Source organism: Balaenoptera physalus (genome assembly GCF_965194825.1).
Source record: "Balaenoptera physalus genome assembly, chromosome: 15".
Classification (NCBI taxonomy): domain Eukaryota; kingdom Metazoa; phylum Chordata; class Mammalia; order Artiodactyla; family Balaenopteridae; genus Balaenoptera; species Balaenoptera physalus.
In genome coordinates, this window is record NC_138894.1 from 21,096,065 (window position 1) to 21,164,152 (window position 68,088).

The following is a 68,088-nucleotide window of genomic DNA, read 5'->3' on the forward strand; positions in this document are numbered from 1 at the left end:
ATAAAGGAGGTTAATAAGAGAACTCGGGGCAAAAGTACGTGTAATCTGGATAAATATGTCTCGAGCAATTTCCACTGGATTTACATCTAGGGGAGCTGCATGCTGGATATTTGTGATATCCTTATGTAAGCAAACAATATCAAGGGATAGATTGGAATGAGACCAAATTCCCAATAAATGATTCTTAATCTGAGGCCAAGGCCATTGCGAATGATTATATGGCTTAGAGGTTACACAGATTGCAGAAAATTCTGCATGACAACGCATAGGAAAGGCAGTTTTTAAAGCAGTTAATTGGTCTCCAAGAATAAGAGAAACTTCTTCCAATGCATTAACACGACTTTCTAATTTTCTATCAATAGATTCCTGAGCTCCCAAAGCATTAGAGACATTAGTGGCTCAGTTATTCACAAATGTGGCAGTATGGATACTTTGAGTCAGTGTAGTAGCAGAAGCAGCTACAGAAGCGATAACTGCAATGAGCACTGTAATTCCAGCTATAAGTAGCCCCCAAAATCGCTTGGGCCGTTGTAAAAGAAGGGGAAGTTCATGTATGGCCTGCAAACATGAATTAGAATACCAAGGACCTGTAACATTTACAGGGAGCATAACAAAGGGAGGTTGATGAACAAGAAGAAATCCCCGATTGGATTCCCCCGTGGTTATACAATTTGTCAAATTACAATTATCACAACGTATGTCATAAAAGCCTTTTTTTTGGAAAACGTACACAGAACCAGTAAGAATAGCATAGGGTGATGGAACACAAACCATAACAAAAGTGGTTAAATTCCGAACAGGATGCTGTCGAGTCGCATTCTCTTCGTACGGAGGGGGAGGGAATTCACCATCAGGTCCGGATCCATAATGGAAGGAAGGGAGTTCTCCATTTGGTCTGGATCCGTAGAATCTCACCAGGTGCTCAGGCACCCAACGAGTATCCTCAGTGTCCCTAGGAAACACACAAACATGCCCTCATCCCCATATTAATACAGGATCTGGACCATTCCATTGATTAGTAAGAGGATCCCGCCAACGGACTTCAGCAAAAGGCAAGGCACGAGGATGCCAAAATCTTTCTGCAGCTGTCTGTCCTTGTTTACCTACGTTCAAAAATTTAAAGTATATAAAGAACGTCACAATAAATTGTGCGGGGTTGTGGTATATTTCCACTTCTTTATTTTAAACCCCAAAGAAGATATATCTTCCCCCTGCTTAAAAGCTTGAAATAAAGCAGTTTGGAGTGGAGAAGAAAGACTCACAGGCAGACAGGAAGTAGAAGAAACAGACATAGACCCCGGAGCCACTGAGTGAGGCTCATCAGGAACTTTCGTTGGCAAGGAAAAAACAAGAAGAATGCGTAACAGGGGCTAGGGAAGCATCTTGAGTAACATCATGTAAATGTTTCACCCAAGTTAAAGCTTGGACTAGAGTAGTAAATGAAGTTTTATCTAATATAGGGAAGTTTTCAGATTCCACAGGTGCATTCTTAAGGGATGCAAAATGCCATCATCAAAATCAGGATTGTGATATCGTGCAGCCTCTTCCTCCAATTCAGCCTCATCCTCTGGGGATAATTTATCATCATCCTCCAGGGACTCTGAGTATGGCATGTTCGCCAACAAGGGAGGCGCAGTAGGAGAGACAGGCTCAGGCTCCTCAGACAAATTTTGTAACTGAGGAGCAGAAGGAGAGCGGCGTAAAGACGCTGCTTTGAATAACTTCTGAATCTCATGAGTGGGTCAAGATAGTCCCTTATCAAATTCCAAAGTGAAAAAGTATCTACAGGAACCTTAGAAAGTCCATGAAGTGAATAGAAAGTTTTCCATTGCTGACCTATTTTTCCCCATGTTTGAATATTAACAGTTCCTCCTTCCGGGAGCCATGGACAAATTTCCTGCACAAAATGAAGAAAACGATCAAGCTGTTTATGCATAACCTTAACGCCCCAAGTGGATAACATAGAGTACAGTAGCTGAACGAAAAGTTGTCGTTCCTTAGATCCAGTTTATCCCATTTTTACTCCTGATGAGAAGAAAACAGAAAGAAAAACTATATCTAAAACATCCCCCGGCACAATCTCATTTACCTTATGCGTGCACGCGAAGTATCTCCAGGGTCCCTCTCAACAGCCCACGTACTCAAGTCCCTGTTCGGGCGCCACTTGTCAGTCACTGTTAGACTGAGGAACAAGTCCTGAGAGCAGGTGAGGGGATTAAGAAGAGACGGGGTCAGGAGGGTGGTGTACAAGCACACACACTTTATTTCCCATCAAAACTCTTTTTATAGATTGCAGTAGGCAATACATGTTTTTGTTAAAATCACCAGACAGAATCATCAGACAGTATTTCCTTAGTTTTGAAGTTATAGTACAAAACATTCTGCGAACCAGAATATAAACATACGTGAGAACAGACTGTGATTACCGAAATATGCCAAGGACAAACTATAGTTAGAGAAATCACAAGCAACCTCACAGACCAAGACTCATATCTTCTCTAGTAACTCTTTCGGGTCCTGTCAAGAATTAAGCAGGACTTTGCCATGCTTTAAGCTGCAAGTACTGTGTCAGCTTGCAGCTGGTTCCCTACATGAACCTGCCTGAGAAAAGTATTATTCTCAACTGCATCTGATTCCTCAATGTCTGAAGCAGGGTAGATTTCAAGAAATTTTAATACCAGTTGTAGAATGCACACAATGGAAGCCAAAGCTCTCTCCCAAGCAAAGGGAGCAATAAAAACTTAGCCATTATGAAAAGAACAATAAACAGGTGTAAGAGAAGACAATGGTGTGAAAGTAAGTAGACAACTTTGAATGACATAGGGCAGTTGTTCTTAAAGTGTGGTTTCCAGGTAGCAGCATCAGTATCACCTATGCATTTGTTAGAACAGCAAATTCTCCAGCTTTACTCAAAAAATACTCAACCAGAGTCATTCATTATTTTTAAAAGTCCTCCAGTGATTCTGATATATAGCAACATTTAATAGCCATTGAAGTAGAGTTTGTAAAGGCATCTTCCTTTTTCTATCAACAAGGGCAGCTTAGGTAGAATGTATCTACAATTCAAAGGGTTAATCTCCAATATCAAGTGCAAAGCTGATAGATATAAAGAAAATATCCAGACAAATTATTTTCCAAAGTCTCTGATTTCTTCTTGAAATCATTCAAAGTCCTCGTTAGGCAGCACTACAACCTTGATGATTAGGAGGAAAAAATCCTTGAACAGACTCTAATGTCAAGAAATCTGTACCTAAAGGCATTAACACCTACTTTCAAGAGTCCAAAGAAATCATTTTATTCTTACAACAATTACCTACTTGACCTAATATTATTAAAAGAGTACGGAATTATTTTCTTGGGTAAATTCCAGTCTATTTAACTAAAACATAAAGCAGAAGGTCTTTAGAAACTTTCTGGTAAATGCTATGATTTTCAAATAGAACTTGACAATAAAATAGCTCAAGGGGATATTTGACTGTTAATGTGAAGTTTTGGGTCAGGTAGTTGTGAATAATAATAACAGTTTGTACTTATTGAGTGATGGCTGTAAGTCAGATTCTCTTTGGAGACCCATATATGTATAGTCTCAATTAATTTTCACAAAAAACTTATGGGGTATTAGTAGCCCTATTTTTATATAAGAAAACTGAAGCATCCAGAAATTACACGGTCTGCTTAAAGTCATAAAACTACTAAGAGGAAGAACAAAGTTTACAGCTCAGGCAATCTGCCTGCAGAGCCCAAGTTCTTAATTATGACAATGAAATACTTGTCGTTTTGAGCAAGAGTTCAGCATTAAGGGGGAACAACTCTATGGGATCATTTGATACATGTTAACTAGTTTATGGAAATAATTTTGCTTCTCAAAGGAAAAACATTATTGTGACATAATGTAGTCAAATGAATATCAATTGAAATTTGAGAAAATTTTGTAATTCTCTATCAAAATTAGTACTAAAGGGAGATAAGTTCTTAATGTAAATGAAGAAAAAGAGCAATATTTTGGATGGTCTACTTAACAATAACTATGCTTTTTAAAATTTTAAAACATTCTATATAAAATAATTTTCAATATATCAAAATAAGTTGGAACCATTTATGATGGTAATATTTTAAAATCAGATTACACACACATTTAAATACACATGTATGTACATATAAAAATATAGTATAAAATATAATATAAAATATAAATATAAATATAAATATATAAATTAGGCTATTTTGTTCAGAATTACCATTATAAATATTAGTTCTAGTGATGTAAGTTATTATAGAAGTTGGCAAATATGAGCCAGATCCATATATACTAGGCATTAAGTTTGGAGAAGTAGATTAGGGTCATATCAAAGGATGCTGTTATGAATGTTAAAGACTGAATTTTATTTGACATACAGTTATATTTAGAGTTTATATTTTAAATCAGGAGTTGTATAAGGGGTGACTTGCAGGAAACGCCAATGTGTAAGATGGATGAAAAAGGAGGAAATAGACACAGAAAATGTAAGGTTATTAAAATCGTCCAGGTAAGAGGCAATGGATGTTTAAATTAGAGTGTTTCAAAAAGAGTTTAAAGGACAAGTCAGAAACAAGAGGTATTTCAGTTTCAGAATCAATAGCAAGTGAGAATGAGAGAGAAGGAGAAGCCAGGGGTGACTGTGAGCCTTTAAGCCTTCAAGTGATAAGTGAACAGTGGTACAGTTAAGAAGAAACACTGAAATAAGCTCTCCAGCTCACGTAGTCTCTACTAAGACAACTGTTTCCACTTCTGAAAATGGCAAGATGATATGCGGTTCCTCTGAGGTCCCCTCCAGCTCTAAATTTTCATATGATAAAAGTAGATTTTAAATTAAAAGCAACAGAAGCAACTTACCAGATATATAATGAACATGTAAGCAAAGACATTGGTAATAGGTTGGAAAATGTCCCTCTGAAAAATTCTAACAGTTTAGCATAGCATTTATAACCATGCACATACAGAAAATAATCCCAAATATGACATAATCTTTTCTTCCAATTTCCTTGAAGAACAGCTAAATGAACTCTTTCCTTTGCACATCAGTTGGGTGATGTGGTCTTTGAAATCAGTGACTCAAATAATGAATATATTTCAGAGAAATGTGTCTGGCTGAAAGTCAAGATGTACCAAAGTATTGTTCACTCCTAATAATTTAGCATCCTCCTGCTTGACTTTCTAAACTTACTTCAAAATTTACATAATAGAGAAAGTGATAACTTTGAAGAACACACACAATATATTCAGTGGTACAAAACGAAATCCCAGGTTATGAGGCCAAGCTTTACAGAGGCCACCACCTATCACCCTGGTTCTATGACTGTCACTTTCTCTCTCTCCAAACAACTCTAAGCACTCCTGCTAGAGCAGCTTTTCTTTTACCACATCACTCTCTTTGCCCAAGATAGGTCTGTATTCTCCTGTTTCCATACAGAGCTTTTTCAGACTCTTAGTTGGTCTTCAGTGTCCCTCAGTATCTGATCCTACTCAAAGAATGCACATTGATCTTATTTTTCTTTATTTGCTTTACTTCCCAATATATCTGTTTTTTCCACCAACACAGGCCATTCTCTACTGCCTGAACCCCTTTCAGTGTGTTCCTCCCTCTGACTAGAATGACTCCTCCCACCTCCTACCTAAATCCTGTAAGTTTTTAGAAGTGCTGTTTGAGAACCACCCTTCTATGGTTCCTTCTCTGGTCTACACTGATCTCCACCTTTTCTGGAATTTTACTGAATATCTGATAAACATAGTCATGCTTAACTCTTCCATTTGCTTCATGATTTCAGTTTGTCATTCCAACTAGATTTTTTTTTCCCGCAAAGTAGGAGATATATCACCTTCTTTATTTAACAATTTCAGTCAGTACTCAGTCAAGTGATGGGGACATATTATGTTGTATTTATTGGTTTTCTTAAAAATTCCCACATTTGGTTATGATAATTGAGTGCAGTAGCATCTACCCAAAGTGTGTGTGTGTGTGTGTATGTGTGCTTGATTATTTGTTTAATGAGTTGATTTGAGTAAGTCATTGTGTTCATGTTCAACAAACATTTAAGTACCTACTATGTTTTAAACATTGTAATAAATATATAGTTATATGTAATGCTATAAAATAAGCCACGAGAAAAATCTCAGTGATATACAAAAATAAGCATTTATTTTTTACCACATATATCTGCAGATCATCTAAGGTTCAATGGATCTAAGCCGGGCTTAACAAGGTTTGACTCCAAGCTCTGATTCTATTCTAGCCCTGTTCCAAGTATCACTCATCATCCTTGGATTAGGAGCAATGCAAGGTAGTTCTTCTGATATCAAAGACAAGAGAAGAGGGTCAACCATACAAGCACATTTCAAGAGTCTACTCAACTCTTGTCCACTAACATTATGTTGGTCAAAGCAAGTGATATGGCTAAGTACCAAATCACAGAGACACCATGGCAAAATGTGAGGGTAAGCATTTGCATAGCTCCTATAGGAAGCTGGTAAATAGGGAACAATAATTCACTGTATCCCGAGGGAGCAGACATACAAGCCAGTCCTGCTATCCTGCAGTTTATAGTAACTTTAAGGAGACTGTTAAGATTAAAAGTAATTAAAATACAGTAATATAAGTGAAACATGTAAGATCCTTTCCACACTGGTCTAAGGTGGTATATGAAAATCTACTATTTGACAGGAAGGTATGGAATAAGTACTAGCTAATATCAAGGCTTCATGGTAATTGGATTCAGGTTAAGCATTCATGGGAAGTAAGTAGCTGATAAGTACCTGTAATTAGGAAGAAGGGTATTGAAAGAGTCAAAAAGGTATCTCAGACACTATTTTTATTTTTCCCATTTTTCTATGCATCACTGAATAGACAAGTGAGAAGGTGCCTGAATCTCAGTTGGGCATGCAGCAGGAAACTTCAGCAAAATCAGTCCACTAGATGCCTAAGTAAAGCAAATTCCTGGAAATAAATTACTTGATGTTAGAAATTATGTAATTTGCATTTTTTCCTCCCAAGAACTCTGTGCAGTAACTGTGGTATGGATGCATGAGAGACTGGTCTGTGGGTTGCTCACATCATTCCCTGTTGTGTTTATCGAAGCTTTTCCCCGTGGTTTTCTACAACCAGCCCAGCCGAGGGGCCAAGTGCCCGAGTTATCACATAACATTAAATTGCTATATGGTGATCATACAAACATACCTTAAGGTAGGAAGAGTTCTGATATGGTCAATCAGTGCAAAATAGAGTCATCAGGAATATAAAATGACAACAATGTACTGAGTAAAACTTTTAGTATTAAAAAAAGATTTATGAATAGAAAGATAATTGTTTACCTTTAAACAATTCTTTTCATGTGTATTTTCATTCTTTAACAAACACTCAGTTGTTGGGTCTGAATTATATTCACAGCAATGGATCATGGATCAATACAGCAAAGTATTAAAGTAGAGAATAGTAATGATTCTTGTACCTGGAGTTAGAAAAGAGTAATCCTACTTTGGAGTTCCATAAGACAAGATACAATATAACTTCCTCTTCCTTAGTCCATCTCAAATCTAACACCAGTTTCCCTACCCCATCACAGCTACAGATTTCTGTTCAAAATAAATTCAGCAGAAGTGTATATGAAGCTCTTTTATATCTCAGAGGAGTGAGATGCTACGAAATGGCATAAGAAAGAGAGCATTGTCTCTTCCATAAAGGACTTGAAGTTCTGTCATGACTTCCTCTTCCCAACTTATTTCCTACACAGATATTTGAGGACTTATCTGCATAAGTCCCTAACTGCAGGGGGTGGGGCAGGGGAAACACGTAGACATAATCCTAGAAGAAGAATATGACTTGGATACATGTTAAATAACATCCATGTCAGGAATCAGCTAGGAGATGCCTGACTTATTTTCCCATAAAATTTTTGTGACAGCCACAAAGGCAAGAACTGCTGGTGTCATTGAAAATATTGAAAATCAACTTGTAGTTTGAGACGGTAATAGATGTTCACAGTTAGATAACAGATTTCAGACATATTTACACCCAGCTTGACATTAAATTAACCACCATGACAGAAAAAATGAGAAAACTCAAACAGTTCTTTAAATAAACCAATCACTTGTAAGTATCTGAGAAGAAATGTATACTCCCTATAGCTTCTAATTGCTATTTAAGTGTCCACTTTGTCCCCTGCAGATAAAGTCAAGCTATTCTGCAGCAAGCAGGCAATCATGTATTTCCATTGTCATTTCACAGAGCAGCCAATAGAATTTCAGACTGATAGGGTGATCTTTTTGAAGTCAAATGATGTGTCAGTGGCAGCATCACTAAATGCACAACCTTTTTTATTTAGTCTAGGATTACTGTGAACTGAACTGTGTACCATTACCCACTCCCCAACTCCAATTTAAAAGTTGAGGCAATAAACACAATGAGAGAGTATTTAGAAATGGAGAACTCAGGACGTCATTAGCTTCAGATGAGGTCATGAGGGTGGGGTCTTCATGGTGGGATTGGTGCCCTTTTGAAAAGAGATAGCATAGAGCTTGCTATGACCTCTCTCTTTGCCTTGTGAGGACACAGAAAGATGATGGCCATCTGCAAGTCATGTAGAGAACCTATACCAGGAACTAAATTCCACAGCTGCCTAAAACAAAGATCTTTTCTTCTACCTACTGCCTGGCAGCATGAAAACTGAGGGACTCCAGGCTGGGAAGAAGGGCTCTGAATACAACATTCCTAATTTCTCCCTGCCTCTCCATTCCTTTCCTTCCCCTTCATCTCAACTACTCTCTTTTCTTTCATATAAAGAGCCCCTTCCAAAAAGCTTTTTGCAGGTTGAAAGATTATGAACCACTCTCCAAAATCTTTCCCCAAACCAAAAGATGCCTCAATTGTGAAGTTGTGCATTGGGCTTCTCAGAAGGGCTACTGCTATTCATAAGGCAGAATTTCTCTCCTACTTTCTTCTGGTAGGTGCCACAGCCAAATGTCTCTACAAAGGAAAGCTATTTCCAAAATTTCTCAGGGTGAAGGCTTCCATTCTCAGCTTTACTTTGGCCAAAGAGACCAGAGTTTAGTTATTGTGAAAGAGCAAAGACTCTGGATTAAAGGACATTTACATAAATGTCCTTGCACTTAATTGATACTCTTGATGGCTGACTCTGGCCTTTTCACAATCTTTTTAATCTTCCAAAGGATACATGGACAAGAACAAGAAGAAGAAATATTTTTTAAAAGTTAGATATCAAGAAGAGAAAAAGATGGAGGTAATTAATATTTTTTAAGTACTGAAAATAAGTGTTGGTGAAGAGGAGATGGGAAAATATGAAACATGAAAACACAAAATCAAAAAAGAATTGGAAAGATATTAGTTTCTTGAGTTTGGAGAAGCTGTAAGGTGATCAAATCCAGGACTAAGAGTAGATTTTTTTTCCCAGATAAAAGACAATACACTTCAGAGTGTCAGTATTACTCAAACATCTGCTAGGGCACAGGCAGTGCCACACAGGCACTGTTCAAATAGTAATTCTGAAACCAAAATAAAACTGAAACAGCTGTGGATGGAAGCAGGAGGTATTTGTTTTATGTAACAAGCTCATGTGCTCTTTACTTCACTAAAGAAAGATAATATGTTGTTCTTTTTGTCTGTAATGTATTCTATTTCTTTATCCAAGTAATTCTTCCAGTCTTAGTTTATGTCTCAGACTTTCTAAGATAACTCAGGCCTCAGTGGTCATCTGTATGCTGAACCCCAATAGTGTAATATGTATGAAGCTATATATATAATATATGTATATATATAAAATATATATAAATATATTACTTAAAAATGTATTATTTATATTATGTACTATATATAATTGTTAAATCTAATTAGTATTCATTTATTATTAATATAATAGTAATATAACATATAATAATATAGAATATAATATATAATATTACCATGATATATAGTATAATATTCAATTATAAAATTAATGTACTATAAAATTATATTGCATATAATATAATATATAAATTTATTATATTTATAAATGTTTATTATATTTATATTCTATAATGTGTATATATTAATAAAATATATATATAAATTTTTATATAATATAAATATAATAAAAATTTATAAATATAGATATATATTTTAAAATTATATATATAATAATATATAAAATTATAGATACTTATTTATATATTATATATATTTATTTATATATAAATATTTATATATTTGTATGTAATATATAAATATAAATTTAATAATTATATTTATATATAATATAAATAATATATATTATTATATAATAATATATTATGTAATTTATATTACATATAATTTATAGAATATATAATATCTATATAGAATTATATATAATACATATAATATAATAATATATAATGATCTACCAATATTGATTATATTTAATATATATTTATATATAGTATATAAATATATATTTATTACACATATTTATATATATTTATTTATACATTCATAAAAATTTATGCATTTATTGAATATATTCATGTATATTATATATTTATATATATTTGTAATATATGTATGTAATATAAATATTTATATATAATAAATTTATATATTATATTGTATTGTATTATACTGTATTATATTCATATAATATATATAATATAGAATTTTTATTATATGAATATAATTCATATAATACATTTATATATAAACATAGTAATATATATTGCTGTAATATATAGATATAATATTTACTTATGATATTTACCTATTATATTCATATATAAATATATAAACATATATGGATATAATAGGTAAATATCATATGTAAATATTAATATATAATATAATACATAATTTATAAGCATGTACGTATAAGTATATTTATTAAATGAACTTCTTTATAAATATAAATTTACATATAAATATATTATATTAGATATAATAAATTTTCAATATATTTAATAAGTATATTCATATATAAATATATCATATTATGTTTATATTACAAACATATAATATATTTATATTTAATTATTAATATTAATATATTACATAAGTATATTACATGCAATATATAATATATTATATTTATCATATTTATGAATATTCATTTATTATAGATCATATACATTATAAATATATAAAATATATTATATAAAATAAATATAATAATTGAGCATTTATACATGTAATAAATATAATATATATTATATTTTAAGTAATATATTTTTATAATGCATTAATATTAATAATTCAATATCATATGGAGGTTATATATCATATCATATTAATATTATATATCAGATTATACTATATTATATATAATTATATAATATATTAATATTTTATCATAAAAACATTAATTAATATATAATAATATATTATTTTATTATATATAATTTTTTATATATTTTATATCATACATATTACATTTATTATATATTATATAATATATAATCATATATTTTAATATAATATAAAACAACATATATTTTAAAAAATATATCATAAAATTATGTATTATATAGTATATATTTATATCATATATAACGTATAATATTATATACTATGGTAGTATGTGTATTATATATTTTAAAATATTATACATATGTGTGTATATATATATACAGTTTATGATATTGGGTTGGCCAAAAAGTTCACTCGGGAAACCCAAAAATCTTTTTGGCCAACCCAATATAAATTAGAATTTAAAATTATTGTCACTGTCAATATGTATATTATACACATAATATAATTAATAAAATATATTAATATATTAATATAATTATGTATTATATATTATATGTAATTTATAATTTATATTTATAATATAAATTATAGTATAAAATTATTGTCACTACCAACTTTTATAAAGTTTCAAATAATGTAAATTGTGCCCCATTAGAATGTGAAAGTCAATACAAGTTTATTCTTTATTTTCTGTTCAATTTATGTGTGTGTGTGTGTGTGTGTGTGTGTGTGTGTATATATATATATATATATATATATATATATATATATATATATTCATTGGCTACTTAATACATAAAGACAGTGCTATGCATTGGTGTGAAGAGGAGTTGAAGAATTCATGGCCCTAGCTCCTTAAGACTCACTAAGAGTAGAAATAATCTATTTCACTAATACTTCTAAGATATGATAGACTGACTTTTAAAAATTATTATTTTTATTGTGAAGAGCACTTAACATGAGATCAACCCTCTTAACACATTTTTAAGTGTGCACTACACTATTGCTGACTATAGGCACAGTCTTTTAGAGAATACCTATAGAACTTATTCATCTTACATAATTGAACCTTTATACCTGTTGATTAACTACTCCTCATTTCCTTCTCTGCCCTCAGCCCCTGGTAACTGCTGTTCCACTCCATGATTCTGAGTTTGACTCTTTAAGATACTTCCTATAAGTGAGTTCTGGCAGTACTTGTCCTTCTGTGACTGGATTACTTCACTTAGCATAATGTCCTCCAGGATCATCCATGTTGTCGCATATGGCAGAATTTCCTTCTTTTTTCAATGCTGAATAACATTCCATTTTATGGATATACGACACTTTCTATCCATTCAACCATAAGTGGACATTCAAGTTGTTTCCATATCTTGGCTATCATGACTAGTATTGCAATGAACATGGGAATGCTAATAGCTATTGGAGGTCCTGATTTAAATGATTTTGCATAAATATCCAGAATTGGAAATGTTGGATCACAAGGCACTTCTATTTTTATTTTTTGAGAAACCTCCATACTGTTTACCATAGTGGGTGTTCTTATTTATATTGCAACCAGCAGTGTAAAAAGGTTTCAATTTTTCCATATCCTTGCCAACACTTGTCATTTCTTCCTTTGATACCAGCCATCTTAACAGGTGTGAGGTGATAGCTCATTGTGGTTTTGATTGGCATTTCCCTAATGATTAGTGTCCTTTAGCATCTTATTTCATGTGTACTACAATTTTAAAGTTATAAAAGTATAGTGGAGAGAGAGAGAGAAAGTATGGAGAAATGTGGGAAGGCTTCTTGAAGAAGGTGGGCTTTGTTATGAAACTTGAAGATGAATAGAATTCTAGATGAAGAGAACATATTGCACGAAAGGATATACCTCTTGGGTATATACTAATTTTTCTTTTATTTATCACATTCCAAAATTACCTTCTGATTCTCTAAGTTCTTTACATTGATAAATTACATTCCTATGACCTGTATTATAATAGTACTATCTATACTAATAACATAATATTCAAAATAGTTTTACAAGAGTAATTACTTTTTAAATATGTATAACAACCCTGCAAAAAAGATACCATTAACACCATTTACAGATAAGTAACTGAATACCCAGGCATGTTGATGGCAGAATGACAGTCTTTGAAACTAAACCCAACTTTTAAAATTTTACAACTAGTACATCTCTAACTTGAAAGATTATTTTTTCATTTAGAAAATAAGTTGTCTTATTTTGTATCTGAGTAAAAAACACAATATGAAGTATATTGTGTCCCCTTTTAATTCTTAGAAAATGAATAGCTTACTCCATTTTGAATGTTAATAAAAGCATAGATATTTGTTCACATTTCTAAAGATGACATGCATAGAAAGATATATTATAATAAAAATAGCTCTTAGTTAGTGATGAATTTATCAGAGATACCTGTATGCATCTGAAAAAAGAGAAGTAACTCTTTAAAAAGCTGTGGTTACAATGTTTTTCATTAATGACATATTATTATTTAAAATTCTCCTTGGGTGGAATTGTCTCATATTTTTAAATACACGTCTTAAAACTCCATATATTTACAACTGTTAAGAGAGATTCTAAAATATACTTCATTCTTTTCACTCTCTCATCTTACTTTTACCTTCTCCCATCTGATGCTCTCCGTGAAGGAATAGCTTATTCTCTTCTATGATACTTTTTAAAAGGTTGAATGTATATACTTTCAATTTTAAAATGTTTGAAGCAGACAACAAATGATGAGCCTGTTGTAGTGAATGATGGGTGACAGAAAAATTGACAGTTTTTTTTAAAATTCTTTTTCTCTAATGTTCCCCATAAAAGGTTTCATTTCCAATGACACTGACAATACATTTCCACCATTAAAAATTTTTGGTAATATACTTAGTGGCTCTTGAAACAGGGAAAGAGTCCTTTAAAGCTCACTCTTATTTACTTTTTTATAGAGTCTACCCAAAAGAATATCAATATACTGAAATATGACAAAAGAGCTATAGTTTTTCCCATCCAAAACATTGCTCAGCCTCAGAAATAGTTTTCAAAAATCATTGTCTCCAAAAATGCACTTGGCCCAGGATTTTCAATCAGACCACTTATCTTTTCCAATGTCAACCTCTTCTTTTAAGCCTTGAAGATCTACAATAAGGCAATGCATTACCCAACAATATTTGTCAAGTGTCCATTAATCTCTGAAGGTGATGATTCAGACCCTGAAAGGGGCAGGAAGTCTACATTTCACCTCCTTTTTTTTCACTCAATTTTTGTTCCTACAATTTAAAATGTTGTCTTCTGTGAGAAAAACTCTAGAAATAATCTATACTAATATATCTTCTCATTATTTATACATTGAAGTAGAAAGCTAAATATACTTAAAGCTATATCATAGGGTATTATGTTATGTAACTTTGTACACAAATAGGCATAATATACCATCCAAATAAAATTTAAATCCACTTCTTTCTTGAACAAAATAAGGCTTTTAAAGCTCTAGATAGATGCACAGGTGTCCATATAAATGCATAGACATATGTACACCTATATTTCAGTCAAAAGATTTTTTTCAACAGAATAAAAAATTTAGACAAATAGTATGGACAATATAATTAATTTGTGCAATACAAATATGGTCCCTGACAATTATCTCATGGTTTATTGTATAATGCAGGAGCCCTAATTTCTTGTTCCATCACCAAACTTGCTATTTGAGGACACAGTACTAACCTTTTTCAATTATAGTTTTATCATCTGTAAATGGTAATAACTATATCTTATGGATCCCGTGGCCACCTGGACAAACTGAATCTTGAGTCGCTTCTGTCGATTCTATTGTGTCAATTCAGAATTAAGATTTTGATCAGCTATGTACTCATGATCTCTTTTAATTCTATCCCATTTCCGTCTTTTCTTCATAATTTACCACTTTTCTCATGAAAATGCGAGAAAATATTATTCTTGTTACTATCATAAAAAGAACCTCCTTAATTATCCTTGAAGAAGCTTAACAAACAGAAGCTGTTCCAGACCAAAACTGATCACTAAGCTGTTTTCCAGCTTCGGTTCTAATATTCTACATTTTACCACTTTCCTCATCCAATGAAATTGACCTACATGTATTTCCTGCTGCAGAGATATTGTGAGGTTGAAACAAACATTCATGAAGGGCTTTGATCTTCTGAAAAGAAAAAAACCTTATTAGATGAAAAAATTCTTTCATGGTTGGGTGTCCGGGCTCTTTCAAATGCCATAGACAATATAAAAATTTCAGAAGATTATTATAGGGATAAGAAGACTGTCCTTTGCAGGGAACTTTTCTTACAGTCTCAGCACTAGAATTCATTAGCCATTAAGAAAGGAAGAGATTTTAAAACATCCCAATGTCCCAAAATCATCCCTGTTAAATTTCTGTGGTCAGCCCTCATATCTTGTCATGTGTATGTAGATATCTAGTTAGTGACTTTGAGAGACTTCATGAAGACAAGTCACCACAATTTTTACTCTTTCACCACTCTGTCACTCTGCCTTAAATAGCCACTGAGTTCCTACTTATTTAAAAAAAACTAAATAGAAGCCCTTAAATAGGGCATATTATTTTGGTAGAGTAAATTGTTAAGTAACCACAACATATTGAAACAATTTTGTTACTAACATTTTTGTATGGTTATTCAGATAGAGAACAAGTATCTGGAAAAAGGAGGAACCGACTTCCTAAATTTGGCCTTTTTCCTGAATGGTTTAACTAACTTAATAATTTAATTAACACCTTTATAAATATAGGAGTTGTCACACAAAGACAATAATTAATACATCTAACTAATTTTTCTTTCTGAAAATTTATTCACTCTACATTTTACCAATATTACTATTATGATCATTCTCCTAATTATTCTTATACCTCTCTGAGACTGGCTTTCTTGCCTCTAACCTCTATTCTGCTGCTAGAGTGAACAAGCCAATTATCTGCTAAAAATCCTTCAATTACTCCCAGCACCTAGAACAGTGATTTCCAAAATGGGTGTATCACTCTCTCTCCCAGAAATAAACTTGGTAAATTACTGATGTAAAAGAATAAAATATTAAAATTTCCACTTATGATTTATCACATACTTTAAAAAAAAGTTCTGTTTGTGTGAAAGTTTTATAGTATTTTTAATATATTGGTACAATAATACTTAGATATCATTCATAAAGAAATATGTTCATATTAAAAATGGGTTGTTAAAATATTTTTAATGATAAAGATATACAAACAAAATAAGATACCACTACACACCTATGCAAATGACTAAAATTAAAATAACTGACCTCACCAAGTGTTGGTAAGGATGTTGAGGAACTAAGTTTCTCATATATTGCTAGGGGGAATGTAAAATGGTACAACAAAATTTAGAAACAGTTTGGTAGTTTTTTAAGAATGTAAACACACAATCCACCATATAATCCAGCCATCTCCATCTTAGATATATACTCTAGAGAAAAGATAATTCATGTCCATACAAAACCTCTACATGAATGTTCATAGAAGCTTTAATTGGAATAGCCAAAATCTGGAGAAACCCAAATTTCCATTATCAGGTAAATGGGTAAATCATTTATATATACATTTAATGAAATACTTCTCAGCAATAAAAAGGAATGAGCTATTGATATCCACAACTAGGTGAATCTCAGAATAATTACATTGAGTAAAAGAAGCCAGACAAAAAATAGTACATACTGTATGATTCCATGTCTATAAAACTGTAGAAAATGGAAATGTAATCTATAGTGAAAAGAAATCAAATCAGTGGTTGCTTGGAGGTGGGGAGTGGGGTCAGGTGGAAAAGAGAGATAACTAAAGGACATAAGAAAATTTTATAGGTGTTGGGTATGTTCACTTTTCTTCATTGTGATTAGTATTTAAGGGACTTATACATATATCAAAAATTGTGAAATTAGACAATTTAAATGTGTACTGTTTACTGTATGTTAATTATATCTCAATAAACCTGTTTTAAATTTTTAATACAAATTTGAAAGTGCAATTAAGATGGTGGGGTAGGAGGTCCCTGAATTCACCTCCTCCTATGGGCACATCAAAACTACAACTACTTATAGAGCAACTATCTATGAGAATAATCTGAAGACTAGTAGAAACAATTTTCCAAAATTAAAGATATAAAGAAGGATCCACAGTGAGATGGGTAGGAGGGACAGAAATGTGGTCTAGTCAGGATCCCCCCCACCCCCACCCAGAGTTCTTGATCCACAAACAGGAGGAATATTATAACCACATTTCTGAGGAATGATGTTTCTGAGCCCCACATTGTGTCCCCCAACCTGGGTGTCCTGCAGCAGGAAAATGAATCCCTGGAATTCCTGGCTTTGAAAATCAGCAGAGTTTGTGTTCAGGAGAGCTAGAGGGCTATAGGAAATAGAGACCCTAAACTTAAATGTTGCATACACTCCAAGCTCTGGCAGAGAGGCAGTATTTTAAAGATGCCTGTTTCGGATCCACGTGATGACCTTGGAGATATTCCGAGAGAGGCAGGAGACAGCTTGGGTCTCTCCTTGGGGTTGGAAATTCTAGTAGCAGCCATTTATGAAATTTAATTTTGCCATGTTGACACTGGCACTGGTAAGCACCATTTTGGAATCCTTTCTGTAGCCTATTAACACCTGGGACTTTCTCTACCCACCAGTGGGCCCACAGCAGTGGTGCACTCCTGAGCATTGCAACTACCTATGCCAGAGGTATTCCCCACCCACCAGTGTACTCTCAGCAACTGCACAAGGAAGGCCCTTTCAGCTAGCAGGGCCTGGGGACAGCCCCACCTACCAGTAAACACATAGTAGTTAGCCCCAACACAATAGAGGGGCTTATGCAATCCACATAGGGGATACCCTTTGAACATCTAGCTCTGATGCTGAGAGGGGAGCATGCTGCTGGGCCCCCTAGGACATCTATATGACACCACTTTTCCAATATTGGGAGACATAACAAACCCATCTAATACATACAAATAGAGAATTAAGCAAAATGAAAAGATCACAGAGGAATATGTTCCAAATGAAAGAATAAGACAAAACCTCAGGAAAAGAACTAAACAAAACAGAGAAAAGCAACCTACCCAATAAAGAGTTCAGGATAATGATCATAAAGATACTCAGCAAGTTCAGGAGAAGAATGAATGAATGGTGAGTTTCAGCAAACTAGAAAATATAAAAAAGAACTAATCAGAGCTAAGAATACAGTAACAGAAATGAAAAATACACTAGAGGTAATCAAAAGTAAATTAGCTGATACAGAAAAAAACAGATCAGCAATGTGGAAGACAGAGTAGTTGAAATCACCCAAACTAAACAGAATAAAGAAAAAAAAACTTTAAGTCACAATAGTTAAGAGGCCTCTAGTACACTAATATCTAGTATACTAACATTATAAGCATCCCAGAAGAAGAAAAGAGAAAGGAGGAGAACTAATTTGAAGAAATAATAGCTGAAAATGTTCATAATATGGGAAAGGAAACAGATATTCAGGTGCAGAAAGTACAGAGAGTCCCAAACCAAATGAAATGATGAAACCAAAGAGGTCCACACCAAGACACACTATAAATGAAATAACAAAAAATAAAGATAAAGAGAGAGTCTTAAAAGCAGCAAGAGAATAAAAACAAGTTACTTACAAGGAACTCCTATAAGACTATCAGCTGATTTTTCAGCAGAATCTTTGTAGGCCAGAAAAGAGTGGCACAATATACTTAAAATGATGAAAAAGCAAAACCTATAATCAAGAATACTCTACCTGGCTAGGTTATCATTCTGAATTAAAGAAGAGATAAAGAGTTTTACAGAAAAGCAAAAGCTAAAAGTTTGTCACAACTAAATTGGTCTTACAAGATATGTTACAGGGACTTCTCCAAGCAGAAAAAAAAATCTATAATTATAAATCAGAAAATTATAAAAGAAAAAATCCCACTGGCAAAGGCAAACATACAGTAAAGGTAGTGAATCAACAAATTATAAAGTTAGTAGGAGGGTTAAAAGATGAAAGTAGTAGAACAATCTATATCCACAATAAGTAGTTAAGCAATATGCAAAATAAAAAGATGTAAAATATGATGTCAGAAACATAAACAGTATGTGAGAGGGTTAAAAATGTTGGGCTATTAGAATGCATTCGAACTTAAGAGGTAATCAACCTAAAATAAACATTTATATTGTTATATATGAACCTCATGGTACCATAAACCAGAAAACTACAATAGATATACAATTTAAAAAATGAAGAGAAATTAATCCAAACATAACACAAAAGAGAGTTATCAAATCACAAGGGAAGAGAGCAAGAGAAGACAGAAACATAGAAGAACTACAAAAACAACCAGAAAACAAAATGGAAATAAGTATGCATGTAATAATAATTGTTTTAAATGTAAATGGACCTAAATGCTCCAATCAAAAGACACTGAGGGACTCAATGGATTAGAAAAAAAAAAATCATATATATCGTGATTACAAGAGACTCACTTCAGGTCTAAAAACACACACAAGCAAAGTGAGAACATGGAAAAAAATTATTCCATGAAGATGTAAAGGGAAAGAAAACTGGGGTAGCAGTACTTATATCAGACAAAATAGATTTTAAAACAAAGATGGTAACAAGAGAAAAAGAAAGGCATTGCATAATAACAAAGTGATCAATCCAACATGAAGAAATAAAAGTTCTAAATATATATGCATCCAACATAGGGGTACCTAAATACATAAAACGAATGTTAACAAACATAAAGGGAGAAATTGACAGTAATACATTAATAGTAGGGGATTAACACACCACTTATAACAATGGAGAGATCATTAATAAAAAAATCAGTAAGGACACATTGGCCTTGATGGACACATGTTTTAAAAGATATATATATGTGTGTGTGTGTGTGTGTGTGTGTGTGTGTGTGTGTGTGTATATATATATATACATATATACACACACACATACATATATGTATGTATGTATATATAAAATGCTCCATTCAAAAATAGCAGAATACTCAGTCTTTTCAAGTGAACATGGAACATTCTCCAGGATAAACAACATGCTATACCACAAAACAAGTTTCAATAAATTTAAGAAGATTGATATCATATCAAACATCTTTTTTTCCACAATGGTACGAGACTAGAAATCAATTACAAGGAAATAAAACTGCAAAAAGCAAAAAAATGTGGCAGCTGAAAAATATACTACTAAACAACAAATGGGTTAGCATAGAAATCAAAGTGAAAATCAAAAAATATATAAATAAGTAGATAAACAATATTGATAAACCTTTAACCAGACTCATCAAGAGATAAAGACAGAGGGCCCAAATAAATAAAATAAGAAAAGAAAAAGGAGAACTTACAACTGATGGCACAGAAATGCAAACATTTATAAGTGATTTCTACAAACAATTATAGGCAATAAAATGGATAACCTAGAAGAAATGAATAAATAGCTAAATAAATACAAACAATTTTCCAAGACTAAATGAGGAAGAAATAGAAAATATGAAGAGACTGATTACCAGTAATAAAAATAAGTCAATAATCAAAACACTCCCAACAAACAAAAGTCCAGAATCAAATGGTTTCACAGATGAATTCTACCAAACATTTAGAGGAGAGTTAATACCCATTATTCTCAAACTACTCCAAAATATTGAAGAAGAAGGAATACTTCCAAACTCCTTCTACAAGGTCAGCATCACTCTGATACCAAACCAGACAAAGACACCACAAGCAAAAAAATTATAGGGAAACATTGCTGAACATACAAAGAGCCTCAAAAATATTAGAAAAACAAATTCAACAGTACATTAAAAGAATCATACAACATGATCAAGTGGGATTTAAGCCAGCAATGCAAGGATGGTTCAATATCTGCAAGTTAAGCAATGTGATACACCATATTAACAAAGTGAAGAATAAAAATCATATGATCATCTCAATAGACACACAAAAAATATTTGATAAAATTCAACATCCATTTCTGATAGAAACTCTCAACAGCATGGGTATAGAAGGAACATACCTCAAAATATTAAAGTCTATATATGATAAAATCACAGCCAGCATCATACTAAATGGTAAAAAGCAGAAATAATTTCCCCTATGATTAAGAACAAGACAAGGATGCCCATTCTCTCCACTTATATTCAACATAGTATTGGCAGTACTAGCCACAGAAAACAGACAAGAAAAAGAAATAAAAGAAATCTAAATTGGGAAGGAAGAAGTAAAGCTAGTAAAGCTCTCACTGTTTGCAGATGACATGATACTATATATATATATATATATATATATATATATATATATATATATATATACACATATAAAACCCTAAAGACTTCCACAAAAAAACAAAACAAGACTGTTAGACCTAATAGGTTAATTCCATAAAGTTGAAGGATACAAAATTACTATAAAGAAATCTGTTGTGTTTTCTGTACACTAAAAAAATACTTGGAAGGAGAAATTAAGAAAACAATCCCTTTTAAAATTTCATCAGAAAGAATACCTAAGGAAAAAAATCTAACCAAGGAGGTGAAAAACCTGTACCTGAAAACTATAAGATACTGAGGAAAGAAATTGAAGATGGCACAAACAAACGGAAAGATATACTGTACTCATGGATTGGAAGAATTAATACAGCTTAAATGGCCATACAACCCAGGCAATCTACAGATTTAATGCAATTCGTATTAAAATAACAATGGCATACTTCAGAGATCTAGAACAAAGAATGCTAAAATGTGTATGGAACCACAAAATAACCTGAATAGACAAAGCTATCTTGAGAAAAAAGAACAGAGCTGGAAGTACCACACTTTCTGACTATACTTCAAACTATAATACAAACCTACAGTAATCAAAACAGTATGGTGCTGACAAAAAACAGACACATAGGTCAATGGAACAGAACAGACAGACCAGAAAAAACCTAAGCACTTATATAAGTTAGTCTATGACAAAGGAGGTAAGAATATACAACTGGGAAATGACAGCATCTTCAATGAGTGGTGCTGTGAAAACTGGACAGCTACTTGCAGAAGAATAAATCTGTAACACTGTCTCATAACATACACAAGAATAAACATAAATTTGGTTAAAGACTTAAATTTAAAACCTGAAACCTAAAATTTCTAGATGAAAACATAGGCAATATGCTCTTTGACATAGTTCTTAGCAATATTTTGGGGGATCTGACTCCTCAGGCAAGGACAACAAAAGCATAAATAAACTCATGGGACTACATGAAAGTAAAAATCTTGTTTTTAGTGAAGGAAACCATCAACAAAGCAAAAAGACAGCCTACTGAATGGGAGAGAACTTTTGCAAATGATATATCTGATAAGGAGATAATATCTAAAATGTACAAAGAACTCATACAACTCAACATCAAAGAAATAAACAACACAATTAAAATTGGGCAGAGAACCTGAATACACATTTTTCCAAAGAAGACAAACAGGGGGCCAACACGCACATGAAAATGTTTGTGCTCAACATCACCAATCATCAGGGAAATGCAAATCAAACCACAATTACATGTTACCGCATACCTGTCAGAATGGCTATCATCAAAAAGAAAACAAATAACAAGTGTTGTTAAGGATGTAGAGAAAAAGGAACCCTCATGCACTGTTGGTAGGATTGTAAATTGGTGCAGCCACTATGGAAAACATTATGGAGATTCCTCAAAAATTAAAGATAAAACAACTAAATGATCCAGCAATTTCACTTTTGTGTATTTACCCAAAGAACACAAAAAACACTAATCAAAAAGATATATGCATCCCTATGTTCATTGCAGCATAATGTACAATAGCCAAGATATGGAATCAACCTAAGTGTTCATCCACAGATGAAAGGATAAAGAAGTTGTGGTATTTATATGCAACTGAATTTTACTCAGGTCATAAAATACATGAAATCTTGCCATTTGAGACAACATGGATGAATCTAGAAGGTATCATGCTTAGTGAAACAAGTCAGACAGAGACAGTCAATACTGTATGATATCACTTATATGTGGAATCTAAAAAAAACAAACAAATGAACAAACAAAATTAAAACAGACTCATAGATACAGAGAACAAAGGGGAAGTTGCCAGAGGGGTGGATGTGGTGGTTGGGAGATTAAGAAGTACAAACTTTCAGTTATAAAATAAATTTCATATGGATGTAATATACAAAATAAGGAATATGATCTATCATGTTGTAATAACTTTGTGTGGGGACAGATGGTTGCTAGACTTATTGCAGTGATCATTTTGCAATGTGGTTAAATGTCGAATCACTATGTTGTACACCTGAAACTAACATAATATTGTACATCAACTATATTTCAAATTTTAAAAAGTTTGGACCCCATTTACCAAAAAAAAAGCCTTAGTATGTTCTACAAGGCTGTATGTAATCCTCACCACCTTATCCCTTGACCACCACACAACAACACTCATGTTACCTTAATAATAAATAATTGCTTCTGCACATTAAGCTGTTCCCTATCTTTGTGCCATTGCTCATCATCTTCCTTCAGCCAAAAACACAGTTCTCTGATTATCTGGCTGTGTAAATTTTTTGTATCCTTAAAAACTCAATTCAATGATCAGCTTCACTGGAAAGTTTCCCAGGGCTATCTAGGGTCACAGTATGTGCTACTCCTCTGTGTTTCCCTAACACCCAGGACATACTCCTATCTTTGCACCAGTAATTATCTGCACATGTATCTCTTCTCTTCAGTGAGGACACAAGACTCATTTATTCACCTGGGTATCCCTGGGTAATATTTTAATGTAACTGTTCAACATAAATTTGTTAAAGTAATATTAAAAAATTACAGTAGACAATGTGCTGGCTCTCGTCCTGCAAATCATGTTGAGGTTTGTGAGAATATGCTGGGTCAATTGTTTTCTGAGGTTAGATTGAAGACATCATTTAGACATATCAAATATTCATACTGTTATTTTATTGTATTTGCAATTAACATATCCATTTCCAGAGTCACTGGGAAAATATGCTCTGTTTCTCTGTGTGGTGGTTGATTTATTGCACCCTGCACTGTTTCCTGGTTACCTCTGCTAATGCTTGATATTTCTACCTGTTATACAAGAATTCTTATGTAAGTTTCCAGGCATAAGCAGGAGGATCTAGGGTGGATTTAATCTAAATCTATTTAAATAGTAGTTTTAAACCACGGTTTAGATCACTTGTGACAAAATCTAGGCTCAATCATCCTTCCTCCACCTTGTGCCCACCTCACCTACTTTTTGATCAACTTTAATGCATGTGCTTCCAGATCCAGAGACACTAGGAGTTATATTTAGAAGACTGTAAATCATTTTTACACATCTAAAAAGGCAATGTTTAAACTTCATTTTAAGGTAATTAGCAAACCAAATTGTATCTGGTTTTTTTGGTTATCAGATCAAACACTCTAATGTTAACAGTCTTGTCTCATTCCAAATGTTTGCTATTTAACATAAACTAGATTATTCTGTTCTTGGTTATTCCCCATTTTATTAAGTGTTTGAGCAATTTCTGTGTTCTTTTATAATTATAGCAAATTTTGTCCAGGAGTAATTCTACCCCCAATCAATATTATTTCCATATGTTATCCAAATTTGACTTGACTAAGGTAATCAGTCTGTCAGGACTGAGTTTTTCCAGTGTTTCATTTCTATATGCCTCAAAAGTAGTTCATACCATTTTTTTTCTCTCAATAGACAAGAGAGGTCTTGCCTCCTTCTATACTTAACAACTTCATTTATACTCTCAGTTTCAACTATTCCTATCTCTCTACCTTATTCACAGCACCTGAATTGTTCACCTACATCCCACACCACCCAAGAGTTCCCACATGCATTCGAAGAGTCCAAATAGGCTTGATTCAGGTACCTTTCTTCCCTTCTTAATGAAACAAGAACATGCCATTTAAAATGAGAAATTTTATTTACTTTTTTACATAAATACAGATTGGGTGAGTTATTACTTCCAAGTGAGCATGAGCCAAATGCTGACTTGCATGTCCCAAATGTAAGCTTTTTGCTGCCTGTTTATCAGTGAATTAGAAATGAAATACATCTTCCTATTTTATCCTCATTTTCCAATTTGTCTGTTTAGCATATATTGTATCAAAGGGATCGTATGGGCAAAAAAAATCTTAAACCTATAGAAAGATAGTCTATTATGAGAAAGATCAATAACATATATTCATTGATATCCCTGTATGAATGAAACAGCCTTAGCCTTAAGATATGTAATAGATTCCTCAGTTGGACTGAATTTTTCAACTTCTCCTTATTCACAGCTTTGCCATATAACCTTTCGGTGCCTTCCACCTCCATGGTCAAATGTTCTTCACCACTACTTGACTTTGGGTTTGATTGTGTGACTTACTTTGGCCAATGGAATGTTAGCAAATATGATATAAGCAGAGACTTGAAAAGTGCTTACTCTTTTGAGCATACATCCTTCATCTTGGTCATCTCCATGAGAAACATAGGAACCCTCCTACACTGTTGGTGGGAATGTAAATTGGTACATTCTCACTATGGAGAACCGTATGGAGATTCCTTAAAAAAACTAAAAATAGACCTACCATATGATCCAACAATCTCACTCCTGGGCATATGCCTAGGTAAAACCATGATTTGAAAGGATACATGCACCCCAATGTTCATTGCAGTGCTGTATACAATAGAAAACACATGGAAGCAACCTAAATGTCCATCGACAGATGAATGGGTAAAGAAAATGTTATACATATATACAATGGAATATTGCTCAGCCATTAAAAAGGATGATATAATGCCATTTGTAGCAACATGGATAAACTTAGAGATTATCATACTAAGTGAAGTAAGTCAGGCAGAGAAAGACAATTATCATATGATATCACTTATATGCAGAATCTATTAAAAAATGATACAAATGAACTTATTTACAAAACAGAAACAGACTCACAGACTTAGAGAACAAACTTATGGTTATCAAAGGAGAAAGGTGGGGGTGTGATAAATTGGGAGTTTGGTATTTACATGTACACACTGCTATATTTAAAGTAGATAGCCAACAGGGACCTACTGTATAGCACAGGGAACTCTGCTCAATATTCTATAATAACCTAAATGGGAAAAGAATTTGAAAAAGAATAGATACATTTATGTGTATAGCTGAATCATTTTGTGTACACTTGAAACTAACACAACATTGTTAATCAACTATACTCCAATATAAAATAAAAATTAAAAAAAATAAAAAAGAAACATAAACACTAGGTGGCTCATTTGTTTAGAATTCACCAAGTCCAGATGCCCAGTTTACTCAGTGTTTCTAAAGTTAATCATTTACTGGGGTATATTTTAGTGCCATAATATTCATGAGAGACTTTGGTATGCAACCAGACTGTGTCTAATTTACTCACTCTATAAGATGAGCAAACTGCCAATCATTTCCTTTAATTCTGTTCTTCTACTTCTAAACTCCCTTTATTTTTATTTTTAATGCCAAACTTTATAGCATTTACATTATATTTCATAATTAATTATGTGTTCTGTGCTTTGTCTATATGTTTATTTTAAGCAATGAGAATCAATGAAGAATTTGTTTTGTTATGACTATGCTTACAAGATTTATTATGTAGTTAAATATTATATTATTATTGCATTACCTTTCTTATACATCCATTGCTTTTTCTGGAGTTTTAAATTACCTTTTTACTTATTTGTATTTAATACTGTGTTAATTTGAAGGGTTGAATTGATGAAAAGGGTTTGTATGAATCATAGATCTTATCCAACACCATATTTTGGTAATGATAAAAGGGTTATAGATGAGTGCCAGTCATGATCAAAACATTATTTTCCCATAAGAATCCTAAACCATCATATGCAAGCTTTGAAAAATATCCCTTTCTCCTGTATTAAGATTAGTTTTTATAGTAGCAGATACAACTTGAGCAACATAGACAGAAACATTGTCTATAAAAGAACAATTTCTGTTTCAATACGCCTACCTTTTATGCCCTATCAATTATTTAGCTATGTTCCATAATTTTAAAATTCCAGATATATCTACAATAAGCACTCCAGTCAAGCAAGGTGTATCCTGCTAGAAAGCTTTTACAGGAAAGGGGTATCCAGGTATCTTGGCTCTAGTAATGTCATTTACATCTTTCCAAGTATGACAGCTCAAGCCCATTAGCAGGTTTACAAGAAAATGTTGTCTTGGTCACTCATTTTGCCTAACCCAGTTGAGAAAGAATGAGTAAGAAGACTGCTGTTAACATTTTTCTTACAACATCCTTAAGATTTTTCAATTTCCAAAAGACCGTATCATGTCTCTAGTCTAATTTCTTTCAGTTCCCACTCTGTTCTCTTATCCCCTCCAATACCTCTGTTCAGAAGACTTCCATCGACTTTTCAAGTAACTTCCCAGGAAAGGTTGTAAGAAAGATCAATATCCTGAGTTTTTTCTTGAAACATATTTGTATATTATCACATTTGATTGATATTTTAGCCTGGATCCAGAATTCTAAGTTCAAAATGAGTTTTCCCCAGAATTTTAGAGGCTATATAAAGGTGTCCTTCAGCATATAGTGCAGCTAAAGAGAAATATGATATATGTTTAAGTCTTATACCTCTATGGGACACCTGTATGTTTGCAAAAGTGCAGGACTTGGGTTTTAGATGGAAGGGAGTAAACATGAGTTCATTACTCCACTCTTTATTGCTTCATTTGTGGACTATCACAAATGACTGTCATCAACTCTTTGCTTGTTATTTTAGAAACAATTTATTTCTAGAGTCATATCAATTGACTACAATTAATTGGATATTTCACTGGCATTCCAGTGTACAGAGGGTAAAGCTTTACAGAAAAAGCTCACTTGGGGAGATTGGGGGAAAAAAACTATACCATTTTTAACCACTTGGGTGTAATAAATAATGTGCTAAATGTTTTCCACCACTGTCATATAACCCTCACAGTAATCCTGAAGTTGGCTTATACTTTCATATACATTTTAATCTCTTATTTCAGAAAAGGAAACTAAGCTTAAATTTGTTATGAGGTCATGTAGATAATAGGCAGTTGAGGCAGAAATTAAACCCAGAACTACCTTGCCTAGTGTCCACCCACTAGATTACATCCTTCCTTTAACACATGGAATTAAGTGACCAACTTAAAATTCCTTCTAGTCTACAATTTTTTGCTAAGAACAACAATCTCTTAACTCTTGCCTGGATTACTTTCAGACATTCTTTTTCAGCCTGGAGAAATCATTTTTCTAAGGATAGTTGCTCAGGATCTGCTTCTGGTGGGCAGTAGATAATTTGTTGGTTCTTCATTCTAGCCAAATGAAGATGCTCATTTATTCAAATCCACATGGTAATGTCAACTTCATAATAAAAAAAGTTCACTTCAGTTTCTTCTTATAAATATTGATCATTCTAAGATTTTGACAATACAAGGCTAATAGCACTCAACAGAAGTGCTCCCTGCAAGTGTACTGAGCTAAAAATGGCAAAATATAAGTAACTGTAACACAGTTCGCTGAGGCCCGTTTCCCTGGCAGGATTGGCTTGCATTCCACAATACAAAGTTAACTGGAGAAAAGAAGCCAGGCAGTATTGGCTACACAACATGTGGATTTCCAGGAGGAGACATATAGAAATTTAGCTGGAATGAATCAGGGAAGATTTTCTGCACCAGCACTATATTAGATGCATGTTTTGACCAAGGACTGGATTTTGTGAAGTAATAAAGCCGTTATGACCCCAAGGAAGCAACATCCACTGTAGAGCTGTGAAGGTGTAGGTACAGCTGCCTACAATGAAATTCTAGCAGACCTGGTATGTTGAACCCAGGAGCAAACACACTCCAAGCTTTGAGGGGAAGGATTAGATTGTGCATGGGGCCATTCATGTGAGCAAGTTTTTCACATCATGGTAACTCAGTAATTGTCATTATCTGTAACAAACTACAAAATTAAAATCTAGACCATGGTTTATGGATTTTACTATTGATTACATGTTTTAATTCAACTTTGTGCTAAAAAGTGCCTGTACTGCAGATATTTTCAGAAATGATGCAAAGGGAGGATTGTGCCATCCAGAAATGATCCATGAAATGAGTAACCTAGGAACATTCAGGTTACAAAGGCATTAATTCAGGAACTGAATGTGTAAAATATCAAACCTTGTGCCTGGTGTAGAGTAATTCCACAACACATTTTATTTCCCTTTGACTCTAACTTGACTTTAAATTTTACATTTTTATTCTTTGTTCATTTCTCTGACTCAGACTATTGAGGTGTTATGAGGCAGCAATTTTTCCCTCAAAAGTTTCTGCTGAATAACATTATATCTAACTGTTTCCTCAGTCTCTCCCAATGGCAGAGCAAAAAGAAATAATCTAGATTAATGACAAGATTTCTCCAGCACTAAAAATATGATCATTAGGGGCTTCCCTGGTGGCGCAGTGGTTGAGAATCTGCCTGCCAATGCAGGGGACACGGGTTCGAGCCCTGGGCTGGGAAGATCCCACATGCCGCGGAGCAAATGGGCCAGTGAGCCACAATTACTGAGCCTGAGCGTCTGGAGCCTGTGCTCCACAAGAGAGGCTGCGATAGTGAGAGGCCCGCACACCGCGATGAGGAGTGGCCCCCGGTTGCCGCAACTAGAGAAAGCCCTCGCACAGAAACGAAGACCCAACACAGCCATAAATAAATAAAATTAAAAAAAAAAATACCTAGCATATATATTTAAAAAAATATATATATATGATCATTAATTGTGAGACACTAAGTTAGTGATCATCTATGTGTCACAGTTTCTTTAATGCAGGCATATTAGTTATCTATCGTTGCATTAAAAATTACCCCAAAACTTACTGGCTTAAAACAACACACATTCCTATAGGTCAAGAATCTGAGCATGATTTAACTGGGTCCTCAGCTTTAAAATACCTCACAATGCTGTAATAAAGATTCAACTGGGGCAGGATCTGCTTCCAAATTCATTTATATGGTTGCTGCAGAATTAAATTCCTTGTGGGTTTTTGGACTCACATCCTCAGTACCTTTCTGGCTATTAGGTGGAAGCTGAACTCAATGCCTCGCCATTTGAGACTCTCCCACATAGCAGCTTGTTCATCAAAGAATCTACAAGTAAAACTGAAGTCAGTCTTTTATAACCTAATTATGGTTATGCTATTCTTTAGAAGTCAAGCCAGTGAGTCTAGCCCTCACTAAAGGAAAAGGTATCATACAAATGCATGAATAGCAGTAGTTGGTGATCACCAGGGGTCATCTTTGAGGCTGACTGCTATAATGAGTAAAGCACCTGTAAGGGTCTCTGTAACATATTCAGTGTTCAATAAATGTTAGCAGTTATTACTGCTAATAATAATAATCATGTGTTTACATATTGCTTCCTTGTTGAACAAATTAAAAATTCAAATATTTTACATCATTCAAGTCTCCTCAACAATATTAGATATGTAGAATAGGTATTATCATGCCTATTTTATAATTTGGAAAATGTTAATTATTGGAAATTAATTGTGTGTTTGGATATACGGTCTTGCGTTTGAAAAAAAAATTTTCCAATGAAAAGAGAAGGAAGGCCCCCATATTGCCCAAGGATGGGCTTGTGGACTGGTACTCAGGACACCTGATGTTTCAGTTATCTATATCTGTGCAACAAACCAGTCTAGAACAGTGGTGGAAAACAAGGACTCATTTATTTTCCTTACAGATCTGGGATTTGACTAAGCTCAGCAGGGATTTCCTACTTTGAGTCTCTCAAGCATTGGCAGTCTGATGTTACCAGGGGCTGAGGTTATTATTCCCATGCTATAGAGCCCAGGCTGGGCAGTCTAAAACAGCTGGGGCTCAAACAGCTGAGGTATCTCTCTGTCTCTCTGTCGTCTTTCCCCGTGGGCTTTCCCTATGGATTCCTCAGGACAGTTGGGCTTCTTAAGTGTTTGTTGAAAGCTCCAAGAGTGACTATTCCGAGATAAATCAGCAGATGCTGCATGGCTTTTCTAACCTGACTTCAGATGTCACATGGCATCATTTTCACTGGCATCTATACTTTGGGACAGTCACAAAAAACAAGACCAAGTTCAAGGAGAGGGAACATAGAATCCACTTCTTCAAGGGAAGAATATTAAATAATGTTAAGGTTTAAGACCAGCACATCATGCTCGAGTAGGCTATTACTATAAAAAATTTAAAATGTCAACAATTCCCATCTTTCTTCTCTTTTCTGTATATCATCTTGGTTCCTTTTCCATATTTCTCTTCTTTACACTAACGTAGTTATACCTTTTAGAGATTTTTTTTAATATCCATTTTCATTCATTTCTCAAATTGTTTCTTGGCTCTAGCATCAGAATTGTCTAGTCACAGTGAAATGAGGAGAGTTTAAAGCATGAGAGACCATTAACTGAGGGCCATCATACCTTTGAGTCTCTATGCTTCTTTCATCATTTTCAGGCTTACATTTATTTCATCTTGCTCATCCTCATTACTCCTCTTTATCTCAAAGATCTAATGCATCAGTGAACCCATGGGAGGTCTTAAGCACACAGCATGTGTCTGTAACCAAGAGCTTACAAATTCATATTCAGGAGATTTTCAGAGCAAAGAAATGAGGAAAGAAAAAAATGAAAGCCACTTTCTATGTAATTACAGACAGCATCACATTCACTGTGGGCGCATTTGACTTCTGTAACTTGCCAAAGTACCTTAAGCAAAAGCAAAAATATGTCATTAAAGCAATATTTTTAAACTCATTACCAACCCTATTAAAGAGGAGTCACAGGATTTTCTTGAGGTATTAAAACTGTACCATGGGTATTAAACATAACATGTCTGTCTCAGTACAAGGAAGCAAATCACAGAGGATGGTGAAGATTCAGGAAGTCTTGATACTTGGCAGTCTAGGAAGTCTGTCATACTTTCAAGTTTCTTCATCTCTACCTCAAAATCTGCTCTGTTATCCTCTCCTCTCCACTTCTAAATATAACACAGAAATCCTGTATTAATTGCAAATGATCCTCAAAGCAAGCATATACACATGACTCAGTCAATGCCCTTCAGCCAAAGACAACCAGGAACACACCTGTAGTTGAATAAGTTGAGTATGCTGTAATGAGAAAAAGCATATCCCACGGGGCTTCTCAGTAAGAGAGTATTAGAAAAGAATGACATGATTCGGGATTGTGTGAGTTAGTTTTGAAGAGATTTAAAGGAAGCAAGGCTTTGCTCTGGCTTGTACGCTGTTATGAATTATGGTCAATTACATGACTGCTTATCATAATAACTCTTATCTAGAAGGAAGAAAGAATAGGCTGAGGCTAAAATTATAATTGGTAAAGAAGTAGCCGTCAATCATTAGCCAGAGAAGGGATGTGTTTGGTCATTTTATGATTTGGACAATGTCCACGCTTTGTGTGTGTGTTCAGACCTGATTACAACGTAGTCTGGTTTTGATCACAGAGTAGCCTTGTCTAGCGTTATGTTCACTGAAATTGTTTATATTCTACAGGTGAGCAGCAAAACACAGCTGACAGTACCAGGCTCTAACTGTCAGGAACTTCTTTCTTCCAACTTCAGGCAAGTTGCTCGATTTCATCTTCAGTTTTCTTCATGTAAAATAGGGTTATAAGAATAATAGTTGCTTAATACGAATATTGAAGGGATAATACCTGCTTAATAGACTCCCTCTCTCGGGAGAAAAAATGTGTGCGTGAGAGAGAGAGAGAGGTAGAGAGAGCGCTTATTTAGGTAGAGCTCAAAAAATTTCAACCTTATCCCCTTATTACTTTTTTAAATAAATCCTTCCCATTCTACATCTCAGTTTCCTAATCTTTATATTGGGCTGATAAATTTTCTCTTATTTTTTTGTCCTTGAAAATATATATTCCTTTCCTTTTACATTTATTTTTTCTTTTCCATAAATATTTTTTGTTTTGAAATAAAACACATATATAGAAAAGTACACAAAACACAAAAGTGAAGGTCAACACACTGTAAATGCATAATCCCCAGACTGAAATGAAGAAAAGAAAGAAGAAGAAGGAAAGCCTCCGCTGCCACCATGGCAACTCCTATGTTCCATCCCTGCCCCAATCATCTTCTCACTAAATGTATCCACCATCCAGAATTTTATGGTAATTATTTAATTTACATAAATTGTTTTTATAGCTCTATCTCTGTTACTATACTAGATGTGGGGTATGTTTAGTGGGTTTTGAATATCATAGCTGTTCTTAAAGGAAAAGGTCAAGTGTATTAGTAAGTTTCTTTGAGTGTGGATGTCAAAGAACCAGTAGGAAAATTGAGGAAGCACATCTGTAAATGTGATTCCAAAAAGTACCAGCACAAGATGAGGAAATGGGGTTCACTATCAGAATCTCTGGTAATTTTGCCTATTCCTTCAAGTTCCTAATACTTAGGTCTTCTAGTCTGTCTCATTATCTGCTACTGGGAAAAGTTCTTATATCATCATTTTCATTTCAGTACAAATGTGTATACTACAGGGTGAATGTAAATTGCTATTCCTTCTTTTTAAAATATTTGTATTTTAAATATTTACTCTTTTTATATTTCTGCTGTTGGAATTTTCGGAATCAGTACCCGGAAATGTTTCCTTGGCAACCCTAATATCATATGACACTGATCTATTTCTATATTACTTTTGAAAAAGGACACTCTTTGACTGATGGTGGGAAAGGCCTGCTCTGGAAGTAAGTAGACTTGAATCCCAGGCCCAGGTCTAACTGTATGATTTTGATGAAGTAATTCCAATGTGCTTGTCCCATCATTTGACTAAAGTCTGATAAGTATCACCTCAATTTTAAGGGCCTGGGAGCTAGTGATATAAGGTGCTAATCCTGCCTTCAAGGAGCCCTGAGTTAGTGAGGGAGACAAGTAATCAAGCTTCCAATTTAAGCACAGTATTATCTGTGATATGAAAGAAATGGTCAAAAAATGCCACAGGAAATCAAAATGAAGCCACTGGAGGATAAGGGGATTGGAAGTTAGATAAAGGTGATCAAAAGGTACAGACTTCCAGTTATAAAACAAATAAGTACTAGGGATATAATGTACAACATGGTAAAGATAATCAACTCTGCTGTATGTTATATATGAAAGTTAAGAGAGTAAACCCTAAGAGTTCTTATCACAAGGACATTTTTTTTCTTTTCTATTTCTTTAATGTCATATCTATATGAGATGATGAATTTTCTCTAAACCTATTTTGGTAATCATTTAATGAATGACGTAAGTCAAATCATTATGTTGTACATCTTAAACTTACACAGTGCTGTATGTCAATTATTATCTCAATAAAACTGGGAAAAAATGAAGCCACTGGACCCTAACTCAGAGATGAGAGAAGACTTCTTAAGGAAGATCAACTTTAAAGGGCCTGGAAGAATTAACCTGGTGAAGAAGGGGAGAGAAGAATTCAAGGCAGTGAAAATATAAGTAATGAAATAATGCATAACAAATTGTAAGTAGTTGATAATGTGGTTTTATCTGTAAACTGGAGATGGACTAGTGGTTTTATTTGTAAATTGAAGTTACAGAGTAATGGTGGCTAAAGAGAGAAATGTTCCTGTTACATTAATCTTTGGGTCATGAAAGCAATAGTGAGCTATTGAAGGGTATGTAATAGAGGAGTTTAGTAATAAACTTGGAAAATAAATTTTGCAGAGGCAGGGTGATTAATCCAGTTTTAGACATGTTCATTTTGATTAGTCTAATTAGAGATTTAATAAATATTTCCTGTTGGAAAGAAGGGGGAAGCAAGGAAGGAAGGAAGGAAGGAAGGAGGGAGGGAGGGAAGGAAGGGAGGGGCTGTCTAGGGCTCTGGATCTTGACTTTGAACTATCTAATTAGATGATGTTAGTATATAGACATTGCTTGAAGTCATGAAAATAAGCATTATTTAGAAAGTAAGAAGAGGAGTATCAGACTTCCCTTATCAGATGTGAAGGCATTGCTGGGGATATTGTAAACCTCTGCAGCATTGTCCTTAGTCCTAATTTGAAAATAGGACTACAGTATCTGAAGTACTGAGTTTGAATACCAAAACCTGAGGTATATTATCCTACAGAATTGCTAAGTCCATTGTGTGGCTAATGTCTAAACCTCTTATAGGGGTTCCCAAGAGGTATGAGTAAGAATGCCAATTGCAGTAGTGTTTCTAATTTCAAAATATTAGAGGAAAAAAATCTTTATGTCTATCAATAGGACAAAGATAAGCAGGTGCATTTTAATATAATTATCAAAGGATAGTCAATAAAATGAATACATTAGTTACATGTATTAACATAAAAATGCCAAAAACAGTGATGGTACGCGTAATATGTCTTGTAAGATGCCAATTTATAATATGAAAACATAGAGAACTGTATAATATATTTTATATTGATATCTAAATCTTGATATCTATAATAAAAACATGATAGAAAAATAAACTCCAAAATCATGATAGAATTATTTTCTGAATGGAGAGGGAGGAAGCATGAAAGTTTCAACTGTACTGTAACATTTTAGTTCCTTTTTTTAAAATATTGATTTAATAAGTCAAAATGTTAACATTCAATACTGATAAACATTCATCATATTGTTTTGCAGGTTTCAAGCTTTATATATTATGCACAATATATTATTCTCCAACTTACTATATTCACTCACTGTTTTGTTTTTGAGATTTATCTGTGTAGGAGTTGTATTATTCCCTGTTCTCTCCAGTATGTTTAAAATATTTCATAAAAATACTTTTAAGAGAGCAAGGAGAGGGGATGAATAAAGAAATACACAATAACTAAAAAGAATGTGAACCTGGAAAAATTATCTGAGACTTGGTTCTGAGTTTGGTGTAGTTAATTTTATAATAGCCCCAGCCTCTGGTGAGTTTCTACCAGGAACAAATCAGCAGGCTGACTGTGCAGATACCATCCCACGCATACCACCCCTCCAGTCATTCCTCTCTAAAGCTAAGTGGGTCTAGGTACTCTGGAACATTTCTGATGTGGAAAATGGTTTTTTGCAATTATCCTTCAGTTGATCACCTTCACCTTGGACTTGGAAAGGCAGTAGCCCCACCAGGAGTCCCTCACTTTCTCTATAACCTATAATCTATTTTTGACTTCTAATATCACAACATACTATAAGAGAGGGATTGAAAAGCTAGGCTTTAATCATCTGTAACAGAAGGCAGGGGGAGATGTTAATAATTCTTATTGATGGGGGAAATTAAGGCCAGGGAGCCAAAGTGTTGATAATCAATGTCACAATAAGTGTCCAAAGAATGGGTGCTACACACTTATATATAGATTAGTACTAAGAATATGTCTGCAGTAGAATCAGAACTTTGCTTTCATTCATCTGCTTATTTCTGTGGTCTGGTAGACATAGTCCATACACTGCTCTATGGTATGATAAAAGATATCTTTGAGGTATCTTTGAGTTACCTATACTTCCTCCAGGTACTAGCCTGCTTGGAAGTTATTAGTAATGCTGCGAATTGTAAGCAAATATCAAGGTTAGAACCCATAGATGCTCTGAAATAGGTTGTTCCAGACAAAAGGAAAGTAATAAGTTGTTTTAGGCAAAATCAACTATGGTGAAGCGGGTAGACAAATCACGTTGTTAGTAGTTGGTATAAAAGTCTGTACACATGTACAAAGTTGAAGAGGTTTTAAAACTAACATCTGAATGGCATGTTTCAGGGACCATTTAATTTTGGGTTTTGGACACCAAATTTGTTGAATATTTACAATAGACATTGAATAGCTCCATTTAAAACTGCGATGAAAACTTAGGGCCACAGATTCATGCCCTTAGGGGAAAATAATGCTATTGATATAGAGCAGTGGAACTCAACTGGGAGTGATTTTTCCTCTGAAATGCTCCCAGGGGATATTTGGCAATTTAGCAATGGAAACATTTTTGGTTGCCACATATTTGGGGATGAAGGAGTGCTATTGCCATCTTGTGACTGGAAGTCAAGGATGATGATAAACATCCTACAATGCACAAAACATCCATGACCACACCCACACCCCCACACACACCCCAAACGGTCATCTGATCTAAAATTTCAATAGTGCCAGGACTGAGAAACCATAATGTAAAACATAATGGTGGCTAGAGCAAAGTAGGGCTTGTGCAAATCTTAACGCTTCTATCACCACAAGGTTGTTATCTTTATTGTAAAATAGCCATAAGTCAAAATAGAAACCTTATGTGAATACTTTCCCTTGGATCCCTAAGGTGGTCCTTTCCTTGGACAAAGTTGTCATATGATGCCAACATACTGAAGTATGCCATATCAATCATGGAACCATCATGAGACCCTTTTCAAGGACTTAAACTAGACTATGGTTAGAGGCATCATGGCCTTGAGTGAGGACATCCATAACCTAAGTATAGTTCAATTGCCCATCCTTTAGACCAGATCATCTCAGCCTTCATTGTCATAGAGGGTGGCTTTGATGAACCTGAGTCTTGGCTTCTTCAAAATGTCTAAGCATGTCAGTGCCTGCCTACTGCCTATTTCAGGTAATTTCTCTTAGTTGAAGTTAAGAATTAGATTCGCTGTCTGAAGACACCCTGCCCACTTTTTTCACTTTCTAGGCTATGATATCTAAGTTATGACACACTCAAACAACTCTAAGATTGTCCCACAATTCACCCGGTGTGGGGTGTAATTTGGCATCAGTCTCAGGTGTTACACATGGGTACTATTGCCCTCATTAACATGTCCCAAAAGCAACACTAATGGTCAGCAGATCCTGTTTCCAAAGTAGTTAGCTTTTTCTGGGGTCAGCTTTCTGGAAGTGCTGACATGGAGATGGAGGTCATTTAACCAAGTATTTTCCCAAGCCATGGCCTCCCACAATAGAGGGATAACTGAGTTGTTTCACTTTTCGTAAAGACAGAGGTAAGATAAACAGAATCTGAATTACTGGAAGAGTACAACCATGTTAAGGAACAAGATGAATCCTCTAGCTTTATTATCACAGTTACCTAAGTAGTTTGTCCAAAGAAATGCAAGATGAGCTGTCGGCAGTGCCCAGAGAAATCTAAGAACTATTAGACGTTTTTCACTGAAATTGAGTTTTGTACAAATTTTAACACTTATTTGAAGAATCCAGATGACATAAATATTAAAAGGATTCAACAATTTTTTTAAAGTTTATGTTGATCTCACAGTTTGCATAAAGGTGACACTAACAAAAATATTTAGACCTTCCACAACTAGTAACCTTCTGAGGACAGAATCTAATTATGCATTAATGTAAGCCTGACAACATATAATCTTTGGAAGACAGCTTTGTTGATGGATATGCCATGTTTCAGGATGATGGGAAAACGAGACAAATCAAGTGGGGAAAACACACATTTCTCCTCCAAAATAGACAAGGTTGTAGGTGCTCAAATGCCCACCCCTGTAATACCTTTTCACACAACTGAACTAGTACAGAAGGTCAGAGATGTGCATGAAAAGGAGCAGTCCTCTTAAGTAGTAACTAAACAGACGTCTTTTGTTTAGTTAGGAGGAGAAGCAAATAATGAAACCCAGTTAGCAGACTGGGTCAAGATTTTGTGGAACACGTTATTTTTGCATTCATAAAGAAAGAGCATGCACTTGGAGCAAACGTGCAACTCACAAACTGTATCAGTCACAAGATTACTTCAGTGAAGTAGGTCACTTCTTCTGCCTCCAAACTTGCAAATATCTTCTACTGCATTTTGGTATATTTGCTTAACAGATATTTAGCACTCTCTATATATTGGGCACTGGACCTAGCACTGTACATACATTTTATTTATTTGTTTGTTTGTTTGTCTGTCTCATTCTTAATCTATACTTTACTTTTATTGAAATATAGTTGGCATACAATATTATTTAATTTCAGTTGTACTATATATAGATATAACATTTGCATACATTATGAAGTAATCACAAGTCTAGTAACCATCTGTACACAATATAAAGTTATTATAATATCATTGACCATATTCCTTATGATGTACATTACTTCCATGAGATTTATTTATTTTATAATTGAACATTTGTACCTCTCAACCCCCTTAACATATTCCCACAGCCCTCCCCCTGGCAATCACCTTCTTCTACTCTGTATCTATGACTGTGTTTTCCCTTTTCGTTTTCATTTTTTTGTTGTTGTTTTATTTTTAAGATTCCACATATAAAGGAGATAATATGGTATTTGTCTCTCTCATCTGACTTATTTCACTTAGCATGATATCCTCTATATCTATCCAGATTTCTACATATGGCAAGATTTCCATTCATCATCTGTAGATGAACTCTCAATTTCTTTCTGTATCTTGGCTATTGTAAATAATGCTGCTACAGACATTAGGGGCATATATCTTTTAGAATTAGTGTTTTTATTTTCTTTGGGTAAATACTCAGAAGTGAAATTGCTGGGTCATTTTTAATTTTTTGAGAAACCACCATAATGATTTCAATAGTGGTTGAAGAAGTTTACAGTCTGACCAACTGTGCACAGGTGTTCCCTTTTCTCCACATCCTACCAACAGTTATTTGGTGTCTCTTTGATGATAGCCATACTGACAGAAGTGAGGTGATATTTAATTGTGCTTTTTATTTGCATTTTCCTGATGATTAGTGTTGTTGAGCTCTTTTCATGTGTCTGTTATCCATCCGTGTGTCTTATTTGGAAAGATATCTATTCAGTTTCTCTGCCAATTTTTATTCAAGTTGTTTATTTTTTGGATGTTGAGTTATATGAGTATTTGTATATTTTGGATATTAACCCCTTATTGGGTACATCATTTGCAAATATCTTCTCCCATTCAGTAGGCTGCCTTTTCATTTTGTTAATTGTTTCCTTCACTGTGCAAAAGTTTTTAGTTTGATGTAGTCCCATTTGTTTATTTTTGTTTTTGTTTCCCTTGCCTGAGGAGACATATCCAAAAAATATTGCTAGGACCAATGTTAAAGAGCGTACTACCTCTGTTTTCTTCAAGGAGTTTTATGGTTTGGGGTCTTACATTTAAGTCTTTAATTCAATTCGTGTTTCTTTATTGTTAATTTTGCAGGTGAGAAAAGCTTCTAACTTTATTATTGTGCACATAGCTCTCCAGTTTTCACAACACCATTTAATGAAGAGGCTTTATTTTCCCAATGTATATTCTTGCCTTCTTTGTTGTAGATTAATTGACTATGTAAATGTGAGTTCATTTGGGGGTTCTCTAATCTGCTCTATTAAGCTATGTGTCTGCTTTTTTGCCATTACCATACTGTTGTGATTACTATAGTTTTGTAGTATAGTTTGAAATCAAAAAGTGTGATCCTTCAAGTTTTGTTCTTCTTTATCAAGGCTGCTAACAATTTTATTCTTTCTGATTTGAATGTAAATGGAATTGTTTCTTTAATTTATCTTTCTGATATTCATTATTAGTGTACAGAAATGCAACAGATTTTTGTATATTAATTTTGTATTCTGCAGTTTTACCCAATTAATTGATGAGTTGTTGTAGTTTTCTGGTGGCATCTTTAGGATTTTCTATGTATTGTATCATGTTATCCACAGGTAGTGACAGCTTTACTTCTTCCTTTCCAATTTGGATTCATTTTATTTCTCTTTCCTGTCTAATTGTTATGGCTAGTAATTCCAATACTGTGTTGAATAAAAGTGACAAGAGTAGGCATCCTTGTCTCGTTCCTGACCTTACAGGAAATGTTTTCAGCTTTTACCATTGAGTATAATGTTAGCTGTGGTCTTACCATACATAGTGTTTACCACCTTGAGGTATGTTCTCTCTATGTCCACTTTCTGGATAGTTTTTATCATAAGTGGATGTTAAATTCTGTCAAAAGTTTTTTTTTTTTTTTTTTCATCTATTGGGATGATTGTATAATTTATTTTATTCTTCAATTTGTTAATATCATGTATCATATTGATTGATTTACAGATATTGAACCATTCTTGCATCTGTGGGATAAATCCCACTTGGTCATGGTGTATAATACTTTTAATGTACTGTTGGATTCAGTTTGCTAATAATTTGTTGAAGATTTTTGCATCTATGTTCATCAGTGACATTGAGCTATTGGCCTATAATTTCCTTTTTGTGTTATATCTTTGTCTTGATTTTTGATCAGGGTGGTTCTGTCCCACAGAATGAGTTTGGAAGCAAATTCCTTCCTCTGCAATTTTTGAAAAAGTTGGAGAAAGATAGATATTAACTCTAAGTATTTGATAGAATTCAACTGTGAAGCCATCTGGTTCTGGACTTTTGTTTGGGGAGAGTTTTTTATTACTATCATTATTATTATTGTTTCAATTCAATTATGCTTAATTGGCCTGTTCATATTTTCTATTACCCTCTGGTTCAGTCTTGGCATAGTTGTCTGTAGTAATCTCTTATAACCCTTTATATTTCTGTGGTGTTGGTCATAACTTCTCCTTTTGCATTTCTGATTTTATTGATTTGAACCTCTCTTTTTTCTTTCATGATTCTGGCTAAAAGTTTATCAATTTTGTTTATCTTTTCAAAAAACTAGCTCTTAGTTTTATTGATATTTTCTATTGTTTTTTGAGTTTCTATTTTATTTGTTTCTGCCCTGATCTTTATGATTTCTTTCCATCTACTAACTTTGGGTTTTGTTTGTTCTCGTTTTTCTAGGTCATTTAAGTGTCAGGTTACATTGTTTATTTGAGCTTTTTCTTGTTTCCTGAGGTAAGCTTGTGTTGTTATCTACTTCCCTCTTAGAACTATTTTTGCTGCATCCTATAAGTTTTGGATAGTTGTATTTCCATTTTCATTTGTCTTCAGGCATTTTTTGATATCCTCTTTGATTTCATCAGTGACCCATTAGTTGTATAGCTGTTTAGATGCCAAAAGTTTGTGGGTTTTGTAGGGTTTTGGTTTTTTTTTTTTTTTTTTTTTTTTCTAGTTGATTTCTAGTCGCCTACCTTTGTGGTCAGAAAAGATGCTTGATATGATTTTAGGCTTCTTAAATGTATTGAAACTTGTGTTGTGACCTAGCATGTGATCTATCCTGGAGAATTTTACAAGTGCATTGGAAAAGATTCTGCTGCTTTTGTATGGAATGTTCTATATATATCTACTGTGTTCATCTGGTATAATGTATCCATAAGGCCTGTGTTTCCTTATTGATTTTCTGTCTAGGTGATCTGTTTTTAGATGTAAGTTTGGTGATAATGTCCCCTATTATTATTGCATTACTGTCAATTACTTCCTTTAATATTGTTAATATTTTCTTCATGTATTTAGGTACTCCTATGTTGGATGCATATATATTTACAATTTTATGTCTTTTTGTTGAATTGATGACTTTATCATTATGTAATGTCCTTCTTCGTATCTTGTTACAGTCTTTGTTTTAAAGTCTATTTTGGCTGATATATGTAGTGCTACCCAATCTTTCATTTCCTTTTTATTTGCATGGAATACCTTTTTCCATCCCCTCACTTTCAGTCTATGTGTTTATCTGAAATGAATCTCTTATAGGAAGCATATATATGGGTATTGCCTTCATTCAGCCACTCTATGGCTTTGGATTTGAGCATTAATTCTATTTCTATTTAAAGTAATTATTTATAGGCATGTGCGTATTGCCATCTTACTAATTGTTTTGTAGTTGTTTCTGTAGTTCTTTGTTGTTCTCTTCTTATTTTTTTGCTCTCTTCCCTTGTAATATGATGACTATATTTAGTGTTATATTTGGATTCCTTTGTCTTTTTTGTGGGTATCTAGTATAGGTGTTTGGTTTGTGGGTTCCATGAGGTTTATACATAACTAGATAGATAGGTAGATAGATAGATAGATAGATAGATAGATAGATAGATAGATAGATAGGGATATGATCATTTTAATATGATGATCTCTTAACTTTGAACTACCTTATATTTTTATTTCTTCCCCTCAGTTTAGTGTTTCTGACACCATATTTTACATCTTTTTGTTTTTTGTATCCCTTAACTATTTATTATAGCTATAGATGTTTTTACTACTTTTGTCTTTTAATCTTCCTACTAGCTTTATAAGTGATTAATCTACTACTTTTACTGTATGTTTGCCTTTACCAATGAGATTTTTCCCCTTATAATATTTATATTTCACTTGTGTCCTTTTATTTTCTTTTTAGAGAAGTCAACATTTCTTGAAAATTTGGTATAGTACTGCTGGACTCTTTGAGCTCTTGTCCACAAAACCCTTATATCTCCTTCAAATTTGAATGGTAACCTTGACAGGTAAAACATTTTTGGTTTTAGGTTTTTCATTTCATGTCACTTTTTTCTGTATTGCAAATTTTCTGCTGAAAAGTTAGTTGACAGTTATATACAAGTTCCCATGTATGTAATTAGTTGTTTTTCTTTTGTTTCTTTTAAGATTCTCTCTTAATCTCTATTTTTGCCACTTTACTTGTAATGTGTCTTTGTGTGGACTTTTTTAATTTCATCTTGCTTGGGACTCTCTCCTTTCTAAACCTGGATGTCTCTTTCCTTTCCTTTCCTGTGTTAGGGAAGTTTTTAGCTATTATTTATTTAAATAATTTTTCTGTCCCTTTCTCTCCTCCTTCTGGGAACCCTAAAATGCAAATGTCAGTAGTATGCTTGATGTTTTTCCAGAGGTGCCCTAAACTATCCTTATTTTTTTTTAATTATTTTTTCTTTTTTCTGTTCAGCTGGATTGATTCACTATTCATCTCTCAGATTACTGGTCCATTCCTCTGTATCATCTAATCTACTACTTATTTCTTCTAGTGTATTTTTTAGTTCAGTTTTTGTATTCTTTAGCTCTGTTTTGTTCTTCTTTATATTTTCTAACACTTTTTTTGAAATTCTCACTATTTTCATCCATTCTTCTCCTGAGTTAAGTGAGCATTTATGATCATTACCTTGAGATCTTTAATATATAGATTGCTTCCGTCCACTTTGTTTAGTTCTTTTTCTGACGTTTTGTCTTATTCCAATGTTTGGAATATATTCCTATGTCTCCTCATTTTGCCTAATTATCCATATTTATTTCTAACTACTAGGTAGCTCAGTTTTATTTTTCTACCTTGGAGAAGTAGGCTTATGTAGGAGAAGTCCTATGGGCTCCAGTAGCATGCTCTCCTCTGGTCATCAGAGGTATATGCTCTAGGAGTGCACCCTATGTGTGCTGCATGTACCCTTCTGTTTTGTCAGGGCCAACTACAGTGGGGATCCTTGTAGGTAAGGCTGGCCCCCATCCAGTTGGCTGCAAGGCCATGCCTTAAGCACTGGCTGTGAGTAAGCTGGATAAAGTAAGGTCTGAAGGGCTGGGTAAGTTTCCTTCATGGTTGGCTTCTCCCTGAGATCACACAGGGATGTTGCTGGCCCACTGGTGGTGAACATGCCTGTCTGTGGGGCTGTAGGGAGGCTCAGGGCTAGTGGCAGCATGCTGGAGGATGGGTTCAAATCCTTGTGTGGCTCTCTCCACAGCGTTTGGGGGCTTGGGGCTTGTGCTATCCTGCTGATGGATAAGTCCATTCCCTACACATCTGTCCATATGCTAGCTCACTGTTGGGTGAATAGGTTCCCAGCACTAATCAATAGAGGGAGGATTCCAAAATGGCACTTGCCAGCACTGGTGTTATCATTTTACAATGAGCTTCCCAAAATACCTGCCATCAACATCCTTGCATGCATCCTCTTTTTAATTCTCGAAACAATTCCATCAAATAAGTTGTAATAAAGTTCCAAATTAACCTATTAGGAAATGAAGCTCATAGCATTTATTTAATCTGCTGAAATTCACCCAGTTCATAAATGGTAGCATAGGGAGTCAAATACAAGAAGGGTGACTCTAGAGTCCATGCTCTTAATCTCTATGTTGTTCTTTCTATATACAAAAAGAGAAGGCTTAGCAGAGAAGGCCTTGTTAATTCCTACACACAGAAAAGACTCTTACCCTGTGGTTCTTAAACTATTGCTTAAGGGATCCAGAGATCTCCGAGACCTTTCAGATAATCTGTCAGGTCAAAATAATGCATACAGGAGAAACCAATGAATTTTAATGTAAAAGTATGAAAAGCTCATTTATAGTGTTTCACTTCTATTTTGCAAATAATCTCTAAGAAACTATCATTTTTGAATCTTCATGTAATATTAAAGAATATTTACAATTATCTAAAAGTCTGTTAAAATATTTAGTCAGTCACAAGCTGAATACAAAAGCAGATATTAAAATTTTAATTTTGTTTTTTTAATTAAGCCACATATGTCCGACACACTTTAATGTGTATTTATGTCTCTATATAATCCCCTACTTTTTGGTATCTGTAACTTTCTTCTAGCCAATATAATATGGCAATGGTGATAGGATATTACTCCCATGATTCTATTTCATTATATACAACTTTTTCTTAGCAGACTGGGAAGAGAGAGGCTCCCTTGATGGCTTTGATGAAATAAGCTGCCATATTTTAAAAGAACCATATGGCAAGGAATTGCTATTGAGCTCTAAAAGCTTAGTGGCCCAGAGCCAACTGCCTACAAGAAAACAGGACTTCAGTCTTATAACTGCAAGGAAATGAATTTTGCCAACAACCCAAGTGTTCTTTCCCAATTGAGTCTCCAGTTGGGAACATAGCCCAGCAAAACCTTGATTGCAGTGCTGTGAGACCCTAAGCAGAGGACCCAGTTGTGGACACCACATCCACAGCAATTGTGAAATAACAGATGTTTATCATTTTAATCATCTGAGTTTGTAGTAATTTGTTATGCTGCATATGAAACTAATTCACCACACATTAAAGAGATTTGTAAAAATATATTTTTCATATTAACATGTAATGAATTCATTATTCTTACTCTTAAATGAAAAAGTAAAATTTTAAAACACCATGGCTTTAATTTCTAACACAGTAAATATCAATAAATATAACATAAACAAAAAATATTTGTGAATCTTTATTGACTTAAGAGTTTTAAAGTATCCTTTGGCTAAGAATGTTAAGAACCACTGCTCTATTCTAACTTGTTAATTTCACTCTCCAACATTTTCTCCCTTCCTAGCACAAACACACTCTAGCCATAAAGTAGCTTCTCTATTTTCCTAGTATGCTGAGTATTTTTAAGTTTCTTTATCATTGCCAAAACGAAATCAGTACTTCTCTTCCTATCTTTGCCTAGTGAAATCCTGGTCATCATTCAATGCCAAGTTCACACTACCTCTCATCCTGGGCTCAGAAAGCTGAATAATATAGCGGTTAAGTGCACAAGTACCTGAATTGCTACCTACTACCAGCCATGTGACCTTTCACAAAGTATATAATTTCTTGCAGTTTCAGCTCTGTATTGTGGCAAGAAGATGTAACTCAATAGGGAACTGTAAACATTTGATAAAGGGGAAGGTAATTAGGTTGTAAAAATAATTAAATCAAGTAAATAAATCTACATTAATTAAAAGAGATAATTGTTTTTTTAGAACCTACTATTTACCAGAAAGAAAGAACTTTACATGGCTTATTTTATTTGATCCTCATGAAATTCAACTACAATTATACTCATTTCACATATGAAAATACCAAGATTTAGAGAGTTGAAGTATTGCGTAGGCCAAAAGTTTTGTTCGTTTTTTTCTGTAAGATGGCTCTAGTAGCACTTAGTTGTCTTTAACTTCATTCAAAACAATTTTGTTAGATTGTATGTGACAGTTGTCATATCAGCATGCATTAAAAAAATACTTATCAAAATTGGTGAATTTTTGCATAGCCATTTTAGCATTGAAGATGGAAGGAAAAAAGCATCATTTTTGGCATATTATGCTTTATTGTTTCAAGAAAGGTTAAAATGCAACTGCAACACACAAAATGTGCAGTGTATGGAGAAGGTGCTGTGACTGATCAAATGTGTCAAAAGTGGTTTACAAAGTTTCGTGCTGGAGATTTCTTGCTGGACAACGCTCCACAATTGGGTAGACCAGTTGAAGTTGATAGCAGTTAAATTGTAACAATACTTGAGAACAATGAATGTTATGCCATATGGGAGATAGCTGACAAACTCAAAATATTCAAAGCAAGTGTTGAAAATCATTTGCACCAACTTGGTTATGTGAATTGCTTTGATGTTTGGGTTCCACATAAGTCAGGAGAAAAAAACTTTCTTGACCATATTTCCGCATGTGATTCTCTACTGAAACGTAACGAAAACATTCCATTTTTAAAACAAAGTGTGATGGACGATGAAAAGTGTATGCTGTACAACAATGTGGAATGGAAGAGATCATGAGGCAAGTGAAATGAACCACCAACAAGCACACCAAAGACCAGTCTTCATCCAAAGAAGGTGATGTTGTGTATATGGTGGGATTGGAAGGGAGTCCTCTATTATGAGCTCCTTTTGGAAAAGCAAACAATTGATTCCAACAAGTACTGCTTCTAATTAGACCAACTGAAAGTGGCAGTCGATGAAAGGCATCCAGAATTAGTCAATAGAAAATGCATAATCTTCCATCAGGATAATGCAAGACCGCATGTTTCTTTGATGACCTGGCAAAAACTGGTACAGCTTGGCTGGGAAGTTCTGATTCATCTGCCATATTCACCAGACATTGCATCTTGCGATTTCTATTTATTTTAGTCTACAAAATTCTTTTAATGGAAAAAATTTCAATTTCCTGGAAGACTGTAAAAGGCACCTAGAACAGTTCTTTGCTCAAAAAGATAAAAAAATTTGGGAAGATGGAATTATGAAGTTGCCTGAAAAATGGCAGAAGGTTGTGGAACAAAAGGGTGAATACATTGTTCAATAACGTTCTTGGTGAAAATGAAAAATGTGCCTTTTATTTTTACTTAAAAAACCGAAGGCACTTTTTGGCCTACCCAATATCTGGCATAGACCTCACAGCTAGTGCTCTGACCTCAGACCCAAGCTCTTGACTGCAGTGGCCCCTAATGTAGACTGCACTTTTTATAGACTCCTATCATAACACTTACTTCATTACCTTCTGCTTTTTTTTTTTTTTTTTACTTTTGTTTGCTTTGCTTCTCCACTTAAATCAATAAATCCTGAACTACTCTCTTTGAGCAGAATATGTCTTCTTCAGCCTTTTAACCTCAGTGCCAATCACATATCCCTCTTTATTTCCTTCATGGCATGTAGTATACACTAATTATTGTATTTGGTTCTGTTTTATTTTTTGTCTCCAGGGACAGAAACTTTGGCTCTTTTTTTCCACTATATTTCCTTAATATCTAAAGTACTTGCCAACATAAATTAGGCATTTGGAAAAAATTGTAGAATTAGTAACTAAGCCTAATGCTTAAAAAGTAAGACATTGATTCCTGTAAGGTGTCACTCTATTAAATCGATCCATCACAAATATAAACAATCCAGGCTTTCACCATCTCCCACATTATGTGTCATTATCCAAGCACATATTTCCATATCCTTTCTCCAAATTTAGAATGCCATTCCTTCCTTTTTCTAACTAACACAACTCTTACACATATTTTGAGACCCAAATTAAAACGAAACTCTACTTGAATCTGTTTCTTAAGCATTCCAGCTTACAATGACCTGTTCCATTGATAACCATCCATGCCAGTTATGTATTTATTAAACATAAAATTTCCTGAGCATTTACTCAGTTCTAGACACTAAGTCTCAGGATGGAATGTGGAATAAGAAAAAAGGCTTTTTCAGTTTCTGTACAGCAAAGAAAACAATCAACAAAATGAAAAGACAATCTATGGAATGGGAGAAAATATTTGCAAAGAATATATCTGATAAGGAGTTAATATCTAAAATATATAAGGAACTCGTGCACCTCAATAGCAAATAAAGCTCAAATAATCCAATTTAAAAATAGGCAGAGGGTCTGCATAAACATTTTTCCATAAAAGACATAGACATGGACAAGAGGTATGTAAACAGTTGTTCAACATCACTAACCATCAGGCAAATGCAAACTAAAATGAGATATCACCTCATATCTTTTAGGATGGCTATTATCAAAAAGACAGAGATAAGTGTTGGTGATGATGTAGGAAAAATGGGAACCCTTGTACAGAAAAATAGAAAAACTTTAGCCAGACCATGAAGAAAAAAAGAAAATTCAAATGAATAAAATCAGGAATTGAAGAGAAGATATTACAACTGATACCATACAAATACAAAGGATCTTAGGATATTTATATGCCAGAAATTGGAAAACCCAGAATAAATGGATAAATTCATAGGAACGTACTAACTACCAATACTGAGTCATGAAGAAACAGAAAAACTAACAGACCAATAATGAGTAAGGAGGTAGAATCAGTAATCTAAGAAAAGCCCAGAACCAGCTGATTTAATAGATACATTTTACCAAACATTTAAAGAATAATTAATGCCAGTTCTTCTCAAACTCTTCCAAAAAAATTGAAAGAGAGGGAATACTCAACAACTCATTTTAAAAAGCCAGTGTTACTCTGATACCAAAGCAAGATATATAATAACACTACAAGAAAAGAAAAATATAGGCCAGTATCCCTGAAGAATATAGATGTATGAATTCTCAACAAAATAGTACAAACTGAATTCAACAGTACATAAAAAGGATCACACAGCATGATCAAGTAGGATTTATTCCAGGGATGCAAAGATGATTCAACATCCACAAATAAAGAAGTGTGATATACATCACATTAATAGAATGAAAGATAATAATCATATGATCATCTTGATTATGCAGAAAAAGCATTCAACTTTTTCAACATCCTTTATGGCTAAAAACTCTCAACAAATTAAGTATAGAAGGACCATTCCTTAACATAATAAAGGCCATATATGGCAAACACACAGCTAACACTACACTCAGTGGTGAAAATCTAAAATGTTTGCTCCAAGGTTAAGGACAAGACCAGGGTGCCCACGTTCACCACCCTATTCATTACACTACTGTATTTGCTCTAGCCATAGAAATTAAGCAAGATAAATAGATAAAAGTCTTCTAACTGGAAAGGAAGAAGTTAAATTCTTTTATAGATAGTTTGATCTTATATATGGAAAACACTAAAGACCCCACCCTAAAAATGTTAGATGTTATGAATAAATTCATTAAAGTTGTAAGATTCAAAATCAACATACAAAAATCATTTGTGTTACTATATACTAATAATGAATGATCTGAGAGTAAGAAAAGAATCACATTTATAATAGCATCAGAAGTAATAAAGTACATTGGAATAAATTTAACTAAGGAAGTGGAAGATGTGTTCACTGAAAACTATAAAACACTGATGAAAGAAGACATAATTAGATGGAAGATATCCTATGTTCTTTGATTGAAAGAGTTAATGATGTTAAAATTACCACCCAAAGCCATGCTTAGATTCAATAAAATCAAAATTCCAATGGCATTTTTCACAGAAATTGAAAAAAACAATCCTAAAATTTGTTTGGTACCAAAAATGACTGTGAATAGCCATAGCAATCTAAAGAAAGAAAAAATGGGGAAGTATCACACGTCCTGATTCCAAACTATATTACAAAGCTATAGTAATCAAAACAGTATGATACTGGCATAAAAATAGACACATAGACCAATGGAAGAGATTAGAGAGCCCAGACACACACCCATGCATCTACAGTCAACTATTATTTGACAAGGGAGCCAAAAATGCTCAATGGGAAGAGAATATTCTCTTCAATACAAGGTATTGAAAAAATTGGATATCCATGTGCAAGAGTGAAATTGGATTCTCATCTTACATCACACACAAAACTTAAATTTAAATGGATTAAAGATTTAAATATAAGACCTGAAACCATAAAACTTCCATAAGAAAACAGAGGGGAAACGTCTTTGACATTGGTTTTGGCAATGATATTTTTTTTGGATATGACACAAAATGCATAGGCAACAAAAGCAACTGTAAATAAGTAGAGCTATATTAAACTGAAAAATTCCTGTACAGCAAAAGAAACAATCAATAAACTGAAAAGGGAGAAAATATTTGCAAATCATATATTTGATAAGAGGTTAATATCCAAAATATATAAAGAACTCATAAAAGTCAATAGCAAAAATAAAGTATCTGATTAAAAAGTGGACAGAGGACCTAAATAGACAATTTTCCAAAGAATATATACAAATGGCCAAGAGGTAGATGAACAGCTAAAAAACATTATTAATCATCAGGAAAATGCAAATCAATACCAAAATGAAATATAACCTCACATCTGTTAGGGTATATATTATCAAAAATATAAGAGATATCAAGTGTTTATGAGGATGTGGAGAAAAGAGAAAAACTTTTTGCACTGTTGGTGGGAATGTACATTGTACAGCCACTATGGATAATTATATGGAGGTCCTCAAAAAATTAGGATTATAACTACCATATGATCCAGCAATCCCATTTATGGGAACACATCCAAAGGAAATCACTATCTGGAAGAGATATCTATACCCCCATATTCATTGCAGCATTATTCACAAATGCCAAGACATGGAAGGATTCTAAGTGTTTGTCAACAGATGAATGAATAATAAAAATGTGGTATATATAATGGAATATTACTCAACCTTAAAAAAAGAAGGAAATCTTGCCATTTGTGACAACATGGATGGACCTTGAGTGCATTATGCTATGTGAAATATCAGACAAACACAAGTATTGTATAATCTCTTTTTTATGTGGAATCTAAAAAAGCTGAACTTGTAGAAACAGAGTAGAATAGTGGGTGCCAGGGGCTGGGGTCTGGGGGTTATGGGAAGATATTGGTCACAGGACAAACTTTCAGTTGTAAAATGAGTAAGATCTAGAGATATAATGTATAATATTGTGATTATGGTTAATAGTTACATACTTGAAAGTTGCTAAAAGAGTAGGTCTTAAATGTTTTTACACACACACACAAATATATACATATATCAAATCATCACATTGTACAACTTATACTTTCACATTATATGTCAATTATATCTAAGTAAAGCTGGTAAAGGGAGAGAAAACAGGCTTTTTCCCCAGTGAATCTTACATTTTGGACAATAAAGACAGGAAAGAGGTAAATAAATGAAATAATTTCAGATAATGATGAAAACTATGAAGAAAAACAATGTAAAGTAATGCAGTTTGGCTGCAGGGATGAAGAATAGATGGAGAGTCACACAGTACTAAGCAATGTGACCACCTGGGGTAAGAGAGTTACAGGACGAAGAAAGAGTAGAAATACTCTGAGACAGGAAAGATAAATAGTATGTGTTGTCATGTGCTTATTGGTTTCACACTATTTGTTCTCTAATTACTCTATTTGTGTTATTTTTGTTGTCACATCTTGATTGTAAGTTTTCTGATAGTAGGGATGCTGTTTTATACTTGTTTTATACCATAGTACCTAAAACAGAATGCAATGTAGAAAATAAATTTTAAATGAGTGTTTATTGAATAATTTTATTATTTAATAATGTTTTAAGTAAAGCAATCCCTCTCCTATTCCTGCAATACATTGAGAGTGCTAAATTTCTTCAAGGATAAAATTGTTATAAGTAATGTATTCCTTATACCAATATATAAATTAAAAATGGAGTAAATGCATGAACTTAAGACCATTTTTTTCAAAAGCAATTTATTTCTGCATTCAGTTTATAGGGCCTGTGTAATCAGCAAACAGAAAGCATAATTTTCATCAATAATAATTTTTTATCCTTTTTTTTGAATTTGAACAAGGAAGGGGACCATACAATAATAAAATTCATGTTGACCAAGCAAAAGGTTGGACACTTTGATGATGTTGACAAAAAGTTAATAACTTCCTGTAGCAAAACCAATGTTATATTGATAAATATGATTTGGATAATGACTACTGAATAGTGGAGCTACTCTGGGTGTCATCTAGAATCTAAGGCTGTCTCTCTCAAGCATCTCTTTATGCCATCTGGGCTCTAGATCATCTCTGAGAAATGAAAGGGGTCACCGAGATCATCCAGCTTAGCTCCTGTCCTGTGCAGGAATACCTTCAGCAACATCTCTGTGATATCACATGTCATGGAGACATAGTCATCCAACATTTGCTGGAACACTTTCTGTGAGTGAGAACTCAATATTTCACACAGAAATACATCCTATCATTGGGCAGCTCTGTTATATTATTCTTCATTATGTTAAGCCATACTTATCTCTTTCTCTACATTCTAGGGCTGCCTTTAAAGTTCATGAGAATACAGTAGAATATAAATACATGGCTTTGTTCTTCTGTAATTACATCCCTATCTGCCCATGTTTACTGAACATAATGTGCACATTGCTAGGCCAGGTCCTCCACCAACATGCATAAGTCCTCATACATAACAACTTGGGAAGGTGACACAGCGTATCCTCAGTTTCATCAGTCTCATTGTCTTAGCTCTTCTTCCTCTGCCTTGGGTTCCCTTACCTTCAATCACTCATAATATGGCATCTGTCCTCTTATATCACCAGTGAAATTTACAGTAATGACTCCCACTAAAGTGTGACTAATAAGGGCTCAAATACCTACCTGGGGAATAGATATTTGATCTGGGAAAGGACTTTAAACAGAACAAACAAGTAAACAATAACAACAACACAACCCATGGATCTCTATCCAGAGTTGTCCCTGAATAAACTGTCTAAGAAATTGGATCAACTAGAGAGTGGCTGTGCTTGTGCAGAGTTAGCTGAATATACCTTAACTAAAACCAAGTAAACAGCACATTTATCTTATTTTACAGGAAAGACTCTATTAGCCCAAACTTTGTTTCTGAACATGTTATCCTTTCTTTATCTTTCTTCCTATTAACAGAGCTCTAGGGATTATGTATATATCATTATAAATGTGGCTGGATATTGCACGAATAAATGATAGGTGAAAATTATTTGGCCCAGTTCTTTCCAAAATGTGTTTTTCTAGTTGCCATCAAGAAAAAGAACTTATTTCAAACATCCCACTTGGAAACACTGTGCCTGACATCTGGAAAGAAAGCCATCATTAGAATACTGCATTATTTCTATCAATAGAGACAAGGAGCTAAACAAATATGTGGAAGTATGTCAATTAATCCCATTGTAGCTTAAAATAGTTATCATCACTAACCAGGTGAAGCTTCACCTAAGAGGTGCATGAGAGGCAATTAGAACAGTAATTATAGTCCGGGTTACAATGAAAGTGGTAGGAGACAAAACTTCCAAAATCTGTATAATTTATCTAAGGGAGACAAATCACTTTTAAGACACTATAATCTAAGCATATTGAATGCTGTATGAACTAATGCATAATATTAATTAGTTATCAATGGGTATGTGATGTGAGGAAGGGAGCTATATCTATTGTAATTTGCCCTGTCATTGATTTTTACCATTTTGAAAACCATTGGATTCTCATTAAGCAATAGCAAGAAGGTGTAAGATACACTATAACAAACAAAGGCGAGATATTTTTAGCCTTCATTATTTTGTGTGATTATATAATTTATTGGTCTTTTCCTCTGATCAGCTGTCTTTTTCATGACATAGGTGTATTAACCATCAGTTAATAACTCTTACAGGTAGATGTAGTGATCTCTTTTTATGATAAAAAGATCTTTGGAAATGAGTAGAATTAAGTTCTTTGTTTTTTTTTTAATTGTTTGCATTTTCTTATCACACCATGCTGTCTCACACACCTCCAGGCCTGTACACACTGTTCCTTCTTTGGAACACTTTTTTTATTTTAATTTTTTTGGCCATGTTGCACAGCTTGTAGGATATTAGTTCCCCCACCAGGGATTGAACCCGTGTCCCCAGCAGTGAAAGTGCGGAGTCCTAACCACTGGACTGGCAGGGAATTCCCCTAGAACTGAGTTTTAATTCTGGTTACAAAAACCACTATCCAGATGACCTTGGGCAAGACACATACTTTCTAAGCCTCAATATCTTCAATAACTATCAAGAAAATATCAGCTCTACAATGTTCACAGGTGCAAGACATCCTCAAAATTATCTTGTTGGGCCACGTAAGCAATGCCCTATATACAAAAGCCTGAAATATGGTATCACCCAGGTCATACCCAATGGCCTAAAATAATAGGTATATACATAATGAGTTTTTTCTCCCAGAAGCCTTTAAAATTCTGAGATTTTATGGTATATGGGAATGAAGACTTTCCTTCAAAATAGATTTCATTAGAGTCACATATCTTTTTATAAGAATAATCTATGTGTACTCATACTAGACAAACACTTTGTTCATATTTTTATTTCTTCGTTATTTTTTCACTTATTCAACATGGATTAATTATATGGAAAACTGTATGATTGGATGTTTGTTGAGTACCTAGAAAAATAAAAGGTATGGACCTGCTCTCAAGTCCACCTCAATCTAGTGATAGCTAAAGGGATATAAATGAAATACAAAGGGAGCACTGAGGAAAGAGCAATTATTATGTTTGGGAAGAAGGAAAAGGGAGTAAGGAAAGGAATTAATTTGAACCCTGCTCTCTCAGGCTAAAAGATCTACCACATCAGGGAGCAAATGACCCAGGCATTTTGGCAGCGGAGCCCTTTTTCTCTCTTTGAAGTAAAATTACTTACTGATACTTCATATAAAGAAGCCCTGAAAGCTAGGTAACAATTCATTTAGAAATTTATATCACCTTTTGATGACATCACATACCTAACATTTAGTCACTTATTGATCTAAAATCTTCACCTCCCTAAACCAGAGGCAATTTGTTTTCCCCCACTCCTGCCCACTGAAAGAAAACTTGCTAATACTTCCGGTTGAGAAGAATTATATCCCAGAAAAGAAGCTTTTATAGTTATATCTTTTCTATCTAGTATCCTTTTAACTTACTTTGTTCATCTTTCTTTTCTAGCGGCTGGGCTCCAGATTTTAAATAAAAGATAGCTTTGGTGACCTCAATAGATTTGTGTGGTCCAGGATCATGTCTGATAAATAATATATGCTCAGAGTATCCATTATTAATTCTTACTATCAGCAGTAAACAATGGGAACCTACCCTCAGCTCTCCTGCTTCTTCCACAGGAGGCTGTTAGCTCATTCCACAAGGTACTTACAAAACTTAATCTGCTTGTTTATGTGTACATTCAGAGATGCTGTGATTGGGAAACTCATCACAAAATGTTTTTGCATCGGGCCCTAATGGAAGTCCCAATATGCTATTTATTCCCCACCAAAGAGACTTTGTTAAGATGCATCGTGCTGCAGCTTGCTGGACAATGTTCAGACAAGTAATACATCCTTCCATAAAGCTGCAAAGCATGCAGTCCAAAGCACAAACAAATCTCACAGCACTAAATACCAGTCTTCAATCAATACTGTATTCCACCCTGTCATATCTCAACAACAGCTGCAAAAGGAATAAGTCTTCTTTTCTATTTTCTTTTTTATTTCTTTTTACTTAAGAAAACTCTTATAATATTGGCTTTATTCCCACTTAGTATTTTTTTAACATCTTTATTGGACTATAATTGCTTTACAGTGTTAAGTGTCCATCGACAGATGAATGGATAAAGAAGATGTGGCACATATATACAATGGAATATTACTCAGCCATAAAAGGAAATGAAATTGAGTTATTTGTAGTGAAGTGTATGGACCTAGAGTCTGTCATACAGAGTGAAGTAAGTCAGAAAGAGAAAAACAAATACCGTATGCTAACACACATATGTGGAATCTAAAACAAACAAAAAAATGGTTCTGATGAACCTAGGGGCAGGACAGGAATAAAGACACAGACATAGAGAATGGATTTGAGGAATAACTCTTCTACAGAGGTTTAGGGTTTTCTTTTAAAGTAAGATGTGTGTACAAGTGACTTGCGAAAAAGAGGGGAATAAAACTATGCAAACTTTTCCAACTTTCTCTCTCCACATTTAATGGTGCCTGGCATTTCTATAGATGACATTTAATATTTGAAAGGGCATGATTTCTTTCAGTGCACATAGGAACTCCTGTTATATTTCTGGAAGATACAGAAAAATTCATATCTCTACACGAGATCTGCATTGAAATGTCTATATGGGATGGATGTTTCTCAGTATTTACAACCTCCACATTGCACCTCAATGGGATCTACATAAATCCTCTATTTGATATTCCTTTATAGGTCTACAATCACTCATATTAACGAACAAAAATTAACCAAAAATGCTAGACCTGAAAGTGGCTAGAGAAAAATCTAGTTTGATGCTCTTCAAATTGTGTTTTCCTGAAACCAGGAATTCTGGAAGGCACCCCAGGGGCAGAGGGATCTATGTAAGGAAGGCTGTGGGTAGCCTACAGTCAGAGCAACTCCTCTTTGAAATGTTTCATACATTAAAACTTTTAGTGACACTTTGTTAAAAATAAGATTTCATTTATTTAAAACACACAGTAAGAGACTACTGAGCCCAAACCGTTTATTTCACAAGTGAGGAACTTGATATAAAAGATTAGACAGAGTCCTAGGATGGCAGAAACTGAGCTTCTGAACTACTAGTGTTACACCAAGTCCAAAGAAAAGAGACAGGAAACAACAACAAAACAACAAATCCCACTGTGACCATAAAATAAAGGACTTATGCTAGAAAACTTGCTTTCAGTGAAGGAAGAGTGAGGTCCATTTCAGCAGTTACATTGCTACAAGTTCTTGAACCACATAATTTGCTCCTTGCCTAATAGAAAGATAACCTTTCGGTCTTCATTTGATTAATGGCTAAAAGGAAAGAGGAGATCTTAAAAGTGTATCACTTTGGCAAAGACTTTTTTTAACTTTAGAAGAAAACTTGATATATTTTATTAATTTATTAGTAGGACATAATGGAATTATTGGAAGAGCTCATTGAAGAAGAGATGATTTCCATTTATTTTTTTTCAACTGTAAACTTGTTTAGAGGAAAGAGGTCTATTATTCCTTCTTCCAAGTCCAATAATGTAGAGCACAGTAAGTTGCAAGCTTGTGTGTATGTATGTATATAAGTGAATGTATATATAAATATATATACACACAAATATATAAACACACAAAATGTGTATTAAAGTATAAAATGCTGACTAGATAAATAAATCTACTTCTTGATTACTTGCTCCTGAAGGAACTTATCAGCCTCAGTACTTTATAAACATTCTGAGTTATATACAGGCAAATGATATAATTGTTGTGGAGTATGCAATAATCTCAATGGCCTAATTGAGTTAATCAATTCATTAAAAGTATCTGTTGAAAGGGCATAAGAAACTCTTTGAAAAATTATAGAATACATAAAGAAGTCACAGACCTGATTCTTGCTCTCATAGAATTTGTGATCTATAAGAAATTTTTGACAAATGGTAAATAGCAAATAATACTAAAAATCCTTAGCAGTGTTTCCCAAACTTAGCTGCACATTGGAATAACTTGGGAATCACCGATGTCCAGTAATCATCCCCAATTGTATGTAATTGTATGGGGTACAATTTGAGCACTACTGGTTACTCATACACTATATAGGACATTCTTTTGTAAATAACATCAAGTTCTGTTATTATCAAGTTTTTGTCAAGACAGAAGGGCAAAACATGAAGATTTCCCCCATTTGGTGCCCCAAACTTCATTCAGGCATCTTCAGCTATTAGCAATTCATAGCATTCAGTGGGATCATTTACTCTACTTTCACTATTAGAAAGAACAAGTTAAAACTAACCACTTAAGCTTGGGCTTGGGATCAGCTCACAGCAGTTTTCAACCCTTTTTGCCCATTAGAAACATTTGAAAAGCTTCTGAGACATTCTAATGCAATGGTGCCCAAACTTATTCACATATTAAAATCTCCTAACACCAAAAGATCATACCCCATACTGATTATATCAGAAAGAGGATGGGAGCTGAGCTTCAGTATTTTTTAAAGATCCTGAGATGATTCCAATGTTCATCAAAATTCGAGAATTGCTTTTCTAATGCCACAGTCCCACACCCAGAGGTTGTTAGGTAACTGTTCTGAGGCAGGGTATGGGCATGAAGATTTTTACAAGTTCCCCAGGGGATTCTAATGTTCACTCAGCATAGAAAACTACTGAGTTAGAGCAGTTGCTCAAAATCATCCACACATAGAGATTTTTTTTTTAAACAGCAAAGTTTGGGAAACATTGACTCAGAGGTTCTGTTTCTCACAGTATAGCTCATAGGTAACTAAGCTGATGATCCCTATTGAAGTTCCCGATTTTAGGGTCTTTCCAAATACTTACCAAATTAGACTGCAGTTTGAGCACAGAAATCTTCATTTTAACAAGTTCTATTAGGGAACCAGTGACCGAAACTGCCCGCCCTGGCCAAGGACGATAAAAACTGCTTGCATGAGTTGTCTCACAACAGGAGGTGCTGATAAGGAATACAGCACTGCTGCTGAAAACTAAACGGGGAAGTTTGTGAGGGGCCAAAACGAGGGAGGAGATGCCAACCCATAATATGTTCTTCTAACCTCCCAGATATGCTCATGCTAGAATCCATCTTGGCTGAGAGATGTGTGCGCCACCAGGAAGGACCAAATATGGGCACAAGCAAGATAATTGGCCAGAGACAACCCAGAAAGCTAACCGCATTACCATAAAACCTGAGACTGTGAGTCATGTGGCAGAGCAGTCCCTTGACTTTTCTGCTCTCCGCCCAGGTTCCCCTTCCCAATAAAGTCTCTTGCTTGGTCTCCTCTGACAAGTCTCTTGCATGTGTGTCTCCTCTGAAAATTCATTTCTAAGTATTAGACAAGAGCCCACTCTCTGGCCCTGGCAGGGGTCCCCTTCCCCTAACAGTTCAAAATGAAGTTTAAGGTTATTGATCTAGAACCATGATTCTGAAGCCAGGGATGATTTTTCCCCTCAGGAGTCATTTGGCAATATCACATGTCAGATTTTCAGCACTCACAACTGGGATGGGTGTTACTGGTATCTAAAAGGTAGAGTCCAGGGATGTTTCTACATCTCTTACTATGCCCATGTAGACAACAGCCCCACAGGATAATTATTCAGTCCAAAATGTCCACAGTGCTTAGGTTAGGAAACTTTGTTCTACAGCAGAAGTTCTCAAAGGTTAGAGTGCAACAATATCACCTGGACTGCTTATTAAAACACAGATTGCTGGGCTCTACCCCTCAGAGTTTTTGACCTAGTAAGTCCAGGATGGAGCCAAAGAATCTGCATTTCTAACAAGGTCTGGTGATATTCACACTTCTAGTTTAGGGGCTATGTTTAAAGAACCCGTGATCTAGAGGTTGCCTCTCATTGTCATCTAATGCCTCTGACTCCACTAGAAGTAAAGTTCATCAAGACATGGAAATTTTAATATAGTGTGGAGTGCTACCAAGAACTTGAAGACACCCCAGACCAGTGTACCCTAAACCTCTAAAATTAGGATTTTCAGGATCTGAGCATTCCTCCATCTGATATTGTCAGTATCAATGTTCAACTACAGGACCACAAGTTTGATTTTAAATGTTTCACTAACTTCAATACAACATTATAATTGTATTTATTTAGTCTGCAGGTGATTCTTGACATTCCTCTGGTAAGGAACCATTTAAAAATATAACAACCACACCTTAAATATCTGTGGTACATTTAGGGGAGAATACTAACCTACCTCAATACCATTTTTTACAAGCAAATCCTGTTTATAAAATAAATACTTTTTAACAATGTCCTTAATAACAGAACAGACTGTCTCAGACCACCTCTGAACAGCTTCTCACTGATTTTTTTAATATTATTCCTTCCCCAGATCATTGTAATCAACAGCACCAGACACATACAAAAAATGTTAACAACATCTCTGAATAGAGATTTAAAGTGTTTTCATCAGACCCTCGGTTGCTGTTCTGTCTATTAGAGCCATCAATAACAAGAGAGACAAAAATTATCAATCTGTAACTAGGCAACAGGACAAAGCTAATGAACATTAGGGCGGAGATGGTAACCTTTATAAATAAAATCCAAATAGCACCTTAGCTGAATATATTTTTCCAGTTTATTGCTGTTTTGACACACATGAAACCAAGATGTATTCCCTATACTTTGTTTGCTTTTACCATTTTTTTTTCTTCTAGTTTATGTCCTGTGTTATTACTTTGTGGAAAGAGACAGAGTGGATATAAAGAAGTCCATAAATTGGAACAAAACTGTTTTACTGTAAATACTTACCTACTTACCGTCTTATTTTAAAATGTCTAATCAGCAGGTTTGCCAAAGTAATCCTTGGAATTACACACAATCCTTGTGTTTGGCTATGCTATCTACAATTAAAATGTATGATTTGTGAGGCTAGTATAAAAAATCTGAATGAAAATGGATATGTGGAGAAAAATTAAACACACATTTACAGACAGATTCACATATGTGTTGTTCTTTTCTTTCAAAAGAGGGAACAGTATCTTTGAAAATCTACTAAATTCATTCTGTTTATATAAGTGTACAATTTCATTTTAGTTATAGACATTATCATTCTTCTCTGGTTTAAATTTTTGTATGGTTGATTTTCTCCAAGCATTTAAACTGCAAAAGAACTGGATTCTTTGCACAATCTTAAGGTGATTATTTTTTCTGTGGGAAAGTTCCAACTATGTACAGTTGGAACTCTATGTACATAGAGTTCCAACTATGCAAATATTAATTTAATGTCAAAAAATAAATATAATACAAATAATTAGTGTGATATTTGTCTTGGAATTGCAGATATAATCAGATAAAATTACTTCTTTTTTCTTTTAATTTAACAGAAAGACCATGAGACTTTTACCATGACAATCCCATAGAAGTCTAAGCTATTGTCTATATGTGGTCCATTGACTTCTGACATACCAGAAAATCCCTCTAGAGGTTTAGTTTCCAAGCTGAGTAGTAAGTCCTCTTGCATAAATAATAGGAGAACTCCAAAGTGGCCTGCAAAATTACCCAATGGACACTTCCAGAAAAACATCAGCCCCAACTCTGCAGAAAATGCTTCAGGTCGGAAGGGATAATTCATTTATCCTCAATCTTAGAAGCTGATTCCTAGTAGAAAAAAAATGAGGTTGGGTGTCACTTTTTCTTTCCCAATCTATTAAGGTTACACCAATTTCTTTGAAAGAGATAATTATAAGAAAAATTATGATCTTTGGACAATGTTCAGAGCAAAAGAGGATGAAGGCAGATGGAGTCCTTTTAGGAGCACAAAAGTGAACACCCTGGCTTATCCACCAGGGATACTGCAAAAAAAATTGGGTGAACTGTGGTCTGAGCAGTCAGCCAAAGATAAACAATCACATGAACAGAAAGCAGCTAAGCTAAAGAAGAAATATGAAAAGGATATTGCCACACACCGTGCCAAGGACAAGAATGAAGTGGGAAAGAAGGGCCCTGGCAGGCCAACAGGCTCCAAGAAGAATGAACCAGAAGATGAGGAGGAAGAGGATGAAGATGAGGAATAAATGGCTATCCTGTAATGATGTGTGTGGAGTGTGCGTGTATGCTGCGGCAAGTGTTTGGCTAAGAATGTGAATTCAAGTGCAGCTCAATATAAAAACTGTACAGATTTTTGTATAGCTGATAAGATTCTTAGTAGAGAAAATACCTTTTTAAAAAATGCAGGTTGTAGCTTTTTGAGGGGCTTCTATATATAATTAGATTTTAAACCTTCTGATGTTGAACGTTTCTAAATATTTAATGGTTTCTTTAATTTCTTGATTTGTGTATGGTAGCACAGCAAACTCATAGACATTAGTATCTATAGTAAATTTTGGGTTTTCTAGAATGAGAATGTTTCATTGTTTTAAAATTTTGTAATAAAATTATGTATATTAAGAAAAAGAAAAATTATGAGAAGGCTTCCCTTTAATAGACTACTAAAATTTTGTAGTACAACTGAGGTGAGAACCCCACTTGCAATCAGCATTGGTGGCTACAAGAATGACCAGGTCCACAAGACTGGACTACTCACTAATTCAAAACCCCAGATTACAGGGAAGTCAGTATAGATCCACGGAAATATGAGGCACAAAGCTAAGGCATCTGATCAACAAGTAGAGATTAACATCAGGAGATAAAGAGGAATATTTTATGCCATCCCAAGGCAATCTAACTGACATGAAAACTTAGTTAAGTTTTTCTCATAGGACTTCAAATATTAAACTTATGTGCCTTTTCTTCCCTATACATTATGATTGTACTATCACCATAAACCCAGTTAGTTGAGGCACTTTGAAAACAGTAGGTTACCCTTTATTCAATAAAAAATGCACATCCTAAGGTATATTCTATTTCAGAAAATGAAAAAATAAAAAAGAATTATTGGGGAAGAAGAACAGGGAGGAAAAAATAAACCAGAAGATATTCAGTAACAAAAAAAGTAAAATTGAATCTAGGAGACAAAAAACTCTGACTTTTTACAACATTCAGTTGTCTCTGGTTAAAGAAGATTTGACTCTGTGAAAAAAACGACATCGTGGTCTTTAAGTCTTAGAGGGATTGGAATGTTTCATTAGTCTCACACCAGGGATTTTGGCAAGCATATTCCATCAAGATTTTACAAATTATTTCAACCACTAATAATGTGATTATGATGCAGCTTGAAAGTGCAACACTTAAGTTTTATAGCAAAATGGCAGAACCAATAAGCAGGCCTTAAAACCATAGTACTCGTGTTAATTGAGTGGAAGGGAGTATCGATTGAAGTGGAAATGACCAGACTGCCAATTTTCATCCACGCGTCATATGCCATCGCACACACACTTAAGCAAATGTGCAATTCCAATGATTACAGGAAATGAAGTTAGGCATCAGCAAAACCAGGCCAAAGGCATAGAACAGGTTCACTAAAACATTCTCGTTCTTCCCTTTTCTGCTTTGCATAGGAATCTACCTGTATGTTTGTGTGGCTGCTGGGAGTGAAGTATTATTTTCTTTTCTTTTTGGCATTACCAACTAATTTCCAAATTCCAAAAGCAGCAAGAATTGGAGCAACATATACAGTGGGAGCTACTTTTATGATCTAGAGGTTCGGAGAGATATTGGTACAACTGAGAGATGGAAAGAGATTAAAAATCAAAATAATCCACAAATACATAGTAAGTCTGCTATGGCTCATATATTTTGTTGGAAGTTAAGAGGAGAGAAGTTCAATACACCAAAACACCCCACATTTCCTGTCCTCAAGAATCTTACAGTCTTAACGGGAAGCGATATTCTCTCCCTGCATTGTTTAGACATTTATTAAACACATATATTTTGTGCACCTGCTGCGTGTCAGGCACTGAGCAAGACGCAGATACTTTAGATATTTTAATCCTCACTTGATTAATTCTAATACAGAAAAAGAAAAACATAATAAACTTTTAGGAACAAAAGTTCTATCACTTACTTTTATGACCTACTCTTACTTTTAATGTATTCAGTTCTTTGGGGCAGCCTCCTGAGGATTGCAGTATCTAATACTTGCTTTATTTCCAGCTCATTTTGCACTCTTCTTCCCTTTATGCTGTAGTTCCCTACTCTCTTCATTACTCTGAATGCACTATTAATTTACCTATTTCAGATCTTTCTCACCATCTGTTCTAGAACACTCTCTCCCCCTTCCTTAGCTATGTCTTTCTCATCCTTCAGGGCTAAGGTAGGCTTAAAAACAATCCTAGTACTCTGAACTTTTTGAGGCATTTATCAAAATTGGAATTGATTAGTAATTTAGGTGATTTATTTGTCTGTTTTTTTCTTTTGAGAATAAACCCTTCATAAAAGCCAGAATTTGTCTGATTTACTTAAAAATGCATCCCAAGGACCTAGCACCAAGTTTAATGCATATTAGATTCAGTGAATAGTGTGAAATTAATAAAATTTTTAAAACCCAGAATAATGCAATGCAATAGTTATTGGAGGACAAAGATGATGCTTTTCATCACAGTATTCCAGGGACAAAGACAGCAACTATAATATTGAGGGACTGAGGCTGTAGGTGAATGAGCAAGTAGGGTTCTGACAATAAATGCAATAGAACAGAAGAGAGGAAGGCTATTAGTGAACACAAGTTGTATAGGTACATGTGTGTGTAATTAAACATTACATAAAATTACAGGAAAGCAAACCAGGTGCTAGGATGGAAAGTAAATGAAGGTTTTTAGGCAAGTCTTCTTTTGCACAGTAATATTTCAGTCTCTGTCTGAAAAAAAAAAAGAAGAAGAAGAAGAAGAAATCAGCTGTGCCAAGAAAAGCAAAGAGCATTCCAGGCAGAGGGAGCAGTGATTACAAAAGGCCCAAAGGCAGGCAAATGATTGGTGTGTTAGGAACAACAGGAAAGGTATCCCAATAGCCTGGAACATGTCAAACAAGATGGATAGGAGCTGGGAAAGAGGGTGAGAATTAAGCCTAAGGGTGAGATCACCTACAGCTTTGAAGGCTATTGTATGATTTTGGATTTTAAACACAATGGGAAGCTGCTGAAAATTTTTAAGCAGGGCTGGCACGATCAATTTGTGTTTTATAAATGTAACTCTGGCTACTGCATAAAGAGTACACTCGATGGGGGGAAATCCTGGGTATACGTTGCAATAGAGTAATTGGAAATTGGAAAGAGGAGCTAAAGTTTTCTTCTACCTTTCTAAATTAATACCATGATACCCCAAGGTCAGGGAAATTGTTCAAACTCTATTTTATTCCTTATAAATATCTGCCCTGTTTATCTTGCTACAAAAAAACACACAGTAAACATCTCTACTTTTAATTGTTTACCTAACAAATATGCCAGAAGCAATAGACTTCAATCTGTAACTTTCTGATATGCTTTTGGTTTTGTACAGGAAAAGAAAAAAAAAGCTCTGGGCTGTCACCAAAATGAGGTAAATACCCACCTGGTTTCAGCAAATCCACTACCTTCTGCTATATCTCTTTCTCTATGTCTATGAAACATCCAGGGCTAGAAATGTCTTAAGGAGTCCTGCTCTCCTTTCTCATGTCATCATTGAAAAATAAATGCTCCAAAGAGTGCTGTAGTATTACAGCCCTCTGGGTTGTAGGTTGAATTCCTGTACAACTAGGTTTATATTCCTCATTCTCACCTGTTTTCTATAAATTCTTTTTAGAAACAAGAGACCACTGGTATTGACACAGATGACACTGTGCACTAAATAGCCTTACTTGCATATGCAGACCGACAAACATGTACCACAAAAGCCATTCCAATTAACACATGCATTTATACAAATATTCACATGCACATTTCTTTGCCTAGATTGGAGAGTGTTTTAGTAATTACATTGCTTCAAACACAGCTGCCTATCACCAAATAACAAGTGGTTTTGTGCTTTTTTAAGAGACTTTGGAGGGAGAAAGGGAAGACATAATATGAAGCCAGCTATCAAAATTTCATGTGTAGCTTTCCATCCTGCTTCCAATCATGTCACCTTGTTGTCTCAACGATTTTTCTTAGTGGAACTTCAGCTAGGGATAGAGGAAAGAGCAAAATGTGAAATACATGAAATCTGTTCCCTTGCTGATGTTTTTTTTATTTCAAAAATACAATTTGTCAATTAAAGGTGAATATCTGAGAAACTGCGTTATTTATGGATACATAGAGGGCCTCACTATTCTTGGTTCGAGTTATGATCTAAGAAACTATTTTTTAACGGAGAAGAGGAAAGGGATATATTGTACCAAATAAATGGATCAGGAATATCATTGTAAATTGTTTTGCTTGGTTTAATTATCATGTGAATAGCAGTGAAACAGAACAGGACCCTGTGGGGCTCCTGCTCACAAAAGCCTTTCTGTGTCCCCCATTTCTTTCTTTTTTTTTTTTTTTAAAGCTTTTATTTATTTATTTATTTATGGCTGTGTTGGGTCTTCGTTTCTGTGCGAGGGCTTTCTCTAGTTGTGGCAAGCGGGGGCCACTCTTCATCGTGGCGCGCGGGCTTCTCACCATCGCGGCCTCTCTTGTTGCGGAGCACAGGCTCCAGACGCGCAGGCTCAGCAATTGTGGCTCACGGGCCTAGTCGCTCCGCGGCATGTGGGATCTTCCCAGACCAGGGCTCGAAGCCGTGTCCCCTGCATTGGCAGGCAGATTCTCAACCACTGTGCCACCAGGGAAGCCCTGTCCCCCATTTCTTGATTACAGTAAATAGGCTTATTTCAGCCTCCATGACCTTCTCTGAGTTCCAAGGAGCAGGTTCAAATAGTTGCTAATTACAGAAGTGAGGGGATGTGAATACAATGGAAAAACAGTCAAGAAACAATAGTGAAGCCTTGGAGCAGGGTCCTGGTCCCCCCAACAAGGGATGCACATAACAGTATCTTTGAGCTGTTTTGCAGATACTGAAACCCCTCCAGGTGGGAGAAGTTAACAGTGTGCTGCCCACAATCATGTAGACCCCAGACTAGTTGGAACCAGAAGGTTGATGATGCTGACTCCCACTTACCTCACCACCAACCAATCAGAAGAATGTCCACGAGCTGATCACCCTCTTTGAACCATTACTATACAACTCCTCACTACATCCTCCAGGTTGGGACACACAGTTTTGAGGACATTAGCCCACTGTGGCCTCCTTTGCCTGGGAAAGCAATAAAGTTATTCTTTTCTACTTCACCTAAAACTCTGTCTCTGAGATATAATTCAGTGTCAGGGTACAAAGGCTGGTTTTAGCTTTAGTAGTGAGCTGATAACCAGGGGTCAAGTCTTTTGTAGTTAAAATTGCAAATATCTGGATAGTGTAAAATAAGGTTCCAAAGGTGACATATCAGACAGCTAAAACAGAGGGCTGGGATTAGTGACATCACAGTGTGATAATTTTCCAGGGGTTTCCTTCTATATTGATCAGGGGTCAA

At 34.4% G+C, this 68,088-nt stretch overlaps 1 long non-coding RNA gene across 1 annotated transcript; it reads left to right on the forward strand.

Moving 5' to 3' along the window:
• Positions 1-30,705: 30,705 nt before the first annotated feature.
• Positions 30,706-59,885, forward strand: LOC309643305. Its single transcript, XR_014253673.1, has 2 exons — positions 30,706-34,799; positions 45,721-59,885. It is a non-coding gene; the product is annotated as an uncharacterized lncRNA (long non-coding RNA).
• Positions 59,886-68,088: the final 8,203 nt, after the last annotated feature.